The sequence below is a fragment of the Silene latifolia genome, chromosome X, assembly GCF_048544455.1.
Source record: "Silene latifolia isolate original U9 population chromosome X, ASM4854445v1, whole genome shotgun sequence".
Classification (NCBI taxonomy): domain Eukaryota; kingdom Viridiplantae; phylum Streptophyta; class Magnoliopsida; order Caryophyllales; family Caryophyllaceae; genus Silene; species Silene latifolia.
In genome coordinates this window covers 334,975,870-335,031,141 of record NC_133537.1, presented here as the reverse complement: position 1 = coordinate 335,031,141, position 55,272 = coordinate 334,975,870, and the positions used below count along the sequence as shown (strand labels likewise).

The following is a 55,272-nucleotide window of genomic DNA, read 5'->3' as shown; positions in this document are numbered from 1 at the left end:
TAATATTTGGAAATAGTAAAAGAAACTATTTAAACCAATCGAATAACTTAAAACATCATTTTCCTTAATAATTTTTGTTTTGGGAACTGTAAAAATCATGTAATACCTAGAACACTATAAAACGATAAAGAAAAAGAAATTATTGATCTTTTCTAAAACGACAAATAAACTAAAACAGAATGAGTATTATATTCCTTAAGAAACACGTCATTTTCAAAGTAGACGATATCAATTAAATGGAGGGAGTAATATTTAGTAGAATTAAGAGATTATTGAAAGACACATGTTGAAAAAGTGGTAGAGTGATAAAAACATCGTTCATTGAAGTCCATGATTTCCGGTTTTTATATAGTATTAAATAGATTAGATCAGATTAGATTACTACATAGTTGCTAATTAGCGACTAATTTACTACAAGTTGTTAAAGTTGTTTAGAAAATAGCCTTTTTCATCCGTTGTACAGGATAATATTTAATAAAAATGCAAATATATAGTACTAAATCAAAAAGTGAAAACTTCAAAAGCATCTTAAGAACATGTCCTATACATTACTTATATGGCGTCTTGTATAAAATAGCCTTGTGTTAGTAATGTATACATGTCTTGTATACATTACTAACACAATTATTATTATTTTTGGGTGACAAATATAAATAAGTCCATTACAATTATAACAAGCAATTAAAAAGAGTAGTAGAAATGAACTATAACAAACAAACTATTTTTTTCTATATTATTTGTAGGGGAATAAGGAGTAATGAGTCAACAAGAGGCTTCATTTTGTGAGAGTGAGTGTACATATCTTCGCCCGTATAAAGCAGCTCTATCACTCGAACTAAGTTGAGAATTCGCATCAAAACAGGCATTGAAGGTGCCTTGGGATCCAAGAAAGCTTGGTTAATATCCTTCCATGCATTTTCAACCTCAATGCTCAGCACTTGACATGCTTCCGATGCTGTCACCTTATACTCCTTCATGTAGCATTCTACTGCTGATGGTATGTGCTTTCTTTTCTTCTCCAACTACATTCAAATTAACATTTAAAGTTATTAGGCGATAATAATAATAATAATAAGGGTTATTTCATAACAATAATCCATCCTATAGGTGGTCTGTAATAATCACTCCATCCTATCAATAATCTCAATTAAATCCAACCTAAGCCTCATATACCTTCTAATAACGAACCAGCTGATATTTTTTGAAGTTTATGTTGGAATATTTAATAGTTTTTGGAGAAGCTGGTATATATGAAGTTTATGTGTAATATTTGCAAGTGATGAATCATCATAAAATATGAGCTGGTTCGTTATTAGAAGGTATGATATTTAGGTTGGATTTAATCAGAATTATTGATAGGATAAAGTGATTATTGCAGACCACCAATATAATGAATTATTGTTATGAAATAACCCTAATAATAATAATCAAGTAAAAAATATATAAACACTAACATGAACAATGAAATACCTCACGTGACACAATGTCATCCATAAATCTACAAATGCAGCATGCAGAATGTAGAAGTGGAGGTTCACTAAGTAACCAAAGGAAGGCATCCTTAGTTGCGACTTCTTCCATTCCAACCAATGAAACCATTGACAACATTGGATAAGCTGTGGATGGCAAGGCTACTCTCAAGTACTCTTTCATTGTTGGCACCTTTTTTTCTACAAGCCATTTTGCTTCCTCTAGATACGCTTTCAGTAGCCTTTTCATCTGATCATCAAATTATCGATCTCAATTTTGACGAAATTACTGAATTTCAATATTGACAATTTTAATTAAGGTTAATTAGCGTTATCAAGTGACACTGATATTAAATACTCCCTTCTATTCACTTTCATTACAACATTAGTTGAATATATGTGAATAGTATTTTAATGAAAACTGCAATTTCAGGGAACTGGAGTGAAAATTGACATAATCCAACTTACCGCTTCTTTTGCATAGCATATTGCAAAAGACCGCCCTCTTTTGACCATTTCTTCCTCCATTTCGCTATAAATTTCAAGAACTGCTTGATAAATTATCTTCATATACTCCGGGAGTTCATCCATGACATGAATATCCCACCTAATTTGGGGTACTCGTAAATTTGTTATTGTTCAATAAAATCTTATAAAACCATAGAACAATAATGTTTTTTTTTTAACAAAGACAATTGAATTATTATATTGTGAAATCAACGATCTCTCGTCTATAGACTCATTATTATGTGGCTATGCTAAATTTTGTTCCCAAAATTACGTAATGTACCTCTCGAAAGCTTGTGTGAGACGTTCTAGCTCTTCATATGTACCATACACATCATAGGTATCATCAAGAACTGAAGCCAAAGCGATGACTTTGACAGCAAACTTACGGGCCAAGGCATATTGAGGCTCATAATAAACTCCAAGTATCCAAAAGTAACACTCTGTTATTCTATCACGAGCGTATGGCAACTTATTCTTCACATCAAGCTCTTTCCACCACCTACACGTTCAAAATCAATGAACTAATGCTAAGATAGGTAAACAATCGTACAGATTGATGCCTAGGTGGTAACTATCTAGAATATATAGATCCATAATTCCGTCTAATTCTTATATGATGTATATAGTGTTGGGTTTGTGCCTTGATTCTGCTAGTCGCCGTTCGAACGACTATCTAGATTGATTCTGTCTTGAGCCTTTATTAGGTCATTCTGTAGAAGTTCTTAGAGAGTATTATATAAACTCTCTAAGTCTCTACCTAGCAGTCATACCGTCTGAATCTGTAATCTCAAAACTCTTCACATATCAATAAAACTCTCTCCCTTCTGCCCTGTGGACGTAGCTAACACACCGTTAATGAACTACGTAAATTTGTGCGTTTGTCTCTTTATTGTTCTTTTATTAGTTCTTTCTTGCTTCTGTTATAACATATAGATTTATACTTTTAAGTGTATTAATTATAAATATTCAATTGTCGACTCATTAATAATCAATTGTCGACTCATAAATCAATGAAATGATAACTTTTTTTTTATGACGAGGGGGTTGAATTCCCTCCGGGCCCATGCATTCCCGCACCACCACATGGACCATGTAATCCACCTTTTCCGGGTTTCAGTGGCCAAGTGATCATTGCCCCAACGGGTAGTCGAATCCGGGACCTCTCAACTCCTACATTTCTGCAAGCTTCAAGGTTTAAACCGACTACCATCGGACTAACACCACTTGGTTAAATGATAACTTTTTGAAAACAAAAATTGTAAATGACAAACAATACTTACTTTGTAATAATACTAAGCTCCTCTTGATGTTGCAATTGCAGCAAGTTGAAGTCTAACTTTGCAAACTTGAGAAGAACTTGGTTGTGAAGCTCTATTTCTTGGTAAAGGGATATGTATTTTCTTGCTCCTACTCTTGGAAGACATTTCTGAACCGGCCACCGCAACGTGTGTGATACACGCGCCGCTAGAGAGGGACTAAGAGAAGGTAACTTGAGCTCAAGGGCATTCTTAGTAAACGCAAGGGCTTTATCCAATATGAGTTCGCCTCGCAACCTGAGGTGTGTTGCTTCGTATAGGCATAACATCCCTTCTACATCCTCAGCAACGAAGTCCTTAAATCCATCTTTGTTGCCCCTAAATTTATTGAAAATATCTGCCAAGCATAGTCGTGCTTCTAGTTAGAATATGATTTAGTCACAAATATAGGTTTGATTATATTGCAGGTTCAAAAGGTGCTTAGTATACGAATCCGCGGGTCAAAAACTTTGGGACCACAAGTAGGTAGATTCGTAGCACCGAAATGAATACGGACATGAAAACGAATACGAACAAAGACACATCCACATACACATACACAAATATAATGAACATGTGATACGGCCCATAGGGATCTCTCTACTTATGGGATGCGGGGAGATTAGATTATGTGTGCTATCAGGGACCATAATCCATGTGACTTATATATAATCTCCTTAGTCTAATGCGTCTATCATGCATTAGAAACATAATGGGTATCTACACAATTATGATATCCGGCTCATACTTTATAAGACGTAATTAATATTCTCGTATTATATTATCCAGATGGATCACTATATTGGGTTAAACTTAAACGATAGTTATGCTCGTATAATAGTGTGTCCACATATACGACGTAATTAATATACCCGGATAATAGTGTGTCTACATAAATAATATTGGACCCAATATTCTTACATATAGGTCGCGGGACACATTTTTAAATTTAACAAAATACACTCCGTATATTTTGTAGTTATAAAACTACAAGAATTTGTTTTGTTATAGTCATATTACTCGTATAAATTTGTTCTCTTTTGCGCTTACCTTCAAGGCTTCAAGTCTCCAATAACATACGTGTCAGTTATTTTCATATTGATTTTTTTTCGTCATATAGCTTAATTTGCATATATTAAAAATATATAGCGATTTTCTCACTTATTTCCCTCTAAGGTGTATCCCTCCTTTTTTGCACTAAAACTTTGACCGATTATAACTCTTGGCTACAAATTTAGAAATTGGTATTTTTTGACCGTAGCTACGAATTCAAAAAACGATGATGTTTTTTTTTTTTTCAAATTCAAGGCCTTTATGAGATATTTAGAATGAAAAAAATTACCGTTTTCTGAACTCATATCCAAAAGTTATCGCGGGTCAACGTTTTTGTGCAAAAAAATGAGTGATAGGCCTTAGAAAATAAAAAAGGTTGAGAGTACAAATGAGAATCCCAAACATATATTATTAGAATATTAAAATATTGATTAAATTTCAACCATCACTTTAAACTTTTGGTTGAGATGGTCTTCTCAACATGGTATTAGAGCCAGGTGACCGAGAGGTCACATGTTCAAATCCTGAGAGTCCCTTATATCTTACAAGTGAGTTTCAGCACGAGGTATGGAGGAGTTTGTGCACTAACCAACTCTTCATGTCCAAAAGATATTTGAGTGAGGAGACGTATTAGAATAATAAAATATTGATTAAACCGAACCGGCCTCTCAGATTTATTTAAACAACGCTACTCACACAACATAACTTGATATCTATAGTACTATTTAATTAAAAGGCTACCTTAACACATTCAATTTTATTACAAATCACCTTAACACATTCAATTTTATCCCACATGCGATTTGTACACCTCATTAATTTATATCATTTTCAAATATGGAATAATAATTAAATCTATACAATATAGTTAAAAGGCTAACTAAAACATTCAAGTTTATTCCAAGGACATTCTTATAATTAATTTTTTTTCTTATTTGATTATATAATGACCATAATTAAAAATTTAGAATAACAAAAAAACCATTTAAAATTAAAACCGCGAAATCTCTAACAGATTTTCACTCAAAATTTGATAATTTTAACCCTTGAAAAGAAAACGAGGATTAAATAGGAAAACAAATAAAGGGAGTTGACAGTCACAGTATGATAAGATTATAGAGGGGAGAGAATCGCATAAGGAAATATTATTATTGATGATCTGTCTCATTCGGATTCAATACATGGGTGTATATATAATAAACCCTACTAGCATAAACCCTAGACGATAGCCAGCTAACATAACTTGATATCTATACTATCTAATTACAAGGCTACCTTAACACATTCAATTTTATTACAAATCGCCTTAACACATTCAATTTTATCCCACATGCGATTTATACACCTCATTAATTTATATCATTTTCAAATATGGAATAATAATTAAATCTATACAATATAGTTAAAAGGCTAACTAAAACATTCAAGTTTATTCCAAGGGACATTCTTATAATTAATTTTTTTTATTATTTGATTATATAATGACCATAATTAAAAATTTAGAATAACAAAAAAACCATTTAAAATAAAAACCGCAAAATCCCTAACAGATTTTCACTCAAAATTTGATAATTTTAACCCTTGAAAAGAAAACGAGGATTAAATAGGAAAACAAAGAAAGGAGTTGACAGTCACAGTATGATAAGATTATAGAGGGGAGAGAATCGCATAAGGAAATATTATTATTGATGATCTATCTCATTCTGATTCAATACATGGGTGTATATATAATAAACCCTACTAGCATAAAACCTAGACGATAGCCGGCCCTCCCGCAATCGTAAAAGCAATACATAGTACGAACTTTATGCAAGAAGATGAACATCTTCATGATATGAGAAGTTGAAGAACGAAAAAGAGAAGAAAGATTGTTTGATTATTGAGAGAGAATTGAGAGAATTATGAGAGAATTGAGAGAATGATTCTTAATATTATGAAAACTGGTAATACATCATATGCCAACGTTTCCTTTATATAGGAAGGTCAACCAGCTAAACCGACTTAATTTAGGACTAACTAACTACTTAACAGACTAGTCAAAGTCATAACAAACTTATGAAAAGATAACTAACTTTCTGTTATTCTAACACTTTACGATTGGAGAAATACAAAGAAAAAAATATAAAAAGGAAAAAAAGGAAATCTTCAATCTTCATCTTCTTCAATCTACATTAATCTTATTCATCTTCAAAGGTAGGTAAGAAACGAGTATAGACTCTTAAAATTTTTCGAACAAGAACGTTAAGTTTTTCGAACTTGTCGAATATGAGTTAATTTGAAGGAACACTAATCGAATCTAACAAATATAGATAAAACGGAAAATTATCCGTCAATTTCAAGTTCTGGAGAACGTTAATTTTTTTGAACGCCAAATAGACTTGGACCACCATCATGATGATTATAAGTGCGTAACTCGCCGGTCAGTTTTATACCCCCTTAAACGAATATGAAGATTTTTAATCAAAATTCAAAAGAAATTATTTTTCGAATCTTTCGATGCCATTGATCAGGGATGGAGGGGTACTCTCATGATAACCAATTGGCTAAAATCAAGATGAGAAGAAGACACAAGGTGTCGTACACAATTATGGAATTTTTTTTAAAGCTTAACAAATTGTTGTAAAATTCCGTCGGTGAGCGTCATAATTTTTTGCTCACAAGCAAGAATGCGGAAGCGGTTTTTTAAACTCAAGAAAGAGGTTCTGAAACAATGATAAGATTATAGAGTGGAGAGAATCACATAAGGAAATATTATTATTGATGATCTATGTAATTCTGATTCAATACATGGGTGTATTTGTGATATACAGTCCGTCTTGTTTCAGACCGCCTTATTTCAGACCGTAATAAGACCTCTCACAAGTGAGAAGCACATGGATGGTGGGCCTACTAGCATAAACTCTAAACGATAGCCGGCCCTAATGGGCCTAATATTATAATACAGTACGGAATACCGTTTTATTATGTTTAATTTTCATAATGCACATCCTATTTATCATTCAATTGGTCTCCCTTGTGACGGGTTACCATTTGTGACGGATATTTTGTGAGATAAAATGGTAACAAAATGGGTTAGTGGAGAAAGGGGACCACATGAATAGTGTTGCAGAGAGAGAAAAAGTGGGTACATTGTGAGGTAAAATGGTATCCGTCTTCAGCTTGTGACGGATATGTCATGTCTTCAATGAGAATTTGTGTTTATCATTTGGCATGTTTCCAAATAATTCGTGTTTATATATAAAGGTAGTATTAACTATTAACCAAAACATGGAAACGTATACAAGGTTTTACTTTCCAATTCGCGGTATTATACTCTATAATAAACAAACAAAATAATTTAATACGTTCTAACCTTAGCTTAGACCAATTAATTCACAATTTTGCTTATAATATCCCATGACATTAAGTTTATAGACAAATTAATTCAACTACCCATTTAACTATACACTAATAGAGTATTACTCCGTATGATATAATACTAGTATAAATCTCGTGCATAAATGCACGATTTTTTTAGTTCGGGATGTGAGACAGCTTAGCAAATAAAGATGATAAAATTAAAGCGAATTTAAATATTTACACACTATGGATAAGAGATTTTAAGTTAAAGTCGAAGAATATATATTTATTCGTAAGTTTGTATGTAGTATTAGAAGCTAAAACTCTCCGTGAATATCTTCATAGAGAATGCCAATTAAAATTACGTAAAACATTTAGCGGAAAATATATGAATTTTCATATTTATAAAATTTAGATTAAATATATTATTACAAAACGACCTATATGAAATGTTATTAATTACGTAGTAGCGATCTGTTGTACTGCCATCATGTTATATATGTAGACTAATACATGATATAATATTGAGATCATATAAATCAGATGTAATACTCAACTTTTAGAATAATGGCAAATTGACAATTAATAGAACCAAACTCCTTACTAAAATAGTTGAGCAGGAAAATTTAGAGTAAGATTTATTCTTTTAGTTCAAGGTGATGAGAAAAAAAAAACTTGAAAATTAATAAAGAGAATTGAATGAAGTCATGAAATGTGTATTATATTGTTTTAACACAAAATTAATGATTTCAATTTATACATTTTATCAAATAATTTTCTTGAATTTTTTTTATGAAACTAATAATATTTTTATAGTTTTTTTTATACAAGGTAATTATGTGTTAAGTCATTCTCTAATATATAATAATAACACTAATAAAAGATTTAGGAATTTATAATTTTTAAAGTTATATCAGTTTTGTTTTATTTTAATTAAATGATTACAATTCAGAGTTTAGAAAAGATTATATAATGTAAAATATTATATAAAAGAAAAAAAAGGTAATGAAAGAAAGACTTATTTTCATATTTAGCGAGATTTCTTCTGCAAGAAAACATTGGAGAATTTTTATTTTGTTAGAATATAGGAGGATGTGTGACATACCAGTTGAAACATTGTAGCCATGTTGTCGTAGAAGTCGAAACAAAAGGGCTAAGGTTACTAGTTCATAATGTTCGTGATTATTCTCGTCCTTAAAATGCTCGAAAACTCGTCGCAACATATCTTGAATTTCCGTCTCAAAGTGGTACGCAATCCCCAAACGCTCAACTGCATCAATAATGCTCAACTTTTCACTAAGATGTTCAATGGTGAAGTCATCTTTGAGCATTTTTTGCACTTTTTCTTTCAGCATTTCAGCTTCCTCAAGCCATACACGAATATTCTGTCAAAACAAAAGGACAATTATTGTTAATTTACATGAATCTAAGGCAGTGAGGCGAGTATCGTATTTAGCGAATGTACCTTATTGTCACAGACATATGTCACGAAGAAATCCCCCCAAACTGAGGGATCGTAATTTGCGGATTGACGCTGCTGCAAATTTCCTGCACTATTGTTTGATGCCGTTGCTGCCATTTTTCTTTTTCTTTTTTTTTTTAAATTTGTTGTCAATAAGAAATTAAGAATTTTGATATTGTTGATGAGTTGAATCAAAGTTGTACGTTATTTATAGGGAGCATATGTGCATGTCAATGTCATGATCGTGGGAAGGAGAATACGAAGGCAATTTAATACAACATGCGAAATACGACTTAAGGTCTCGTTTGGTTGCCTGTTAGAATTCAACTCCACCGAATTATTGAATTCATGGGAATTAAACTCCACATGAAATTCATGTGAATTAACAAAATTCGTTTGGTTGCCGATGTAGGAATTCAATTACACCGAAGTTTGCAATTATGGCAAAAAAAAAAGCAATCAAACAAGTCCCAATTTTGTAATTCATGGAATTTTCCAACTCCCATGATTTTACAAGACGTAACCGAACGAGGTCTTAAAAGATACAACATGCGAAATTTGACAATCCCTCCAAATGTAGTAGACCTTTGCTTTAACAATTGCTCTTTTATAAACGCTTAAGAATAAAACGGGTTAAATACTATCTCACAAGGTTAGATAAGACAACTATTTGGTAGTGTCTAAGAACTTCCTTTTTGTCCTATCTATACTAAGTGAGTAAGTGACCCTTCTTACGATAAAGACGAATATATCTGTCTACAATGAGAATTTGGTTGCTAAAGTGATACTGAGGGCCACGAGGCCAAATACGAGTACTATCCACTTACAAAAAGGTGAAAATAACTTTGATATCAGTGGTGTCCTCAAATTACTGCGAATCATAATTGTTCTCTATGTAAATCAATATTTGAGGTTGCCTTGATTGAGAATGCCGTATCCTTCTGACAATTGGTCTATAAACTATTCCAGATTTTGCGTGATCCCATATATGGCAAGTCATTAAAAATGAAGAAAATCCAAAAATGAACAGTTTAAGTCCTTTTCTTGCCCTTAACGGCTTAACTCATTAAAATTAGGAAAAAGAGATGGCGTCACCGAGTAATACTCAAATTCGGCGCCACCGAGGATATTATAGTAATTTACATAACTATTTTCAATTCCCTTCCTAAAATTTGAATTTTAAACTAATTAATTGGAAAAGGGTAGTTTCGAAAGTAAAAAATTTCTTAAATTGCATAATTAATTATAGTTGTAGCAATAATGAACAAAGTTATGGGGTTCAATTACCACTTTCGTGATAATGAATAAGTAAATAACAATAATCATTAAAATTTGCCTATTTTGGTGGATTGTTGGAACAAACGACTGAAACTAGAAAAAGGATCACAAATTATTACGGTAGACTAGTTTTTGAACCCGTGCACTGCACGGGTGGTAATGAAAATTATTAACAAAACTAAAGTCTAATGTATTTTTTTTGGGTTTTTTTACATTATACCCTTATATTTCTTTGAATTTTACATGGTATTCTCGCTTTTCAAAAAAATCAATGGTACCCTAAAATAGCCAAAATGCTCTAATTCGGCCCTTTTAAATGTTTAGTCTTCACATTTTTGATTTATTTGTTAGTAATAATTTGTCATATCATTAACAACATATTTTCTTTATAAAATTTAACTGTTTAAAAACATGATTTTTAGTAGTTTGGGTAATTTGAGAATATTTTTACTAAGTTTAGGTGTGACACCCCGCGATAAAGCGGAAAATATAATTAATAAATTAAAGCGGAAATTTATGATATTTTAAAAACTTTTTATTACTAGTTAAAGATCAACACGCGGGTGCCAAAATGAGATGAAACAAATACAACAATAGACAAACTTAGGTTATTACAACCTAAGTCTAGAAAGCGAGGAAAAGATATCCCACGAATAAACAAATAAAGAGTTTCTAAACTAGCAAACTAAGGTCCAAGGGCTTAGTTCTCGCTAGCCCACACGTCTTCCCCACGTAAGCGTCTTCACAACCTGTCATTCATGTAAACATGAACGCCACAGTCAGTGGGGAGTAACTCAAGGTTCTCCCAGCCACAAAATGTCGAAACACAGATATACAAGAATATATTAGAACATCATAAATATAACCATTTGATGCAAGCACTCAGACATGAGACTAACATTCAAAACAGGCGTAGTCAATCATAGATAAGGCATATGATACATCCAACTTGAAAACCAAACAACATACAATACATGAAATGGGACTACTAACATCACATAATAAGCAAAGCATCCGGCTCAGAGGCTACCTTTAAAGCATGTCCGAGACACAAGTCCTTAAGTACCTTGGCTCGGTGATTTACCTTTAAAACATGTCCAAGGCACGACCTCTAAAGTATCCGGCTCGGTGATTTACCTTTAAAACATGTCCAAATACTACAAACAAGTGCCCGACTCAGAGGTTACCTTTAAAACATGTCCGAGGCACAACACATAAAGTATCTGGCTCAGCGGTTACCTTTAAAACATGTCCAAATAATACAAACAAGTGTCCGGCTCAGAGGTTACCTTTAAAACATGTCCGAGACACAACACATAAAGTATCTGGCTCAGCGGTTACCTTTAAAATATGTCCAAATACTACAAACAAGTACCCGACTCAGAGGTTACCTTTAAAACATGTCCGAGGTACAACAAACAAGTATCTGGCTCAGCGGTTACCTTTAAAACATGGTCAAATACTACAAACAAGTGTCCGACTCAGAGGTTACCTTTAAAACATGTCCGAGACACAACAAACAAGTATCTGGCTCAGCGGTTACCTTTAAAACATGGCCAAATACAACAAACAAGTGCCCGACTCAGAGGTTACCTTTAAAACATGTCCGAGGCACAACAAACAAGTATCTGGCTCAGCGGTTACCTTTAAAACATGGTCAAATACAACAAACAAGTACAACAAACAAGCACAACAAACAAGCACATAGAACGGGATTATTAATGTCACATTCATACTTATGGCTTGCATCTCACCATAAGTACGGATGGGAACATCAATCCCGACGACCTTATCGCAACTAGAGGGCCTTTGGCTCACCCCTAGTGTCCGATAGGACCGTGACTCAGGGACGGGATTATTAAGGTCACATTCATACTTATGGCCTGCATCGCCATGAGTACGGATGGGAACATCACTCCCGACTAATCATATCGCAACTAGAGGGCCTCGGCTCACCCCCTAGTATCCGATAGGACCAAGACTCGGGGGACGGGATGATTAATGTCACATTCATACTTATGGCCTGCATCACCATAAGTACGGATGGGAACATCACTCCCGACGTTCATACCGCAACTAGAGGGCCTCATGCTCACCCTTAGTATCCGGTAGAACCAAGACTCTCACAACCGAACAATACTAGATATTATCTAGAGTATGACTCTTACAAGTACTTATTTATAATAAATATGTCATACATGTATTATATGAATAATTATTCCATTTTATAAATTAACATGCCGGTTAAATAAAATATAACAAGCGATAATGAATAAATTACGATATATGAAATTACGGAATAAAATGTGACCAACTCAAGTGACTCATTTATGAGTCCAATAAACAAACTATCAGGAGCCCAATAATCAAACCATGTGAGACCCAATACTTGGAATCACAAGAAATCCAACATGCCACCACCAGTCTAATGAATAGAATAAATTTAGCCCAACAAGCAAACTAGACGGGTCCAACTAAATTATCAAAGCAAATCCAACCACATTAATAAGATAAGCCCAATTAACTTAACAAGTTAAGCCCAAATGAATAAATGTGTAAAAGAACGATATTAACGAATTACGTTATATAAAATACGAGACGGATATTTAAACCATTCGAATAAACCAAACTTGACTCCGAAAGTACCCATGAACTAAATGTGGCCCAATAATCAAGCTTATAACTTGATCCACTTATAACACATAACAACATGGCCCAATATGCTAGCCCAACCATCATAAAGGAAAAAAAAAAGAGAAAAGGAATAAAGGAAGGGGAAAAGAAGGCAGGGAGCCGAGTATGAGAGCCCTATCTCGTGACTACCCCATCATAGCCACAAATCTCGTTCCCAAAACAGCCATCGGGGTCGCATAGAGACGAGCTAAGTTCCATCAAAAACCCGTGTCAAACAACTCAGAATTCCCGTCAAAACCAAGCCAACCACAACTCATCCGACCATTATAAAAACCGTGTCAACGCAGCCCAAGCCGTCACCTTCGGCTGTCCCGAAAGGGGGTGTAAACAGCCGCCCAAAACAGAGTCCTCACGGTTCAAGGCTGAGCAATTTAAAGCGGGAAAAGTAAGTACACCCAAGACCACCTCAATGCGAGGCAATTTAGCAGGAACACCAGTCTACGGGACTGATTTGTCCGTCCCAAAACAGGGACCCAAACTGCTCATACACGGTACAAAGAGAAGAGTTCCAGCAGCTCTTTAATCCAAAATTCAAGACGGAAAACAAAACACAAATACGAGACGAAGAGAGTACGACTATACGAAGGAATAGCACCATTAATTTCTGTCATAAATGGGATTAAAACAGCCACACTCAGCAACAACTCAAGACGGAAATTTCGAGCATAAGTAAGACGAGTACCCATGTAAACCATACAAATGAAAGTAAACCTAAAGAACACAACTTTCACACACAAGGAGGCTAAAAACGAGTTTATGGAGCGAAATATCGACACTTTGTCGAGTAACCTATCACCGTTACCTTTAACTCCTCGAATTCCCGAGTAAAAACGTCAAAAATGGGAGTCTCTCGTCAGTCTTCAGCTAAAAGGAGGAAAAACGAGTCGATTAAGACAAGAAATCGAGTTGTCATTTAAGACGGTATTTTCGAAACCTCAACAAAATAGAAGCTTTCTTACCTTAAAAGAATGAGGAGGGAACGAGGAAGCTAATGGTACAAAAATAATGGAGTTGGTTGAGAAGTAAGGGAGAAATCTGGGTTTGAAAGTCGAATAAAAAAAATGGGTGTACGGGCTCTGGGTTTCGTTGCTGCTGTTGCTGTGTTTGAAAGAAGAAGAAGAAAGGAGGAGGTGTATGTGGGTACAGCACGGTCCACAACAACAATAAATAATACGGAGTAATAACAATAATATAATATAATAATAGTAGTAATAATAATAATAATAATAATAATAATAATAATATATAAATATATACAAAAGTAGAGTGTGTAAGAGGTAGGTGGGCGTGTTGTCGATTTTCGATTGGTCCGTGTTTAGATAAGATTCCCCATTGAAATGTGACGGTCTAATGTTAGACGGAAATTATTATTATTATTATTATTATTATGGTCATTATTATTGTCCGACCAAAAATACGTATTTTTCTATAAATTAAACTTTAAAATATTCTTTTCATTAAAATCGTGCGTAAAATGAATTAATTAAATTAAATAATTTAAAAATATAAAATAAGGTAATTGAACGGTTTAATAAATTATAATTGTCAAAATGGGATATTCGCGGGTGTTACATTAGGAGTACCACTGATGTTTTCAAATAAGTAGGGGTACCACGTAGAATTCGAAAAAACACAGCGGTATCACATAGAAAAACTCTTTTTTTATTTAGTTAATAACTATTAGAAAATTTTACTTTATCTACCCATACATTTTTGATAAGTTTATGTTGCTTAATTTTATTCGAAATACTTTACTTTTTAAATTATGAGAGATAAAATCTGAAAAGTGGATAAAAAGTTATTGTAGATTTCATAACATGTTTAGTACGCAATGTACATTTAATTTTACTTGTTGTTGTACACTTTTTATTATATTACCCCTTTTGTTTGTTCTCCACTCTATTCTCTAACTCTCTCTCATTTCCTCTCCCACCCACCATCGCCTAGACGTCTGGAAATAGCATTCGCCATCACTGACGGACTACCTCGAGACCCACCAGCAGACCCTCCGTAGCGGTGACAAACACTTACTATGTAAATGATGAGGTCCAATATGACGTGTATGTGAATGAGCTTTATGCCAAGTGGAGTCGCTTAAGATCACGGATGGGGAAAAAACACTGCATTGTTGGTATGTAAGTAAAGAAGAGAGACGGTAAATGAAGCGCACTTTTACATTGCACATGCTGGCTTTCAACCTTAAAGTTCAGATGTTTGTCATTGTCTTTACAATCTGGAAGACGATGCTGCTACTAATAATTTAAGGAAACATAATTAGAGAGTATTGTTTACCAACTACGACGACGATTCAACAAGCACCACCAAATGAGCTAGTATCATCCGGATGGTAAACATAACCTCCAAAAGGATCAGGACCTTCAATATCATGGCAGTGGCGACAAACGCGACGATAACCTAGAATTAAACAAGTGAACCACAATTAACACAAATACTGCATACATCTCAACAGTCAAGTTTGTCTTCAAAGGATGTCAATTGATTAATAATAAAAAAGATGAGTCACATCTCGGATTATTAGACAATTTTTATACCTGAAGAAGGATCGATTTGTATTTCACGTAAGCAACTGATGTCCTTTTCTATCATGTCATATTCAGCAAAATAAGTTGATGTAGAAGACTTTGCGGCACCTTTCTGCTTAGCTTTAAAGTTCAAATGAGCAAATATTCTGCAGCCGTTGAAAACAGATGCATACAAGGGCTCCACAAGTTCATAATCAGACATCTGTAAAAATTTTAATTAAATAACTTCAGCCAAGTATTATTTGTTAATTGCAAATAATTAATTTTACCTTGATCTAAATAAATGGTGCATGCATTTTAATATCAGGCTTCTATAAATGATTTCACATGATTATGAATTCACCAAGTATTTGTGAATCCTAATATACTAGGGTATCTCACTAGTTTAACTAAATCATTGCACATCTACATACACATACATCGTTATGTGTACCACCACGGCACACTTCCCAATTCAGACAGTGAAATACTCCTCCCACCGTCCCATCATTTGTTTACACAAGATTTAAAATACCCTCACAAAGAATAAAAAAGTTTAAACAAATGAATGAGACAGAGGGAGAGGGAGTATAAGGTCATGAACAGATGATAAACAAAAAGCTGAAAGTAAACTAATAAATGTCCAACAATGAATTGTCATGATGTAAGAACATCTAGCTTGATACAAAAAATCTAGCAAGTCCCATTTTGACATAGATGGTCTAATCTTTTTTTTAAAATTGAACTTTTGTATTTAGTGAAAAAAACGGCGGCCGCCAATGACTAATGTAATCAGAGGTGAAGAATAACCACGGGACGGGGCGAGTAACAAAGTAGCAGAAGAACATAAGAGCAAGGATGAACCTCAGGGGCGAGTAACAAAGTAGCAGAAGAACATAAGAGCAAGGATGAACCTCAGGAAACTTTTTCTGGATTATTGGGAAACATTCCCGACAAATTTCTGCACTCTCTTCCTTATACATGTTAGGATCATCCCAGCCCGGCGGATGCCTAAAGTTGCCAAAAGACAAGATATATTGATTAAAACAGAGTACTCTGTATATGACGACTACAAAGGTGTAAAGACTGGTGGTAATGTAAGATGAAACTTACAGCAATAATTCATCTATTTCCTTCTGAGTTGCTGCATACTCTTCATAAGTCATATACGAATAGAAAGTTGCACCATCCCTGGAATATATTACAAAACAATGTGTGCTTAGTTCAATGTTTCTTTATTATTTAGACAGATAACGCGTCTTCTCATATAATACAGTATTACTCCGTTTTGGTTAAACATGATTAACAAAACTCAAACATGCTGACTGTTAATTTAACCTATTATTTTCTCACTTTTAAGAGGAATACTAAACCTTTTGAAAAAAGTGTTATTTAATGAGAATACTCTAAACTATCGGGGTGATTCTCGAAATACTCCAAACTATAGGTTAACTACCAAAATAACCAATTATTATACCTCCCTTCCTTAAACAGAATTGGCCATTTGTTAAATTATAATAGCAGGTAAAAGCAAGCACAGATCCCACCTTTCCCCATACAAGATGATCTTTATCTTCCTCTCCCTCCTCTTACTTTCAATAGTAACCTGCAATTTTTTTTTCAATTTTTTTCCTCTTCTTCCATTATAACTGATCTTCATTTTCTCTCCTCTCGTTTTATAATTCTAGCAAATAGCATTGTATACCATGTTTTCCTTCTAATTAGAGAAATTGCTCACTCACATGTGAGGACTGGATTAATTAAGTTTGACACAACATTTTGCGGACCCACAAGAAGCAGAAAACAGGCAAACCGTGATCACTGAACTCATTTTTAAATCCTATGATTAAACAAGAAAGAGGTGTCCAGTTTCTTCCTTATAAACAATTATCTGAACAGAATATAGCAAAGTTCAACGTAGCATTCGAGAAGTCAACAATCAGCCGAAAACGAAAACGAAAACGAAAACGACAAGTCGAAAACAGCAGCTTAATTCCGAAATAATTTGAGGTAGCCTAACATAAATAATCATATGAAACAATTGAATTACTAAAACAAGTAACACTAATTACTAGATAGGATTTACAAAGCTAAAAAAACACTTAAGAAAAAATATACCCAATTTGAATCTTCAAATTGTATTAAAAACTACATAAAGGATCACCATTTATCCCCAATATTGCCACTTTTGAATAACAGAAATCACAAATACACACATGGGCAACAAAAAAATAACCATTTGTTATCAAAATATGAGAAGATGGGGCAATTGTATGGTTTATTGTTAGTTAAATTGAAGGTTAAGAGTATATTGAGAAGACTACTAGTAGTTTGGACTGAGGAGTATTCTTGTTAAATAATCCTTGAAAGAATGACACCCATTTCTAAGACTTCAAATGATATCAGAGCGGTGGTCCGGTGGATGGTATACGGCCTTAAGCAAAATAAAGATAAACTAGCCTTCAAGCTGGAGATAGGATACGGCCTTCCCTTCACTTCCTCTTTCCAATCCCCTCCATTTGCCACCATTTTTATAACCAAACTAGGCCGATATGAGATCTACACTGCCACGAGGCGTAACAAGATGGCTATCAATATTCAATACAGCTTTACGGCCTTGCTTAGATACAAAATGAGACCCCAAGACCCCGGAGGCCAGTATAGTATACGGTCTTCTTCCAAATTATTCCATCTAAACAACGCTTAATGTCGCAGCACCATACTATTCAGTATCCAACAAGACCCCGGAGGCCAGGATGACAGTTGGAGGAATAAAATTCTATGACAAATACACAAATTAAATCGATCAAAAGAAATTAAAGCATATATGAAACTCAAGCATAATCCTAAATTGAACCTATAAGCACGAGATGGTCTTGCTTATATTAAGACCGTTTTAACTTAAACCTCTCACTACCTCTTTTGATTTTGACCTCAATTTTAATCGGGGCGAGAGTTATCTTAAGTTAGCCGATCTTAAACAAGAAATGGTGTAAACGCAACTACGTCGATAAAACCATAACACGACAGAAGAATGATAGATAAATCATCGATAAAAGAGCAATGAAGATGAAGATATTAATAACAAGAAGTAGAAGGGGGAATACGAACCATGTGATTTTATTGAGCTTACGTTTCTCAGTTGATCGACTACTATCTCGTTTTCGACATCGAATTCCAGAAAGTTCACCATCATAATCGCTCGATTCGCGGTAATCAACACCTTTGACAACTTCCATTGTATAGTAATCCTAATTTCAAGAAATCCCCAATTTGATCAGTTTATCCTTTCTTTTTTGTGTGGGAGATCTGGGGAAATTGTTGGTCTGATCTATACAAGGGCAGTCGGCCTATTAACCCTCAAACGGGAAGGTTGGATTATAGCGGTTAAAACTTGAGTGAAACTTTAAAGGGTCGCAGGTTCATTCAAGTTTCTCCAAAAACAATCTTATGGCCTAGAGCTATGGGTAGGGGGTATTAGTGAGACGAGAAAGCTCGCGAGCTACTCGAGATCGACTCGGTCAATGCTCGGGCTCGGGCTCAGCTCGAGAGTTTAACGAGTCAAGCCTGGCTCGATTCGAATAACTCGCGAGTGGCTCGAACTTGTATGATTACATAAGATATTGCTCATATTTTATAAAAATACTAGCTTAAAACCGTGCAAAGTTGCACGGGCATATATATATAAAAGAATTTAAAAAGTTGACTTATAAATTTATTGCAAAATTAATATTTTCTCTATCCACTCTAAACTTCTTACTTTAAAAAATATCTTAAGCATTTCTATCAATCCTTTTGAACCTAACTTATCATATTTTTACCCAATGATTTTGGCGGTTAATTACACCAATAATTTTCACTAATTATGGTAAAAATGAGTTTATACTTGAATATTTGATGAGAATCTCTTGCAAATCTTACCATGTTTAGATTATTAATGTGTGCCCTAAGGGCACACGTTAGAAAAACCCTTATTTGATAAGGGATAAATATCAAGTCAAAACTCAGTAACTAATAACTGGTTTTGTTAATGTTATGTTCATCTTAGTGCGAGTGATGTTAGATAGATCAATCTCTTCTGTAACGTAATGCTGAAGGCAAATTAATGAAATGTTCATATAAAATTTGCTTATTTCATTTGAAATGAAATCTCGCAAATCACAATATTTAGTTCTGGTGTTAGTGTGTTACTAAAACAACTTGATACATAAAATGGGAGTACGGAACAACTTTACACATTAAAATAAATAACGCAATATTAAATAGAACATTTTTAAATATCGTGTAATATACGGACATGAAATCTAGTATTTAATAAAAATGCAAATATATAGTACTAAATCAAAAAGTGAGAACTTCAAAAGCATCTTAAGAATATGTCCTATACATTACTTATATGGCCTCTTGTATAAAATTGTGTAAACAACACAATTATTATTATTTTTTGGTGACAAATATGGATTAGTCCATTACAATTATAACAAACAATTAAAAACAGTAGCAGAAATGAACTATAACAAACAAACTAAGACATAAATATGGTGCACAAGATTACTTAGCTTGATTTTTATTTTTATTTTGACATAAATAAATAGTGTAAAAAGAGCTTAGAATCTATGCAAGAAAGGAGTTGATCCATTAAACAGTAAAAGTGGTGGAGCTAGGGGGCTAGCAGGGGCGGTCGCCCCCATGACGGATGAAATTTTCGAAATTTTTAGTTAAATTTTTTGAAATTTTTTCGAGTGTGCCTTATGAAATTCGTCGTTCGTCCCCCTAAATTCAAATCCTGACTCCGCCACTAGATACTCCTTAATAAATCCACTCCTTTTTTTTCTATATTATTTGTAGGGGAATAAGGAGTAATGAGTCAACAAGAGGCTTCATTTTGTGAGAGTGAGTGTACATATCTTCGCCCGTATAAAGCAGCTCTATCACTCGAACTAAGTTGAGAATTCGCATCAAAACAGGCATTGAAGGTGCCTTGGGATCCAAGAAAGCTTGGTTAATATCCTTCCACGCATTTTCAACCTCAATGCTCAGCACTTCACATGCTTCTGATGCTGTCACCTTATACTCCTTCATGTAGCAATCTACTGCTGATGGTATGTGCTCTCTTTTCTTCTCCAACTACATTCAAATTAACATTTATAGTTATTAGGCGATAATAATAATCAATACGATTCTTAAATTTCGCGAATATTTAAATTATCTTATGGCCAAGTAAAAAGTATATAAAAATTAAGGCTTTGTTTGGTAAAATTAACTGAAAAGGTAGTTGAAACCTGAAAAGCTAACTGAAACCTAAAAAGCTAACTGATAAGGTAGCTGAAAATTGGGAACTGATAAAGTAGCTGATTATATAAAAAAAATGTTTGGCAAACTAATTGAAAATGTAACTGATTTTGATGAAATGACGCAAAAGGATATGATAATTATTTAATGGTATAGATTTAAAGGGTAAAAACGGAAAATCAAACCAAATCAGGTACCTGAAATCTCAAATGCTGCTCTAGGTAGCATTTCATTTCAGGTAGCTTATTTGGTCAAATAAGGTACTTGCCAAACGCTTAAAAAAAAAATAAGGTATCTGAAATTTTGATCAAATAAAGTACCTAAGTGTCTTATCAAACGGAGCCTAACATGAACAATGAATTGAAATACCTCACGTGACACAATGTCATCCATAAATCTACAAATGCACCATATAGAATGTTGAAGTGGAGGTTCACTAAGTAACCAAAGAAAGGCATCCTTAGTTGCGACTTCTTCCATTCCAACCAATGAAATCACTGACAACATTGGATAAGCTGTGGATGGCAAGGCTACTCTTAAGTAGGGCAGAGCAAAAAATCCGATTATCCAAACTGATCCAATATCTGATCTGAATCCGATCCGAATGTTTGGATATCCGATCCGAAAGTTAAGTTTGGTTTGGATATCTGATCCGAAATCTTTGGTTTTGGTTTGGATATGGATATTAGAATTAAAACATTTGGATATCCGATCCGATCCGAAACTATAGTTTTCTACTATAATTTCGAGAAAATAAAATTTTATTTGATACAACAACTTAATTAATGTTTAAAATATTAGAGAAATATCTAGATGGTACTTAAATTTTATGTCGAGAACATTGGAATAAGAATACTAAAGAAAATCATCATGTAAGACTATGAATATAATTGTGTTTCAAACTTAATTTTAAAGTAAATTCAAAAGTATGGATATCCGATGGATATCCGCATCCGATCCGATTATTTTGGATACCCGAACAATGGATATCCGAAACATTTGGTTTGGATATTGGATATCTAACTTCGGGATTTTTAATATGGATATCCGATCCGAATTAGCACTTTGGATCAAATACCCGATCCGTACTCTGCCCTACTCTTAAGTACTCTTCCATTCTTGGCACCTTTTTTTCTACAAGCCATTTTGCTTCCTCTAGATACGCTTTCACTAGCCTTTTCATCTGATCATCAAATTATCGATCTTAATTTTGATGAAATTACTGAATTTTAATATTGACAATTTTAATTAAGGTTAATTAGCGTTATCAAGTGACACTGATATTAAATACTCCCTTCTATTCACTTTAATTACAACATTAGTTGAATATATGTGAGTAGTATTTTAATGAAAACTGCTGAAAATTGACATAATCCAACTTACCGCTTCTTTTGCATAGCATATTGCATAAGACCGCCCTCTTTTGACCATTTCTTCCTCCATTTCGCTATAAATTTCAAGAACTGCTTGATAAATTATCTTCATATACTCCGGGAGTTCATCCATGACATGAATATCCCACCTAATTTGGAGTACTCGTAAATTTGTTATATTGTTCAATATAACTCTTATAAAACCATAGAACAATAATGTTTTTTTTTTAACAAAGACAATTGAATTATTATATTGTGAAATCAACGATCTCTCGTCTATAGACTCATTATTATGTGGCTATGCTAAATTTTGTTCCCAAAATTACGTATTGTACCTCTCGAAAGCTTGTGTGAGACGTTCTAGCTCTTCATATGTACCATACACATCATAGGTATCATCAAGAACAGAAGTCAAAGCGATGACTTTGACAGCAAACTTACGGGCCAAGGCATATTGAGGCTCATAATAAACTCCAAGTATCCAAAAGTAACACTCTGTTATTCTATCACGAGCGTATGGCAACTTATTCTTCACATCAAGCTCTTTCCACCACCTACACGTTCAAAATCAATGAACTATCTAAAATATATAGATCCGTAATTCCGTATAATTCTTGTACGATGTATATAGATTTATACATAAAGTGTATTAAATTATAAATATTCAATTGTCGACTCATTAATTTATCTTATATGTCTCATTCTTGTATTTTGATTTTAGAGAAAAAGAAATTGAAACATAAAAACTAATAAAGAGAGTTGACGAATGTCTTGAGATGTGTATTTTGGAGGAAACTTTTTAACGAGAATTAATCTCTAAGTATATAGGGGATGTTTAATCATATTAATATTTTCGTAGTAAGTAATAACTTAGACAGAGTTTTATTATTGTGTTATTTGTGCACTTAGTTTAATCGACCAATATTATTAGTTTTTCTTTTTGACATATATCACATTTGGAATAATATATGCGTTTATTTTAACAAAAAACAATATCTATTTGGCAAATTCAAAGAAAAATTATACCAAAGTATTTATACGTTTTTATATGATTATAAATTTCAACATCACAAGTTTAATTTCTAAACTTTACATGTTTATAATTTTATATTAGATGAAACTAAAGATTAAATAGATTATAAAATTATACTTTTACCGGTGAAGTCGTCATCCCTTTCATTAGAAAAGAGTACGGATCGGGTATCCGATCCAAAGTGCTAGTTCGGATCAGATATCCATATTAAAAATTCTGAAATTAGATATCCAATATCCGAACCAAATGTTTCGGATATCCAATGTTCGGGTATCCAAAATAATCGGATCGGATGCGGATATCCATCAGACATCCATACTTTTTAATTTACATTAAAATTAAGTTTGAAATACGATTATATTCATAGTCTTACATGATGATTTTCTTTAGTATTCTTACTTCAATGTTCTCGACATAAAATTTAAGTACCACTTAGTTATTTCTCTAATATTTTAAACATTAATTAAGTTATTGTATCAAATAAAATTTTATTTTCTCGAAATTATACTAGAATAATATAGTTTCGGATCGGATCAGATATCCAAATGTTTTAATTCTAACATCCATATCCAAACCAAACCAAAGATTTCGGATTAAATATCCAAACCAAACTTAACTTTCGGATCGGATTCGGATCGGATATCGGATCAGTTTGGATAATCGGATTTTTTGCTCAACCCTACCTTTCATTGTAATTTCCTTTCGTTTGTTTTTTAAGGAAATGAAATGATTTTTTTTTTTTTTTTGATGACGAGGGGGTTGAATCCCCCCGGGCCCATGCATTCCCGCACCACCACATGGACCATGTAAGTCACCCCTTCGGGGGCTGCAGTGGTCAAGTGATCATCGCCCCAACTGGTAGTCAAACCCGGAATCTCTCAACTCCTGCATTTCTGCAAAGTTCGAGGTTAACCCGACTACCACTGGACTAACACCACTTGGTTAAATGATAAATTTTTGAAAAAAAAATTGTAAATGACATACAATACTTACTTTGTAATAATACTAAGCTCCTCTTGATGTTGCAATTGCAGCAAGTTGAAGTCTAACTTTGCAAACTTGAGAAGAACTTCGTTGTGATGCTCAATTTCTTGGTAAATGGATATGTATTTTCTTGCTCCTACTCTTGGAAGACATTTCTGAACCGGCCACCGCAACGTGTGTGATACACGCGCCGCTAGAGAGGGACTAAGAGAAGGTAACTTGAGCTCAAGGGCATTCTTAGTAAACGCTAGGGCTTTATCCAATATGAGTTCGCCTCGCAACCTGAGGTGTGTTGCTTCGTATAGGCATAACATCCCTTCTACATCCTCAGTAACGAAGTCCTTAAATCCATCTTTGTTGCCCCTAAATTTATTGAAAATACCTGCCAAGCATAGCATAGTCGTGCTTCTAGTTAGAATAATCCGCGGGTCAAAAACTTTGGGACCGCAAGTAGGTAGATTCGTAGCACCAAAATGAATACGAATATGGACACAAAAACGAATACAGACACAGACACATATACAAATAGAATGAACATGTGATACGGTATCATATACTGTATTGTTTTAATACAAAATTTATGGGGAAAAAAAATGAACTTGAAAAATAATAAAGAGAATTGAGTGAAGTCATTCTCTAATATACATTTTATCCATTTTATCAAATTTTTTTTTTGAATTTTTTTTATGAATCTAATAATATTTTTATAGTTTCTTTATACAGGGTAATTATGTGTTAAGTCATTCTCTAATATATAATAATAACACTAATAAAAGATTTAGGAATTTATAATTTTTAGATTTATATCAGTTTTGTCTTGTTTTAATTAAATGATTATAATTCAGAGTTTAGAGAAGATTATATAATGTAAAATATTATATAAAAGAAAAAAAAAAGTAATAAAAGAAAGACATATTTCTATATTTAGCGAGATTTCTTTTTGTTAAGATTATAGAGGGGGAGAGAATGCATAAGGAAATGCTATTATTGATGATGACTTACATGATTATGGTGAGGGTATTAATAATACCTCTCATTGTAATGGAACTTTAACCCTAATTTGGCTAACCCTAATGGTAGTCGGCCCTAATGGGCCTGATTCCTAATAGAAAAAGAAAAATTGGGCCAGGAAAGTTGCACTTGGACAAAAGATTTAAAAAAAATCCAATCTGCCTGAATAGGGACCTCACATGTGAGGGGGAGTGTCAAGATACAGCTCACTCAATAATAAAGGCACATGTGAGTATTCCACATTGGAAAAAGAGGAGAAAAGTTGTCTATCATATAAATCAAGAAGTTACTCCACCCATTGCCAATTGGTTTTGGGATGCAACCTCTTTGGGTTTATAAGCCGGACCCTCCTCCATACGGGTGCGGCCCATGCCCAATGTCGGAACTTATCATGGTATCAGAGCCTTTGTGACCAAAGGTCACGGGTTCGAATCCTGGCAACCTCAAAACAACTCAAAAACTCTCGAAGTGGAATTCCAGCATACGGTACAGGGGAGCCGGTGCACAACTAACCACTCTTCAACCCTAATGAGCATTTGAATGAGGGAGCGTAATAGGAATAATTATATTAATTGGGCCTCAACCATCACCTTAACGTTTTGGTTGAGTTGCTTCATCTATCATTTTTGCAGGGAAACATTTGAAAATTTTTATTTTCTTAGAATATAGGACGATGTGTGACATACCAGTTGAAACATTGTAGCCATGTTGTCGTAGAAGTCGAAACGAAAGGGCTAAGGTTACTAGTTCATAATGTTCGTGATTATTCTCGTCCTTAAAATGCTCGAAAACTCGTCGCAACATATCTTGAATTTCCGTCTCAAAGTGGTACGCAATCCCCAAACGCTCAACTGCATCAATAATGCTCAACTTTTCACTAAGATGTTCAATGGTGAAGTCATCTTTGAGCATTTTTTGCACTTTTTCTTTCAGCATTTCAGCTTCCTCAAGCCATACACGAACATTCTGTCAAAACAAAAGGACAATTATTGTTAATTTACATGAATCTAAGGCAGTGAGGCGAGTATCGTATTTAGCGAATGTACCTTATTGTCACAGACATATGTCACGAAGAAATCCCCCCAAACTGAGGGATCGTAATTTGCGGACTGACGCTGCTGCAAATTTCCTGAACTATTGTTTGATGCCGCCGTTGCTGCCATTTTTCTTTTTTTATTTGAAATTTGTTGTCAATAAGAAATTAAGAATTTTGATATTGGTGATGAGTTAAATCAAAGTTGTACGTTATTTATAGGGAGCATGCATGTCAATGTCATGATCGTGGGAAGGAGAATACGAAGGCAATTTAATACAACATGCAAAATACGACTTAGGCCTCGTTTGAATTATCGAATTCATGGGAATTAAACTCCGACGTGAAATTCACGTGAATTAACATGCGAAATTTGACAGTCCCTCCAAATGTATTAGACCTTTGCTTTAACAATTGCTCTTTTATAAACGCTTAAGAACAAAACAGGTTAAATACTATCTCACAAGTTGTAAGAATATTGGGTCCAATACTATTTATGTGGACACACTATTATACAGATTGTATTTATTTGCTATCGTTTAAGTTTAGCCCAATATAGTGATCCATCTGGATAATATAATACGGGCATATTAATTACGTCTTATAAAGTATGGGCCGGATATCTTAATTGTGTAGATACCCATTAGGTTACTAATGCATGATGGGCGCATTAGATTAAGGAGACTATATATAAGTCACCAGGTTATGGTCCCCAGTAGACACAATAACCTAATCTCCCCGCATCCCATCAGTAGAGAGATCCCTATTGGTATGTGTGTCTACTAGAAGACCTAATCCCGAAGACCGTCCCTTCAGGCGGTTCATCCCTACCTTTCGTTATGTAATCAGGTACGCTTCCGCTCTACAGTTTATACCGAGTAATTTAGTATGAAGTTTATGGTCTCAATTCGGATTAATTCTAACAAGTGGTATCAGAGCCATCTTCATAGTAAATTATTTGGGTCAGAGATTATAATACAACTTTGAAATTATACGCAATTTGGCCTGAAGACATGAATCTACTTGTGTATTCGGTGGTTAATTGTTTATGTTTGATTATCATTGGATTATTTCAAATCCAGTTTAGATGCATGATGCGTAAACATTGCTTATCTTTGGCTGATTTCTTTTCTGCGTCAAGTGGAATCATCTAATGGTTAGGTGTCTTTCTTAAGCTTAACCTTCAGTGCATCTCGGATGATTTTTTATCCTCCTCATGAGAATCAATAAAGAAAAGACCATGTTCCATCACTACTACAAAAAATGTCAAAGAAACCGGTTAAAAAAGGTATAAGAAACCGGTTTATAACCGGTCTCTAGCTCATAGGTGTCTTAGCCTAAGAGACCGGTTTTTAAACTGGTTTCTTTCGTAATATCAAAGAAACCGGTTATCACTAAAAGCCGGTTTCTTTTATTAGTGGGTAAGACACCAGTTATTGGTCAAAACCGGTTTCTTTGCTATTATCTTTAAAACCAGTTTTGGGCTAAAACCGGTCTCTTTGATATTATCTTTGAAACCAGTTTTAAACTAAAACCGGTCTCTTATATTTTATTTAAAAACAAAAAAAAAAATTCAAAACAGTCGACACCTACATAATATTAATAAAAAAAATATAATCATTAAAATATTACAACTATTAAATTACATAATCACCGTCAACTTTCAAAAGCAACCAATCTTACAATTATGAGTATTCTCATTCGTATAAACTAATCTCCGATTATAAAAGGAATAAATCTATCAAAATAATAACTCTTCAAGTTAACTTTATCGTTGAAATCAACTAATCTGTACCCAAACTCGAGATCATCACACTAGCCTCGCTCCTGCACGAAGGGAGAAAAAACAAGCGGTAAAAACTGAATTCTTGTTTGATAATTTTCAACATGGATTGAGAGTAGCTAGATAAGTACTAGGAACTCCATACTCAAGGAACTAAGAGAATTACTCCAATAGACACTATAATATGTTTGAGCAACTTGGATTAATATTATATGTGCGAAAGTAAGAAAATATATGAATAAGGCATAATTAAAACCAGAGTATAACAAAAATAAATCACTTGAATAAAACATCAATATCATCTTTCAGAATGATGAATAAATTTTCTCCAAGATAGAAGAAATCTATGCTCAAAGTACAAAAAGGAGGAAAACTAACCAAAGACAATTTTGATCATATTCAGTGAGAGAGGCGTAAGATGACGCAGTACTTTCCACTCAGATCATATTCATTTCCCTTTTCAAGAATGATTTATGTCGCCTGACCTGCTGGCCTCACCTACGTCTTCAGCCTTTAGAAATTACCATGGTGAAACCTACAACAATTTTATTTGCATCTTTTGAAACTACAGCAGAAACCTGGATTCTATCAAGTGAAAATACGTCTTGTTTGATGAAAGGCAAAGCTAGATGACCTAAGTTACCTCCCATTGACACAAAAGCCTTCGAAAATAACTTTCTTCTTTTCTTTTGGCTTCATCATTGACTTATATGGTCCCTCCACTTGTACACCGTTGCTCGTGCTCCTGCGTCCTAAATACCATTTGTAACTTCAATGTCAGAAGTTGATGTCAACATAGCACAATCAGTATAAGGAACATCATCATCGATACATCAATACTTAGAGAGTAACCCAATTTTATTTATTTTGTTTTCTGAGTGCCAATTCAGCTTCATTATCATCACCATATATCTGCCTATTCCTAAACTGAATATCACATTAGGGTGACAATCCACGAGGTTCATTAACATTAACATTAGAATTAGAAATAGCCAAATATGTCATGCTCTCAGTCATGGTTGCAGCGTCAATCTCACACGTAATAAGATTCATCGCAGCTAGAGAGTCAATTGAATCTGTATGTATGTCCACAACAAATATCTATGTTACCAACATGATCTATTATAGACACAACAAAAGGTTCTGAAGATTCTTCTACATTTCGATGACCAACCAACACCAACCAACATCAATATCAGAATTAAACTATAGAAAAGTATAATCTATATATAAGCTCGCCTTATGGACAGTCCAAAAAGCCTTGAACCTACTTATTAACATTTCACATGGCCAAAGTTCTCGGGTGAACCTGGGAAACAAAAATTTTATCCTAAAATACTGTGTATCCTACCTCGTTAGATGCTTAAAGTTATACTCACACTAATGAGGAATGAACATCAAGTGTTGTATAGTTGTAGTGTTACTATGATTACTTATAACTATTTGCTGGACAACAACACTAGATCACACTCCAAATAAAAAAGTTCAATTTTTTTACCAAGGATATAAAAATGAAAGGAGTACTACATACATTCCTGTATAAGTAAGGATATGGAACCACCTCAATTATCAGGAGAAAATCAAAGAAGACCTCATCGGCATGATTCTAGAAATATGACAGCTATTTAACAAGTAAGCTTAACAGCTTGAATGAGTATAAAGATATTCCACCAAAATGTAAGCAAGGTGAAGAAGAGCATTCTTGTAAATTTCACTGAAATTTATGAATTATGATACTCAGACGCTTCAATCTTCAATCACAACAACAATTACTAGACACCAATCTTCTCATTTTTCTTCTTATTTTAAGCTCTATTATTTGGAAGTAGGTTACATTCCTCCAAATGATCGTTAAAGATATTAATGGTTTAATCCAGTAATAATTCATTATATCTAACCAAATATGTGTGAAAAATAAATACTTTAGTAAATTATACAGAATGACGAATTATTCGGACACACTCGATTGAGATGAACAAATCAATATAGAACAGAAAGCATGGAGAGAGACTTTGTAGGTACACACAAAGAGCTCACATCAGGCGCATGCCATAAATATCATACCACTTGTTTTGCCACCCATCCAATTTCTTGGTTTATTTCGGCATGGCATCTCTTTATCACGCTTCAATCAATCAAGAGCTACCTTTCCACTTGCTTCTAATAACTTCTACTGCCTAACATCTATGGGTACTCTCTCTTAAGTGTTACTTGTAATTGTCTTTATATCAGGACAAAGAGATTAGCATAACAGAAAAGCCGATAACATTATTGATTTAATCATACTATTAGCTAAAACTTAAGTTAATCGAATTATACCGGTGTTAGTGTGTTACCTTTGCATCGAATTATGATGGGTGCGACTGATGAATTATGATACTCAGATGAAACTAAAAAAAACTTGCATAAACTAATGAATCGAGTACGGCTTTCCCATCTAGAAAATTTAAGCCAAATGCTTCAATCACAAGTCACAACAACAATGATGTTCTATTATCATCAAGTAACAACCAAAAAAAGCATACAACATTGCAATGCAACTAATTAAGCACAAATCAAATTACCAATGAAACCCTAACTAATTAAATTGAAATTGAAACCAGTGAAACAAATGAGTACCTATTAAGGAGGAATCGATTGAATAGAGGCGCACACGACACGAGGCGACAGTGGTGGTCGGTGTGCGGCTTGGCAAACGTCGAAGGTAATGACGGTTTCGCAAGGTTTCATGTGTGAGTATGGGGGAGTGGCCGAGAGGTGAGGAGCTTCGTTAATTAAAAACATGAATTAAAAAAGGGAACTGCATCCTTTGACCTTTTATATATGGTTGAGAAATGGAAAAATATAAGAAACCGGGTTTTAGTTTAACACATTTGTTATCTTTTCTAAGAAACCGGTTTTAGCAAATCAATGGTTTGTTTTGTTAAGAAACCGGTTCTAAAATCTAACAGGTTTCTTATCAATAGTTCCTTTGATGATTTTTGTAGTAGTGCATAATAACCTCCATATTAAGTTAATGCTATTTGAATAAAAGGTCTTGGTATGAGAGACAGTTGTATATACTGTCATTAATTTGGGGTTTTAGTGATGGTCAAAATTTGGTATTTACGTGTAGAGCTATGGGTTTTAAGATTGGTAGTAATTGCCATTAAGTGAACTTAGGGCGGCATAACCCATAACACCTTTTGATTGATACTAATAAGGACTATCTGGGTTCAGAAGCTAATGCGTGGTTTATTGATTTAGTAATCACAAATGGCTAAATTATGGGATTAATTGGGGCACACGTACTTTGCATTTATTAATTTATATTGCGGTTAAGTGAATATGGATATTTTATATTAGCCCTGATATTTATGCTTGTCCTATTGTCTTGACGTTTCACGTTCATATGGCAAAATAAGGTCTTTTGAATTTGGTATAAACCTACTACCACCAATATATGATGGTGATGCAATTTTGATTTCTACATGATATAATGCAACTTCGATTCGGTATTTCTTATGGATATGAAACTTTTGGTTGGTTTGGTTTATGAATATGGTATAATTATGTGTCCATAATTTTATAAGGGGATATTCAGGGCTTGGACAAGTGAAAATAAGGATATATACTTGTATGGTCTATCAATTTTACAGACTTAACTAAGGAACCATTTTAATATAGTTGTGTATATTATCACTAAAGATTAAGTCACTTGTCAATTAAGGACTTGTGTTTTCAGATTTAATAATTGGCCAATCGGATTTATAATAACGGGTCTAATATTTTAGGTTGTTTGATCGACACAATAAGTTGCCAAAGTAACCTCTATTGTGTAAGTTGAATGATTTAGAATATTATGACTACAGTGTGTGATTGAGTTTCATGCGGATAATGGTCGGCCCAAAGGAAGGCTATTATTTGGCCGAAATTCACTCATGCTTGTGGTGATAAGTATGTAACAATTGTAAGGTTTCCATGTGAATATTAAGTCGGCCCAAAGGAAGGCTTAATGTTTGCCAGGAATTTATTGTTAATACTTGATCACTACACCAAGATGACCACTTACAAGTTAATTTTATGTCCAAAGACTAAACTTAATGTTGTGTTAGGTATCTTGTGATGATGGGGATGCCAATATTGAATCTGAAAATCAAGTTAAGGGAGTGTCGTTATATTTATGACACTCATAAGGATTATGCCCATACAGTTTGTTAGGGTGAATAAATTCAAATTTTCAGTTTAGTGTGTGTAATTCATGCGAATAATGGTCGGCCCAAAGGAAGACCATTATTTGGCAGAATTATATACACGTAGGGTAATAAATATGTGACGATTATTCGGATTTTCATGTGAATATTGAGTCGGCCCAAAGGAAGGCTTAGTGTTCGACGTGAGCTTATCGTCAATATTTGATTACAATTACTAAAGAGTGATGTCTTTAACTAGTTAATATTTATGTTCACTAACTAAATATTAATTTCGGAAAGACACTTTAATTATTTGAATTTATTCAAAATATAAGGATGTTGTTTTGTTCATTCGTTTGACATTTATGGTTATTATATCTGTCATTTCAGTTACATTCTCAATTCGGATGAAACTATTTATTAAATGAATGGTAAAAGAATGTGAATTTTATCTCTGGTTGCTTTGATCTTACCTTACTTTAAGAATGTATAATTCTGCTTCTCATAAGGTAAAAGTTATCGTAAGGACTAAGGTATGTAACTTTGAGAAGTATTACATTCAAAATGCATGAGTTTAGTGATTATTCGAATTTAGGGAAATATCTAAGGGTATTGTTTTGATTAATTGATTAAGTTAATTCAGTTAATTAAGAAGCTGCAAAAGTCAAACTCAAAGAAATAACAACAAACATAAGGTTAGACCTTTTTTAGTCATTAGTTTGTTAAGAGTTTGGACACATAAGGAAAATCTAGTACCAGTTTTAACGCTTGGCGTGTCGGTAAAGTTAAACTTCTCATTCGGTTTGTCTAAGGTTAATTTTATATCCAATCATGTTTGGTGGGTGAATTTGGTTTTTCCACCCACATAAGTATATTGATGCAAGTATAATTGAGATGTTACAAGCCAATTGATGATGAAAGATTCATCTATTTGGGGCATGTCATCATCCAAGTTATTTGAGACAATCAACTAATTTAGTTATTATTAATGACTTATTCTTTTATTTGTATGTGGAAAATACTTTCGGCACCGCCTTTAGGTGGACAGGGTTATTTTTCGTATGGACAAATTTGGTTTCTTGTCTATTGAGAAATAATTAATTTTGTATTTTCCTAATTCAAATAATAGTGAACCTATCATTTTTAATAACTTTATATAGTTTAGATTGGAATCTCTTTTAAGTAAACATGCATTAAAGTTCAATGGATATAAAGAAAAATTAAGAAATAACAATTTCTTTTCAGTATGACACATTAAAAGAAAATTAATGTTTTGTGTCAAAATGAAATTGTTGAACCCCTTTACTTCGGATATTCAAATTTAAGGGGATAAAGATAAACTAAGGGAGATTAGATATCAGTTATTTTTCGATGTCTTATTATTAACATATACGGAAAGGTGAACCATTTTATACTTAAGTATTAATGGTTTATATTATTATGTTAGTTTGTAGACGGAATTTAGGCATTGATATCTAAATCTCATTTGTGAGAAGTTTTAAGTTCTTGACGTTTTTAGTGATATTTGGTGAGTTATTTTTCTCAAGAAAGGAATAATTATGTCATTTTGCTCATAAGTGTTAATACTTTGGCAATGACTATTAAGGATAACAATGCCAAGGTTATTTTAAAGAATTTCTAGAGGAGTTTGATCTTGTATTTGATATTATTACAGCATATGAGGATTCTTAATATGGATGGTGTAGTATGTATGCAAACAAGATCCTAAGGCCTGGTAAGGAGTGTGATTATTCATACTCGTTCCTATATTACTCTAGTTATAAGTTCTTAAGATTGACTATCTCTCGGATAAATTTCTAACAATACCATTGACTATTTAATCATAGTGTAAATAATGTACACATCCGGTATGTCCAACTAATTAAGGTTGAGGTTTAAAAGTCATAAGGTTAATAGTTGGACTTAAGGATAGTCAATGACTATTTTGTTGGATAGTACTTAAAGTTTTAAGGGTAATAAAGTAATGATCCCACAATAAAGCTATTTAAGACGGAAATTAAGGGGTTCATTGAGAATATTGAGTTTGAGTGGGAGAAAAGGTAATTGACATTGTTTTAAGTCTCCTTATACATGATTATAAGATCAATTTGGTTAAACAAACTCAAATATCTCAATAACCAATTCATTAGAAGATCCACATAATAAGGTAAATACAACTACAATAATTACATTGTTTTCCTATATGGATAAAAATGGACAACAATGTAGTGACGGACTAATTAGTTGTAATAAGAGTTAGAAAATGGAATGCTAAAGATGATTTAATCGCCTTTTGCCAAACCATTGAAGGTCCTAACTCATATAAGTGGATTGATGCCATAAAGATTGTTCCGGGTGTAATTCCAGAGCAAGTATCGTTACCACCCGTGGCTTGTTGAATGATGTCTTGAGTTGGATTCTCCCTTGGTCTTAATCGTCCCTCTCGGCCTCTCCTGCAACAATGAACGAACTGAGGGCTTGGCTTGGTGCCAAGCGTACTCACTCCGACGCCCAAGTCAGTAAACTCAGATGTGTAAGTTGTATGCTAATGGACTAGGAATATATTGTAGAGAGATAAGGAAGATTATACCAGATGAATAGTGTATTTAGGTCAAGTTGTGTATTTCTGGATTGGATCCTTTCCTCAATGAAGGTTGAGGAGTATTTATAGACTTCACCTTTTGTCACGTAGTGGCCAAGTGGCCAAGTGGCTAGCAGGTGGAAAGACTGATCTACCCCTCGGCCGAGGGACCTATGGCAGGCCGGCGGGCCCCTGTTGACTCACCGAGGGGTCTTGGATATGAGTACGCGGATATGTGTCCCATTTGGCAGGTTGTCATGCCGGGACCAGGTTGACAGGCCGATGGGCGGCATCGGCTAGGTTGTCTAAGTCGTTGACTTGCTGTGGACATCTTTGACCTTGCTCAGTATGTTGACTTGGTCAGCGGTGCAGAATATGCCCCATCAATTTCCCCCAGCGTAGTCTATGCCGTGGTATGGGCTTCGATGTACGTCTGAGCGTATATTCTGCGCAAGTAGTTTGTAGAAAATTTTCTGCATCGGCTTCTTGCGGCGGCGGCTTCTTTCGCTCCGCCTAGTCTTTCTTAGGCCGTACCATATCCCCCTCCACATGGATGTGTATTGGGCATCCGATGTGGAACAGAAAGGGGACGGCCGAGACAAGGGTTGTTGAGGCCGGTTATTTTTGATTGCCCCGACGGCGGTGTCTAGCTTGGTTGATCATGTGGCCGGCGGAGAATAGGTGCATGGGAATTTGTTTGAGGAAGTTGAATAGGCGGAGAGATTTGAATAGGCGTGTTGAAGACGTTTGGTCACTGTTGCATTGATTGACACAACTGTTGCAACGATTGACATCCCGTAGTTGCATGTCCGACACGTGTCTCGCATTTGATTGGTTGACGCTTCATGGTCATGTTCTCCGATTGGTCCGCTTCATGGGCTTTTCCCTATAAATAGGGCGGTTGCTCCGTGAAATTGGTCACCAATTTCATTCTCCAAAATTTTTCCTCTAAACTTTCAAGGGCTTCTGTCTTCTAACATTCGAGTTGTTATTAAGCGAGTGTTTTTCTTCAAGGTAAACAAACAAACTTCTTCTTCTTATTTTGTTAAATAATTGTTGCTATTATATCCTGCATCGGCGCCGGGACTAGTACTGCACGGAGGATTCCTCGTTGCGTCTTGATGGGGAGGAGATACTAGACGCCATTCCGATAAGGTTTGGGGGCCCTAGGTCTCCTTCTCCCGTAGTCGATCCACCAATTCTGGAGGGGCGGGAGGATGAGGGTGAGGATGCTGATGAGGATGAGGGGACCCCTTCCGATGGTGGGAGGCTGTCTGTCCCGGATCATGGCGAGCCCTGTACGACTGGTCTTGAACGTGGTTGGTTCCATAAGTTCGGCCGTTGTTCCGGCGAGACATTTTTCGGAGGCCATTTCTCGTTCGGTGAGGGGTATAAGATCGTTATTCCTAAAGAGGGTCAGGCGGTCTGTTGCCCTCCACCGGGTCACACCGGCGTGCACATCGGCATCTGGAGTATGGGCTGCGGTTTCCTCTGAATAGATACGTCGTGGCCATTATCAGAGCTATGAACGTCGCGGTGGCCCAACTACATCCGCTGGCCATGAGGACGATAGTTGGCTTTGTGTGGCTTTGTCTCTTTAGGAGGGAGATCCCGACAGTCAACTTATTCCGCCGACTTCACAGTCTTCGACCGTCAATTGCTAATAAGGTGGGGTGGTAGTACAGACTGACGGAGCGGCTATGCCTCCGTGAACAAGCTTACTTCGCAAAGACCGGCAACGGCGGTGGGTTTATGTCCAAGTGCCGGAGGATTACCCATTGCCCGGTCTTTCCGAGCCCTGTTTACTTGCGGTGTGAGAACCGGGAAGAGTATGAGGAGTGTACCTCCCGGGGTAAGGTGAAAATGGACGCTTCGAAGGTTCCTCTTTGCGAGGATGAGGAGCGGGCGTCTGTTGCTCGATCTTTGAGAAGGGATGGCTGCCCCCGACTCGGATTATTCTCCAAGATGAGTGCTCGGTCACGTCGGCCTCATACCCCCTCGGCCCGGGGTGAGTGGGGGGTGTGAGGCCTATTTTTACTGTTATGCTCCCCTGTTTTTTAGAGCTATGTTCTATTCTGTCGTGTAATTCTTGTTTGGTTTTCTTTTTGCAGACCGGTTTGGCCAGGATCTGTCCGAGAGTACCTTGAAGCGGTTAGGCCTTGATAAGGACGGGAAGGTAGTTGTGCGGCATCCTACGGCTGAATTGCGCGATCGCAGACCGTCTCCCAACGAGCTCATGGATAAGCAGTTAAAAGGGGTGGATCCGGTGGCGGCCCATGCAAGGGTTCTCGGAGGCGTGCCAAAGAGAACGAAGAGGGCTGCGCCACGCGGCGGCGTCGTGTCTGCTCCCTCTTCGACCCGAGTGGTTCGGAGGGAACCGTGGAGGTCGTTGATATTATTCACGGGGTCGGTGACCATTGCTAAGGAGCCGCCTTGCTTCTACCGTTGTTGGGGAGAAGAGGAAAGAGCCACCGTCTTCTTCCGTTGTTGCCGGGGAGAAAACCGATCCATCCGGCCCTCGAACAAAAAGGGCTCAAACTGGTACGGATCTAACTTGTGGTTCGGATTTAGCTGGTTCGCTGGACATCCCCACGACCGGCTTTACGATGTGTCAATGCACGGTGACATGGATGCTTTGTGCAAATTTTTTGCAGATCCTTCCTCGGCGACCGCCGTTCCTATTGAACGGCAATCGGGAAGCAGCCGAGAGAGGGCTATCGAGACGGCGGGTGACGGAAATGTCATTGTTGACTCCTCCGCTCGAACATCTCTCGCCTCCGAGCTTGTGGCGGAGGGTCCGAAAATGTATAAGAGGTCGGCGAAGTGGACCCAACAAGCCGGCTTCTATATCGCGGAGCGGGGAGAAAACCATGGGGCCAAGCTGCGCCGATGATGGCGAAGCTTAGACTTGACCTCTCGCCGCAAAGGGGGAGGCCGCGAAGTTTAAATCTGGATTTCTTTTCTCGCCAAGAAGCGCGCGGAGGAGGTTGAGAAGCTGGGGCCGAGAGGGCCAAAGTTGAGGAAGGCGATGGCGCTATCGCCAAGATGATGGAGGAGCGGGATAGGTACAAGGACGCTCATAAGGCCGCGGTTGCCGAGGGGGAAAAGTGGAAGAATCAGTTCCACAACCAGGCGGAGGCGCTTAGGGACGCGCAGTCGTCATTGCTCAAAAGGAGAAGGACATTGCCATGCTCCAAGATGAACTTCTCCCAAAAATGTGCGCCCGATTAGGGACCAGGCCGAGGGGAGGCGACCAGGAGGCGATAAAAGGGTCGTCCCCGATGGTTCCTTTCCGTGGGATAAATTTGAGAAGCTCTTGGACGAGATGGCTGAGGCTTCGGAGGCAGCGGCTGCAGAGAAGACGGAGGCGGCGAAGGTGGCTCAGGTAGCTGAGGCGCTTGAAAATGTCGAGCCCTCGTGAGCCGAGCCGCCCAACGAGGAGGGTCTGCTGCGATGGAGGGAATCAACAGGCATAGGGAGACGGGCGGTCGTCACCGGACTCCCGGCGTCTCGGATAGCTTTAGCTGTTCGGGGCCAATTATTGAGCCTTCTCTCCCTGCCATCTTTTGGCGCTTCAAATCCTAAGTCTGTACCCTTTTGTTTCCTTATTTCCTTGCTTCTTGTAAAACTTTGGTAGGTAGAGTTTTAGGCTATCCTTATGGGGACTACGTCGCTTGTACTCTTCTTGCGATTATTTTTTTTAATAGAGATTCATCTTTTGGGTCCCTCGCTCTCCGGCCGGGGCTTTGATCATATTATTCTTCACTTGTCTCTTTGCGTTGTTTTAATTGAGTGCCTTTGTTTTTACCGTCGGCATGGCCGAGGCGATTAGTGCGCGCATCACAACCGTGTTAACGTCTTTAGTATTTACTCTAGCGCACGGTCATTGTGTCCCCGTCGCTCTCGGCCAGGGCCGAGGTAATCGGGGTTATGGCTCGATAAAGCACTCATGAATCGTAGGCATATTGACCGCCGACTCGCGTCTCAACCGCACCGAGTATACGTTTCTTCTAGCATATCGGTCGTTGTGTCCCCGTCGCTCTCGGCTTTGGCCGAGGTAATCGGGTTACGGCTCGATAAGCGCGATCGATCATTGTGTCCGTCGCTCTCGGCTAAGGCCGAGGTAATCGGGGTTATGGCTCGATAGCATTCGTGAATCGTGGGCATATTGACCGCCGGACTTGCGTCTCAACCGCACCGAGTATACGTTTCTTCTAGCATATCGGTCGTTATGTCCCCGTCGCTCTCGGCTTTGGCCGAGGTAATCGGGGTTATGGCTCGATAGCGCTTACCGGTCATTGTGTCCCCGTCGCTCTCGGTTAGGGCCGAGGTAATCGGGGTTATGGCTCGATAGCGATTCTTCTAGGGTACCGGTCATTGTGTCCCCGTCGCTCTCGGCTTTGGCCGAGGTAATCGGGGTTAATGGCTCGGTAGCGATTCTTCTCTTTGAGTGACAAACACTTCGACGGAAAAGTTGGGTGATTCATTCGTTTGCTATGATCATGCGTTGGGGTGTCCACAATGGGTTTGGACACCTCCGCCGCTATACAAAGTATTTCCTCAAGTTGTCGGTGTTCCAATGGCTCATCAAAGGCACACCTCCCATGTCTCGTCACCCGGTATGTGCCGGTCTCATCTCTTCAATCACCTTGTAGGGACCCTCCCGATTGGCCGTCGATTTACCATGAATATTTCCTTTGTTGGTGGCGGCCGACTTCCTTAGGACTAGGTCTCCCACTTTTAAATCCCTCTTGTGGACTCTTCTGTTGTAGGCTCTTTTCATCCGGCTTTGATATACTGCCAATTTGAGGCGTCTTTGTATCTCGGCTTTCTTCGACCAGGTCTAAGGAAGCTTTTGTGCCATCCTCGTTTTCAATCGGGTGAAGGTAGCCGTTCGAATGTTGGCACCGTTGCTTCAATCGGTAGGATCGCTTCGGAACCGTAGACTAGGTGGAAAGGGGTGTACCCCGTTGCTTCTTTCTCCGTGGTTCGAAGGGACCATAGGACGCCGGGTAGTTCATCGGCCCATCTTCCCTTAAGGTCTTCGATTTGTCTTCTTTAAACCGTTGAGGATCGTTTTGTTGGCCGCTCCTCTTTGTCCCGTTGCTCGTGGGTGGCAGACGGAGGAGTATGCAAACTTGATACCAAGCTCTTCTAACCAATTCATTATCGGTCACCCAGAACTCTCGCCGTGGTCAAATACTATAACTTGGGGTAATCGAAACGAGTTATAACATTTTCCCAGCATTACCTTTACGACGGGCCGTGGTCTTCGCCAGATCGCTACGCCTTCAACCCATTTGGTGAAGTAATCAACAATGACGATCAAGAACTTCCTTCCTCCGGAGGCTGTTGGGAATGGTCCTAGCATGTCCATCCCCCACTGTGCGAAGGGAAGAGGGCCGAGCACGGTTGTAGGTCCCCGGAGGGAGCGTGTATTACGGGGCATGCATCCGACGATTCGTGCACTTCCCGGTCTTTGTTCCCGGAATCTTGAAGCATGGTGGGCCGAAGTAGCCGGCTCGTAGAGCTTTGTGGGCTAGCGTTCTTGCCCCCATGTGGTGTCCACAGATGCCTTCGTGAATCTCTGTCAGTATTAGCTCTGCGTCGGCTGGACCGACACACTTCAAAAGTGGTCTTATTACGGACCTTCTGTACAGTTCTCCTTCGAACACTAAGTACCGGCGCGATCCGTTTCATTTTGGCCGAGGGATTGCGGCCCTCGTGTAATTCACCTGTAAGTTTGTATTTCATTATCGGAGTCATCCATGTTGTCTCGGCCTCTACGTTGCCCACCATGCCGTCGGTCTCAGTGATGCTCTTCGCATTCCGGATATCTACCAGCACGGTTCGGCTGACGTTCTTGATGGTTGAGCTGGCAAGTTTGGAGAGAGCGTCGGCCCGGTTGTTCTCGGATCTGGGAACGCATTGGATTCGGAAAGACTTCAATTTCGCTATGTCGGCCTTTACCCTTTCTAGGTACCTTACCATTCCGTCGTCCCGAGCCTCAAACTCCCCTCTGATTTGGTTAGTAACCAACAGTGAGTCTGTCTTCAACACAATGTGCTCTGCTCCGGCAGCCCTAGCTAGCTCGACCCCGGTTATCACCGCCTCGTATTCGGATTCGTTGTTCGAGGCCGAGAAGGTGAATTTCAAGGCGTACTCGAACTCGTCCCCGTTTGGGCTGATGATGAGGATGCCGGCTCCCGAGCTGTTCGTCGTGGAGGAGCCGTCGGTGTAGACCTCCCATACGCCTGGGTTTGGCTCTTCTTGATATGTGCATTCGGCCAGAAAATCTGCAAGTGCTTGCCCCTTTATCGAAGGTCTTGGTTTGTATTGAATGCCGAAGCCGAGAGAGTTCCACCGCCCACTTGATGAGCCCGCGGATTGCTCGAATTTTTCCAAAGCTTTCTCTAACGGCCGATCGGTTAGGACCGTCACGGGTGCGCGTCGAAGTAGGGTTTTAACTTCCTCGTGGCAACGACGGCGAAGGTCGCTTTTTCGATTAGTGGGTAATTTCTCTCGGGCAACAAGTGTATGGTCGACAAAGTAGATTGGGTGTTCTGTTTGTCTTCTTCCCGATGATCACCGCACCGACCGTGGCAAGGTAATCGCGATGTATAGGTATAGCGTCTCCCCAAAGATCGGCACCGGACAGAGTTGGGAGAGTCGAAGATGAGCTTTCAACCGCTTGAAGGCCGTGCTCGCTCCTCCCCCACCTGAAGTCTTTATTCCCTTTCAAAACTTTGAAGAATGGGGTGCTCTTGTCGGTTGACCGAGAGATGAAACGGGCGAGAGCCGCCATTCTTCCGGTCGACATCATAACCTCTTTTCGATTCCTTGGCTCCGGTAGGTCTAAGATTGCTTGGACTTTGTCTGGATTTGCATCGATGCCTCGGCACATCGACAAGTACACCGAGAAATTTACCGCCGGACACCGAAGTTGCATTTCATTGGGTTGAGCTTCATCTTGTACTTCCTTAGTGAACAAAATGTTTCGTGTAAATCGGCCAGTGTTCGCCGTCGAACTTGCTTTTTACAATAGCATCGTCGACGTAGGCCTCAATGTTTCGCCCTTTTTGATTTTGGAACACTTTGTCCACTAGCCTTGTATACGTTCTTGGCGTTTTTCAAACCGAACGGCATCATTTTGTACATGTATGTGCCGTTAGCGGTGATGAATGCGCATTTGGGCATGTCTTCCTCAGCCATGAAAACCTGGTGATATCCGGAGAAGGCGTCTAGCGAGGCTCGCATGGTGTAGCTTTTTGCCGTTGCATCGATTAAGTTGTCTATCCGTGGCGAGGGTAACAATCTTTGGGGCATGCTTTGTTAAGTTGGGTAAAGTCTACACACATTCTCCATGCCCCCGATGATTTCTTTACCATCACAACATTGGCTAACCACTCCGGGTAGGTGCAAGGCATAATAAAGCCCGCCGTAAGTAGTTTGTCTACCTCGGCTTTGATGGCCTCGTCTTTCTCTACCGAGGAGTTCCTCATTCTTTGCTTGACAGGGCGAGCGGTGGGGAGTACGTTCAGCTTGTGAATAATCACCTCCCGGCTCACACCCGGCATCTCGGCCGCTGAGTAGGCGAAGACGTCTTTGTTTTCCCTTAGCAGGTCCAGGAGTTTGGCTCTGAATTTCGGCTCCAGGTTGGTACCGACGGTTACGGTGCGGCCTGGGTCAATCTCCACCTCTTCGGTCTCTGCTCCTTCGACCATGCTAATGGTTCGGTCGTGCTCGGGCCTGGGGAGTGTCTTTGTATCCGGAAGGATTTTAATTTTGAAGCGCCGGTTCTCACCCTCTCTAGATACCTCGTCGTCTTATGGTCCCGAGCCTTGTATTCTCCTTTGATCTGGTTGGTCAGTGAGAGAGAATCCGTTTTTACCACGACGTGTTCTGCCCCGGCGGCTCTGGCTAGCCTGACTCCGGTTATCATTGCCTCGTACTTGCATTCGTTGTCTGAGGTCGAGGAGGTGAGCTCCAAGGCGTGCTCAAACACATCTCCGTTCGGGCTAATGATAACGACGCTGGCTTTCGAGCTATCCGTCGTGGAAGGGCCGTTAGTGTGTATCTCCCATACGCCGGGATCCTTCTCGTTCTTCGAGGTGAGTTTATGAGCCTCCCCCCGGTCCGAGACGTATATTAATGTCAAGGCCCGGACGGATATTACGGCTTGGGTTTCACTCAAAGTGACCCGGCCTATGAGGACGTCGTGGGCAGATGTGCCGTTGATGACTATAAAATCAGACATAACGTTCGGTCAGTTCCCTCGCCGAACCTTACGGCCCGACCGACCCAGGGGTACCAGGCCGACCCCAGAAAAAGCCGTCAGACAAGCGGGTTGGTGCAGGGGTTCAAATCTTCGACTCTCAGACCGAGGCTGAGAAAGCATTCTCTGTACATAATGTTCGTGTAGGCGCCTGTGTCGATTAGGCACCTCTTCACCAAATGGTTGGCTATGTTCAGGTGGACTGTGAGTGGGTCGCTGTGAGGAGCAATGACTCCCTCGTAGTCCGCCTGTCCGATAGTCATATCGGGGATTTTGGGAGCGGGGGTGGCTGTGTTGGGCACAAAGTTGACGGCCTGACATGGCTCATTCAGTTGCCGTTTGTGTCCATGAGCGGACCCATCGTTCCCGTTGCCTCTGATGACAACATGGATTACTCCTATCCGTTCAAAGACGGATTTGCTGTTTGACCCGCCGGCATTCGGTTTCTGGCCTTTGGCGACATACTTGCCGAGGCTCCCCTTCCGGATCAGCTCTTCAATGGCGTCCTTCAGATGTCGGCAGTCGTTGGTTAAGTGTCCGGTGTGGCCGTGGTACTCACAGTATTGGCTCGTGTCACCGTCACTCCTCGGCCTAGGGGGCCTTTCCCACTTCTGGCCTTCGCTCTTGCTCAGAGCGAATACCTCGGCGGCCGACACGACTAGGGGGTGTGGTCATTTGCACCGTTTTTTGTAGTACGCTTCGAACTCCCCCGGCGCCCGTTGAGGCTGTCTCCGGCAGATTTGTCGACCGTGACCTATTATTGTCACGGCGTCTTTCATCGGGGTTGCCCTCCCGGCGGTTCTTCTTTTCTGAGTGCTCGGCCTCGTTGGGGCCTAACCACGTCTTGTGATAGTCTTCTACCTTGATGGCTTGGTCAGCCTTCTTCCTGGCGGCATCCAAGCCCAGGCCTCCGCACTTGATGAGCTCATTTTTCAAATCTCCCCTTGGGAGGCCTTTTCATCGCCACAAGGCCTTGATTCGGGATTAATCTCCCGAACGTTGGACCTTTCCGTCGAACCTCTTCATGTAGCTTCGTAGAGACTCGCCCCCTTCCTGTTTGATAGTTAGGAGGTCCGATGTCTCCACGGCCCTTCTCTTGTTAAAGAGTCTTTGGGCTAAAAGGCGTCCCTTAGGTCGGCGTAGTAGTACACCGAGCCGTCTGGGAGCCCCTTGTACCAACTTTGAGCCATCCCATGCAATGTTGTTGGGAAAACTCGGCACCATACTTCATCGGGCTGCTCCCATACCGACATGTGAGACTCGAAAGCCTCGGCGTGGTCACCGGATCACCCTCCCCTTTGTATGATATGGGTGGCAACTTGAGCTTAGTTGGCACCTGGACTTCTAGGACGTAGGCGCCGAGGGGCCTGTCGATCACATGCCGGACGACACGTGGCGATCGGCTCCTCGCATTCCTAGCCCGACTCCTCTCCTCGTAGCGGGAGGGACTTCTTCCCCGACTCGGCGAGTCGGGCTTCTTCTTCGCCGACTCGATGGGTCGGACTTCTTTCATTCCTCCGGAGTGGGCCTCGTGGGTCGCTGCGGTGACGTTGTCCCCCGCGAGTGCGGTCGGGACTTATGTCCATCACTAGCATTCCAGGCTCCTCCGGTGTTTCAACAGGCCAACCTCTTCCAGGTGCTCGTTCAAGTCTCTTGGAGTCACGTTCGGGCCCTGGTCTCTGGGACGGGTCCCGCCGCCGCTCTTGTTGGTGTGACAAAGTGTGAGCCGACGTCCTACCGATGAGGTCCAGGATTTGCTTTAGCAATGCCACGTCGACCACATGTCCCATGAGGGTGACTTGGTTGGCGGGCAGCGTCGCATCTGGTGTTATTGGCATCCCGAACTCCGGTTGGATTACTCCGCCGGTGGAGGGCCGCATGACTCAGAATTGTTGAAGGTATCATCCGGGTGGAGGGGCTCGTGATTCGAACACCTCTTGTTCTTTTGACATCTTCTTAGCTTTTTGGGTGGGTTTTTGTTGTTTTTTTTTTTTGGGAATGAATGTGACTAGCTTCTAGTGTCTTTCCCCACAGACGGCGCCAATTGTTCCGGGTGTAATTCCAGAGCAAGTATCGTTACCACCCGTGGCTTGTTGAATGATGTCTTGAGTTGGATTCTCCCTTGGTCTTAATCGTCCCTCTCGGCCTCTCCTGCAACAATGAACGAACTGAGGGCTTGGCTTGGTGCCAAGCGTACTCACTCCGACGCCCAAGTCAGTAAACTCAGATGTGTAAGTTGTATGCTAATGGACTAGGAATATATTGTAGAGAGATAAGGAAGATTATACCAGATGAATAGTGTATTTAGGTCAAGTTGTGTATTTCTGGATTGGATCCTTTCCTCAATGAAGGTTGAGGAGTATTTATAGACTTCACCTTTTGTCACGTAGTGGCCAAGTGGCCAAGTGGCTAGCAGGTGGAAAGACTGATCTACCCCTCGGCCGAGGGACCTATGGCAGGCCGGCGAGCCCTGTTGACTCACCGCCGAGGGGTCTTGGATATGAGTACGCGGATATGTGTCCCGGCTGGCAGGTTGTCATGCCGGGACCCAGGTTGACAGGCCGATGGGCGGCATCGGCTAGGTTGTCTAAGTCGTTGACTTGCTGTGGACATCTTTGACCTTGCTCAGTATGTTGACTTGGTCAGCGGTGCAGAATATGCCCCATCAAAGATAATAAGTCATTTGATGAATGATGATATTTGGACTTTGTTCCATTACCTAAAGTGTGAAATATATTGGTTTCAAATATTCATTTGTTACCAAGAAGGGTGTAAAAGGTAATGTGACAATCAGGATCATCGTGTCGGTATTGACTATAAAAACTTTTGGGCAAATTCGGTTTTTTGGTTATATTGGATGAATGGTAAAGGTTTGTTTTGCAATTGTGACATTGATGAAACTATTCAGTGCAGTAACTAGAACTTTGATTCAATAGATTCAAAGTAGATTTTCTGCAATAAGGGAATTCATCCAATAAAGCTCAAGTAAGGTTTTCCGTCATAAAGATTACAAATCTGCCTTGCTGTCATCTTATTCGTTTTAGATGAATGGGTAGATGATTGTAGATACTCAAGATTCAGTGGGAGTAAGTAAATATTTCTAGTTAATACCCTTTCAGTAAAGGAGACAAATTAGTCTCAAATGCTCTAAGGAAAATATTCAGAAAAATTCATTAATGCTTAAATTCATGTGTTTCAGGAAATATTTAATGTGTTTAAGTATTATGATATATATTTAGCTTGTATGCGTTCGGATATTGCGTACATTCTAAAGTTAGTTGGACAGATATTAAGGCAATACGGATTAGGATCTTGGATCCATTAAAGGCAGCCAAATATATTGTTTGTTATTTATATTTGGAACAAAACATTATTTATAGGAGATCGATTGAGTTGAGATCATTTGGTATTTCGACTCTAGTTGGTTATGAACATTTGTCATGAGGCTGCAAATTCAGTACGGTATTGAAAGACCATTTAAGTTATTTTGCGACAAATGTACAATTGTAAAGTTTCTAATAACAATATAAGTGACGTATTGTTAATGAAACAATTCAGAGTGAAAAGGTGTCAATTATACATGTTGATACAAACTCCATTTTGCGGATCCGCTTACTAAAGAATTACCACCCACGGTCTTTCTTGAGCTTATTGCTCAAATGGGTGTTTGATTTTAAGGAACTTGATTTAAGTGGGAGTTTGTCATGTTAGACACATTAAAGCTTACGGTTATTAAGTTCTCGAGAAATAAGGTTTTCGGTTTTCGGTTTCACTCTGTGTTATTTTGGTTGATCTCACTAAGGTGGACCAGTTGGAAATATACATATTTTGGATCACATCTGGATGTTGTTTTCATGCTACGCACCTATATTAGATTCATGTCGTTGGTTATATTGGCATACGTGACCATTGAGGGTCCTGTTACGACAAAGCGTAGCAAAGGCCGCTTTGATCCTATGTCGGTATGATTGATGGACCGAATTGCATAAGACGGTTGGATTGTTGATAGCACTGTTGAGCGCGTAAGGTTATAAAATGAATACAATTTTTCAGGTGTCACACACTATCTGTATTTGACCCAAGTGGGAGATTGTAAGAATATTGGGTCCAATACTATTTATGTGGACACACTATTATACAGATTGTATTTATTTGCTATCGTTTAAGTTTAGCCCAATATAGTGATCCATCTGGATAATATAATACGGGCATATTAATTACGTCTTATAAAGTATGGGCCGGATATCTTAATTGTGTAGATACCCATTAGGTTACTAATGCATGATGGGCGCATTAGATTAAGGAGACTATATATAAGTCACCTGGGTTATGGTCCCTGGTAGCACACAATAACCTAATCTCCCCGCATCCCATCAGTAGAGAGATCCCTATTGGTATGTGTGTCTACTAGAAGACCTAATCCCGAAGACCGTCCCTTCAGGCGGTTCATCCCTACCTTTCGTTATGTAATCAGGTACGCTTCCGCTCTACAGTTTATACCGAGTAATTTAGTATGAAGTTTATGGTCTCAATTCGGATTAATTCTAACAAAGGTTAGATAGGACAATTATTTGGTAGTGTCTAAGAACTTCCTTTTTGTCCTATCTATACTAAGTGACCCTTTTTACGATAAAGACGAATATATCCGTCTTCAATAAGAATTTGGTTGCTAAAGTGATACTGAGGGCCACGAGGCCAAATATGAGTACTATCCACTTACAAAAAGGTGAATAACTTTGATAATTTGAATTTATCATATTAATTTCTAGTACTTATCTTTTGATAACTTTGATATCAGTAGTGTCCTCAAATTACTGCGAATCATAATTGCTATGTAAATCAATATTTGAGGTTGCCTGGTAATACTTGATTGAGAATGCCGTATCTTTGTGACAATTGGTCTATAAAAATACTAAGTGGATTATATCTGATTTAATATATTAAATGGTATAATTTTTGAGTATTAAGATAAAAATTTTGAGTTTTAATCTGAAATTTTTGAGTTTTATTATAAAGTTTTTGAGTTTATTTACTTAAACTTTGATCTCCAAAAGTTACATTATATGATTATAACTCAAAAAAATTACATATAAGTTCAAAAAAAATTTGATTTTTAATATCATAAAACTAAAATGTAATTTATAAAATCTATAATACTCGAAAAAAAAAACACAAAAACTCAAAAAGTCATTAAATATGATGTAGTACATCTGATGTACAATTCTTTTTCTCCTATAAAAACTATTCCAGATTTTGTGTGGTTCATATATGGCAAGTCATTAAAAATGAATAGTTTAAGTCCTTTTCTTGCCCTTAACTCATTAAAATTATGGAATATGCTAAATTCCGCACAAAATTTTGCTTAATCCAACACATTTTTCCATCTTATTCCGACTTTATCCCTATCACTTTTCACAGTTCACACCAAAATAGAGAGAGAAATAAAATAATAAAGAAAACCCAAAAAAACTCAGATCACTGTCCACCAGCCGCCTAACCACCACCCTCCCCCCACCCCCTCCCGGCATCGACCACTCCTCCCCTTCGCCTCTCGCAGTGTCGACCACCACCTACACAGGCTGAATTCGCATTCCCCTTCGCAACCACAGCTAGTACTCCTTCTCAACGAGCCACCGCAATACTCTGAAACAGCCACCGTAGCCGCCGCAAGCGCCTACCTACTGCGCCCTCCCCATAACGTCGACCCTTCTTCGACCATCCTACCCCGGCGAATTGAACGACCACTCTTTCAACCACCCAAAATGTAAACCCTAATAAAAAAAACTTTTTTTAAGGAAAAAAACATTCATTCAATCAATTAAATTAAGTATGGTAATAAAATTGTTGATGAAACGGTGAAATTACTAGTGATATATATGTGGAGATTAAGATCTAAAATCATTGAATTGGTTACAGTTTTGAGAGATATATGGGAGAAAGTAGAGAATTTTTTAAATTTGTGTTCAAGATGAAGGGTATGATTGGAAATTTGAGGTAAATTGTGAGGGATTTAGCAAAACTATGTGCGGGATTTAACAAATACAAAAATTATAACCTGTAGACGGACATTATCCGTATAAAGCCGTAGACGAATAGTAACCCTCTCACAAAATGCAAGTGAGAGGGCAATGGAGGTATCCATTTTCCCACCCACTTGCACTATCCACTCTCATTTTGTGAGAGAGACACTATCGGTCTACAACTTTAGACGGATAGTGTCCGTCTAAAGTGAGAACTTGTGTAAAATTAATACCTTAGAAATTTTCATATTTTACCCCATTATATACTCCCTTCAAGTTTTTTTTATCTTCCCCTTTTAATAAAATACTCCTTATATATTAGAAAAAAGGAAAGATAAAAAAAATTTGAAGGAGTATTAAGCTAAAGTGAGACGAAGAAGACATGCCCATAACTTAAGGGAGTCGCATACTGCTGTTACTAATGTACGAGGAATCTAATGTTTCACGTGACATGGGTATGGCATAGTAAAGTTAGTGGGATGTGACGTCACATTATTAATTAGTGTTATATTTGGTTGTTTGTTTTGGTAATTAGTACGGGATGTTTATTTTGTATTAGGAAATTATTTATTAATTGTTTATAAGTCTATATTTCTTTATTAGTCTAGATATTTTATCTTGGGTGGAATAAATATATAAAGAGTGATGTTTTATTCTAGGTTAATTAAGAGAGAGATTTGAGAGCGCCATAAAGAGGGTCGATGAGGTTTCTTCTGAAAAAGAAAACTCACTTTGTTCCGAACTCTATTATTAGTGTTCGTCTGTCTTTGAAGATCGAAAGAGTTTGTTCAGATCTTGGTTGGCCTCCTTCGTCTTATTTAGGTAGTTTTTTTTTGTTCCTTTGAGACTAATATATTTGTTGGTAGAATAGGGTATACTTTTGGCTCATGTTGAGCACGTGTGTACCGATCTACTGCTGTACTATTTCTCCAGTATAGTGAAATTTGATCTCCTCGCAGCGTGGACGTAGTCAGGTATTTTACTGGTTAACCACGTAAATCTTTGTGTCAACTTTATTTACATTCGTTATTTATTTGTTCTTATCATCTTATCAATTAACTGTTTGGATAATGGTACACCTCCGTTACAACAATTGGTATCAGAGCTAAGGTTTTGATTTGGGATCTGATTTCGCGTTAGTTGTGTTTTAGGCGTTCTTTGGGTTTATTGATTTTCAGGTGAAAAGATGTCGGGAACCAATGTTTTGAATGTTGAAAATTTCACTGGGAGAAATAGTTTTTGGTTGTGGTAGTTAAAGATGAGAGCTTTGCTTAGACAAAGATGGCTTCCGGCTCGTTATCTCAAAAGCAAAGTCGCAAGTAGTCCGACCGATGCGGCAAAAAAAGACAAAGAAAGACAGATGCAGAGGTAGTTTTGGAGAAGAAGGCTCATTCTTTAATTCTGTTATGTTTATCTGATCATGTTAGGGTTAAGGTTGCCTATGAGGAAACTGCTACGGGTTTGTGGTTGAAGTTGGAAACTTTGTATATGACAAAGACTCTAACCAACAAGTTACTTCTTAAGCAGCATTTGTTTGGTCTTTGTATGCAATAAGGTACGTTTCTCAAGGACCATCTAGACCGTAACTCTATTTTACTTGACCTACGTAATTTAGATGTTAAGGTAGATGATGAGGATGCCTCCTTAATTTTGTTAATTTCTTTGCCAAATTCGTTTGAGACTTTTGTGGAGTCTTTTGTTGTTGGTAAAGATTCTTTGACCCTAGAGGAGGAGAGGTCAGTGCTTCGCCCTAAGAATTTGCGCCGACGTCGGGTGGTGTTGTAGACGGTAGTCCTGTAGGGCTTGTTGTTAATTTGGAGGGTTCTAGCAAGGGTAAAGCCAAGTCTAAAGGTCCTCGTAAGAATGTCTGCAATACTGCAAGGAACCCGATCATTGGAAAACTCAATGTCTTAAGTTGAAGGAAGTCGGTTTTTCTGCTGTTGCACAAAAGGTTGCTAAATACGATTCTGAGGAAGATTATGCTCTCGTTGTTGATGTTGTTCCACGTTCTTCGGATAGTTGGATTTTGGATACGGAATGCTTTATCATATGTGTCCTTTCAGGGAATGGTTTGATTCTTATGAAGCTTCACATGGGGTTAATTTTGCCATGGGTGTCGGGTTTTTTTGTGAGGTGCTTGGAGTTGGTACTATTCGGCTTAAGACATGTGATAGTGGTGTTGTCTTCCTAGAAGGTGTTAGGCATGTTCCACGTTTGAAAAGAAATCTTGTATCACTTGGGATGTTAGTTGATCAGGGCTACAGTTTTCAAGGTAATGATGGATCATTGTGCGTTGGTAAAGGTTCTTCTACTGCTTGGAGAGGTGTTAAGGAAGGAACTATTTATGTCCTTCAAGGCATTGTGCTGACTATTGGAGTATCAGGTAGTCATTCTTCCGTCTCTCTCGAGTCTAAGTTGGGGCATATTCAACTTGGATATGTGAACGATACTTTGAAGCACATCCAGTTTGGATCACTTGGTGATATTCTGGATAATTTGGGTTTGGATAGCTTTAGTGAGAATGGTAGTGTTGATAGTAAGGTGGAGTCTATTTTGGTACAGGTCAAGCTACAAGGTTCTCAAGACAAGCTATCAATTTTTGTCTCTTCGCCTCAATGAGGGAGTCTACGCCCGAGAGATGGCGGTTTAGGGCTCCAGGTGGAGCTGTTTATGGCTCTTGAAAGAGAGCCGTTGGGACCTCGTAAGGGGTCATTTGAAATTTCGACGGGAGTTTGTTCTTTGGAACTTTTGGGTTGGACTTGTTAGTTTAACAATTTGTACCTTTGATGGAGGTAATTTGTGCTCGCTTAGAATGTTGTTTTTGTTTGGTTTCGAGTTGAGTTTTGTTGCCTTGGTGTAGGCATTTTTGTGGTGGTCATGACACCTAGTATACTAAAGTGAGACATTTGTTTTGTTCATGGCGTTGTGTTCTTTTTGGGACAGTTCGGTACGACGGTACATTTGGCCATGCTACTTTGGAGGAGATTTTGTTTGGAGTCTTGTGTGTGTTGTTTTGGTACACCGCTCCATCATAGTGACATTTGGTATCTCATATATTTGTGTTGGCGTTTGGTAGAGCTTTTGTCCTCTTTGGAGTTTGCTACGTTTGGCCTTCCTGTTAGTATGAAAATATGTTGGGTACTTAGCACAATTGGTAGATTCAGCTTACTACATTGGGTACTTCGTATATTTGTCACATTTGTTGCACACTTGGTTTGTTTGTCCGTTTTGTGAGTCCTGTTCAAGTCAAAGTGGAGACTATTTGGGTAGATAGTGACTTGAGGATCTACTCTATTGAAGGTGATTTGGATTTGGCTCGTGTTTGAATAATTCACTAGTTTTGGAGCCCGTGAAAATCACGGGATCGTTAATAATTGACTGTGTTTAAGTGTTTAATTTGTGAATAACTTATATGGAGTAGTCCCCTCTCTCTCAATCATTTGTTTAATTTTAATTAAGAAACCACTCACAAAAAATTAAAAAAAGGTAAATAAATGAACACGACTGAGGGATCGGTATTTTAAAACAAAAGTTTAATACACCAAATTTTTGATTATGGATGGTACGCAAACCAAAATGTGAATAGCTTGGTTGTTTTGAAGTGAGGACACAACCCGTCAAATTGAATTTTCGGGTATTTCTGGTCTTATGGACAATCTTGACGCCATAGAAGTATTGGAACATGAATTTGCGCTCCATTTTCGTCCCTTGTTTTCAAAGGACGGGTAATGTTGGTTTGGACAACCTGGTATCAAATAAGACAATATGAATTGGTATTTTGATGAGATTTTATAGAAAGAAAATTAATGACTCTCAATTTTCTCGTTTGAGTTGCTAATGATTCTTCAATTGCCTGTTCAATTAATGGTTCTTCAATTGTCTCTTTAATTAGTGATTCTTCAAATGTCTCTTTATTATTTAACGTTTGCTTTGACCGGCTTAAAGATTATAGAATATGAATGGTTTTTTTCACCAACAAACATTGCATTTTGCTTCTTTATTGCTTGAATGAAGATACTGTTTTTATTGTCGTCTTGGTGCATTTTAAAGTACTTGGCCCTATGTTTATCTTGCAAAGAAACGGTCGTGGAGTTTTATGTAAGCAACTTTAACAACTATTCCAAATAATTCCAAGGAAAGAGTACATATATTTAAAATATCACATTTTGTGTTATAATAATATACTCCGTAGTATATATAAGATTAGATATGGGACAAAAAGTAAGAGAGTAAAGTAAGGATCAAAACTTTATAGGTGAACTCTAATAATTATTATTATTAGTATAAGATGAGCAAAACTAATTACACATCGGAATTGAAACAATGAATTGGAGAATAAGAATCGTTTTCTAACTAATTACTATTTATGCATATTATAACACTATGATAAGATCAAATTGACATGTGTATCGTAATTTGGCTAAACAATTTGATTTGTATCTTGTTTGACAAAGTAAAAATAAAACATAAGTGTTACAAAGGAGACTAAAGTGTATGAAAGAGTGAAGGACAATAATGCAACAACATGTCAACAACTTATTAAAGATTTTTGCTACCATTCGATATTTCTAATACACCATTGCAGAAAAATGAAAAATCGACAAAAATGAAAGAGTCATCCAAACCAAGAAAAAAATCTGTAAAGAAGATCCATAGCCATTATTTCGAATCTCGTGCATTGTTATTGATATGTGAGTATGTCATCCTCTTATAATATTAATACAAACACACACAAAAAAATAACTAATAAAATTCTAGTTAATTCAAAACATAATAAAAATAAAAAGTGAAACAATTAATTTAGTTCTCATTGTATAGTTTACCTACCAATTTTTTGAATAAAGTTGAAAATTCATTCTCCTGCAATATTAATATAAACACAAAAAAGTAACTAATAAGATTCTAATTAATTCAAAACATAATAAAAATAAAAAGCGAAATAATTAATTTAGTTCTTTAGCTATACCTTACCTACCAATTTTTTGAATAAAGTTGGAAATTCATTCTCCTGCAATATTAATACAAACACAAAAAATAATAACAAATTAATACAAAACATAAGAAAAATGAAAAATGAAACAATTAGTTTACTTTTCTATGTATACTTTAGGTGCTATTTTTTGAATAAAATTGAAAATTAGAGTGAATATAATAGTTATATATATGAAAAATTCTATTACAAATTCTCTCAAAATTTTATGAATGAAAGAAAAATAAAAAAATATGGTACATAAATAGGAGTATATATAGTAATGATGAAGGGAAAGTTAAAAGGTCATTTCATTAAATAAAGGAAATAATGGTTATTAAATAAATAAGGTAAATAAATAAATAAAAATTATGAGAGGAGATCAATGGTTTACAATTTTTTTTTTCTTTTTTTTTTGTGTTTATCCCTTATACTTTTTTTAACTTTTTTTACCTTATATTTTTTAATTTTCTTAAATTGGTAATCCATATCTTTAGTCCTTAATCTTTAGTCCTTAATCTTACCAAAAGGCTTTGTATTCAAACTCCTTAAACAAGTGGCCAAGTCATATTGTCCGCCTTTTGGTTTAGCATATTAATAATAATAATAATAATAATAATAATAATAATAATAAATAAATAAATAATAATAATATTAATAATATATAGATGTGGGGTGTGAGTGAGTAGGTGTATGAGTGTTGTTGAATTTTGATTGGTCGAGATTAAGGATAGTCTTACATATGAAAATGTGACGGTCTATTGCTAGAGGGAAACTAATATTATTACTGTCACTATTATTATCTGACCAAAAATATGTATACATCTATTCTTATATAAATTATGCCTCAAGAATATAATTTAATACGTATTTTTATAAAAATGAGCTTTTATATAATACGTTTATAAAAATCGTGTTTGACATAAAATTAATTAAATTGAATAATTCAACAATATTTAATAAAGTAATTCAAACGGTTTAATAAATTTTAAATGTCAAAATGGGAAATTCGCGGGTGTTACAATTTAAATTTGGTAAACCGTAAACATATACTTTCTCATTAATCAACTCAATCAATTAATATTTATCATTCCCTATTAATATCAAAAAAAAAAATTACTAAA

General features: G+C 37.5%; 3 protein-coding genes and 1 long non-coding RNA gene across 6 annotated transcripts; all 4 read right to left on the bottom strand.

The window, feature by feature from the left end:
- Window positions 1–647: 647 nt before the first annotated feature.
- LOC141622382 ((-)-germacrene D synthase-like) lies at window positions 648–9,020 on the bottom strand. Its single transcript, XM_074438420.1, has 6 exons — window positions 8,772–9,020; window positions 3,260–3,632; window positions 2,260–2,478; window positions 1,938–2,076; window positions 1,471–1,719; window positions 648–1,022 (listed from the first exon to the last, which is right to left on the bottom strand). The coding sequence occupies exons 1-6, from the start codon at window positions 8,995–8,997 to the stop codon at window positions 729–731; spliced, it is 1,500 nt and encodes a 499-aa protein (XP_074294521.1). The 5' UTR covers window positions 8,998–9,020; the 3' UTR covers window positions 648–728.
- Window positions 9,021–15,275: 6,255 nt separating this feature from the next.
- LOC141622381 (uncharacterized) lies at window positions 15,276–18,915 on the bottom strand. The gene is made up of 5 exons (XM_074438419.1): window positions 18,734–18,915; window positions 16,736–16,813; window positions 16,537–16,633; window positions 15,653–15,845; window positions 15,276–15,515 (listed from the first exon to the last, which is right to left on the bottom strand). Exons 1-5 carry the CDS (start codon window positions 18,859–18,861, stop codon window positions 15,409–15,411), a joined length of 603 nt encoding a protein of 200 aa, XP_074294520.1. The 5' UTR covers window positions 18,862–18,915; the 3' UTR covers window positions 15,276–15,408.
- A 3,056-nt stretch (window positions 18,916–21,971) lies between these two features.
- LOC141620925 ((-)-germacrene D synthase-like) lies at window positions 21,972–26,522 on the bottom strand. The gene is made up of 6 exons (XM_074437669.1): window positions 26,362–26,522; window positions 26,002–26,281; window positions 24,314–24,686; window positions 22,623–22,841; window positions 22,298–22,436; window positions 21,972–22,097 (listed from the first exon to the last, which is right to left on the bottom strand). The coding sequence occupies exons 1-6, from the start codon at window positions 26,476–26,478 to the stop codon at window positions 21,972–21,974; spliced, it is 1,254 nt and encodes a 417-aa protein (XP_074293770.1). The 5' UTR covers window positions 26,479–26,522.
- A 1,425-nt stretch (window positions 26,523–27,947) lies between these two features.
- Window positions 27,948–30,939, bottom strand: LOC141622380 (uncharacterized). 3 transcript variants are annotated; one of them, XR_012532950.1, is made up of 3 exons: window positions 30,751–30,939; window positions 28,510–28,883; window positions 27,948–28,175 (listed from the first exon to the last, which is right to left on the bottom strand). It is a non-coding gene; the product is annotated as an uncharacterized LOC141622380 (long non-coding RNA). The 3 variants fall into 3 exon arrangements; XR_012532952.1 differs by lacking the exon at window positions 30,751–30,939 and adding an exon at window positions 29,663–30,160; XR_012532951.1 differs by lacking the exon at window positions 30,751–30,939 and adding an exon at window positions 29,693–30,159.
- Between the last annotated feature and the right edge of the window lie 24,333 nt (window positions 30,940–55,272).

What these genes read in the sequence shown, in the direction of transcription:
- LOC141622382 (XM_074438420.1), bottom strand. Translation starts at nt 8,997, where the DNA reads ATGCTCAAAGATGACTTCACCATTGAACATCTTAGTGAAAAGTTGAGC. An exon ending in TATGCTATGCAAAAGAAGCG is followed by an intron (nt 1,720 to 1,937) that starts GTAAGTTGGATT and finishes TTTGATGATCAG; the next exon opens with ATGAAAAGGCTACTGAAAGC. An exon ending in ATGACATTGTGTCACGTGAG is followed by an intron (nt 1,023 to 1,470) that starts GTATTTCATTGT and finishes ATTTGAATGTAG; the next exon opens with TTGGAGAAGAAAAGAAAGCA.
- LOC141622381 (XM_074438419.1), bottom strand. Translation starts at nt 18,861, where the DNA reads ATGGAAGTTGTCAAAGGTGTTGATTACCGCGAATCGAGCGATTATGAT. An exon ending in AAGCTCAATAAAATCACATG is followed by an intron (nt 16,814 to 18,733) that starts GTTCGTATTCCC and finishes AATATATTCCAG; the next exon opens with GGATGGTGCAACTTTCTATT. An exon ending in GAAATAGATGAATTATTGCT is followed by an intron (nt 16,634 to 16,735) that starts GTAAGTTTCATC and finishes TGGCAACTTTAG; the next exon opens with GCATCCGCCGGGCTGGGATG.
- LOC141620925 (XM_074437669.1), bottom strand. Translation starts at nt 26,478, where the DNA reads ATGGCAGCAACGGCGGCATCAAACAATAGTTCAGGAAATTTGCAGCAG. An exon ending in TGGCTACAATGTTTCAACTG is followed by an intron (nt 24,687 to 26,001) that starts GTATGTCACACA and finishes TATGCTTGGCAG; the next exon opens with GTATTTTCAATAAATTTAGG. An exon ending in CTCACACAAGCTTTCGAGAG is followed by an intron (nt 22,437 to 22,622) that starts GTACAATACGTA and finishes ACTCCAAATTAG; the next exon opens with GTGGGATATTCATGTCATGG.